Raw genomic sequence first — 72,089 nt, forward strand, 5'->3', positions numbered from 1 at the left:
TGCATATACCCGTTGCCACACCTTAACCCTATGACTTGTTCACGGTCGCAATATATTAATTAAGTTTTATGTAGTTATCATATACTATGCCCAAAACCCCTACATACATGCATATGGCCCACTTGGCCCCATCTTAATTATATGGCCCATCAGGCCCAATTCACATTCATATGGCCCATCAAGCCCAATTCATATTCATATGGCCCATTAGGCCCAAATCACCTTTATATGGCCCGTTAGGCCCAAATCACCTTATATTCATGCTCACACACAAATTTTCTATCACATAGCATCAATTATCAAATTTTGCCTATTATTGGCCCAACAGCCCATCGACCCCATTAAGCCTGTTCAAGCCCGGTTGGCCAGATCATAACCCAAGTCTATGGAATCACTCATGGGCCTCAAAAAACCTATCGGTTTCCTCCTCATGAGTGTTCGCGCACTCGCAAAACTACCGCAGTTGAACTTTTAGCTTTTTGGTATTTTGACTTTTCGGCATTTCGACTTTTACCGATCTACTTGTGTGTGCAGTGTATGTACACACCTGGTAAGCAAGCGTGCTGCGATTCCCTTAGTCACTAACCTACAAATGATATCACCCTTCAATTAATCACATGCTTAATAAATATCCTTACTAAAACCTAAACCTCACCTTAACCTTACCTTGTGCGATAAGTATAATAGCCCCTTCTTAAATCACTAACCATGATCAACTCCTAGATCTGCACCAATCTTAACTATTAAAACTAGAATAATAGGTGACTCATATCCAACACAAGTCCCCTTACCTTAAATATGAACATTCGGCCACCTTAGCCAATGGGAGAGGAATACGTACCAAAACCGCAAACACTTAAAGAGCAATTTCGACAGGGAGCTAAGATCCGAGCTCTGATACTAATTCCCTACCACAGTTGATTAAAAAGAGTGAGGAAAGAACAGTGTAATAGATTCTTAGCAAAACCAATTGGAAGAACAAACACTTACACTAAATTCGGCAAAAGAATATTTGGCCCTTGGAAGATTCAGCTTTTCGGCTTTCAAACTTAGTATGGTGAATAAGGTTTATTTGGTACAGATTAAAGAAGAAGAGTAGAAGAAGGAATCGACTAAGAAAAACAAAGAAAATTTTGTAGAGAAAGAATAGAAATCGGCACAAAGAAAAGAGAGTAAACAATAGGGTTTTCGGCTTTTAGAGAAAAGGGTTTCCGGAAACAGGGTGAAGGAAATTCGGCATTAGCCTGGAAACCTTACATTCAACACTTATTTATAGCCCCTATAGCCAAATCGCCTGGCCCTCAATTCCCCATTCGGCTCAATTTGTTCCCCCTTTTCATCTCCTCGTTTTTCTCCCTAATAACCCCTTGATCCTTTCCTTAATTTTCTCTTCTGAACACTCCCCTTGGAGTCCATCTTCACGCCACTTCCAACCTTCTAGAAGGCCAAAATTAAACTTCTAAAAACACTAAGCTAGAATTCGAACATTGGATCTCATTGCAAGCTACTAACGCCACCTCCCTACACTCTTAGTGGCGTCACTTAGCCACTCTTCCACAAGGCTTTTTGATGCCATTTTCCCTTATCTTTATTTAAAAGCCCAACTACTTGCCAACAAGGTCCTTTTAATTATTAAAATATAATTTTTTCTACCCCTAGATTCGAACTCAAAACTTGACCAAGACCTACTATCGCGTAATTAACACTTAACCGAAATTGCTAAGCACAAAAAGAAAAAAATCAAGATTTCGGGATTTTTGGGTTTCGGGATGTTTAGGGCGTTACATTAGGGGTCTATTTGCGCCCTTAATCCTTCCACATTTCAAGCTGGTTTCAATTTGGTCCTATTACATTGTTTTATCTTTTTTGTTTTAACCCAGGATTCTATTTCTATTCCATTTCAATCCCCATGTGAACTACGTCGTTTTGGGGATGGGAATAATTTCCCATTTAGTCCTCTACCTTCGCACACGGTTTATTATTGCTCCTTTATTCTGCCTTTTTCTTTTATTTATCTATTATTTATCCCTACAACTTCATTTTGATTTCAATTTTATCCTTTCTTTGTTATTTTTGTTATTTTATTATTAAATTAATTAACTTAATATTATTATTACTTTTGTTAATTTTCACATTTAACTATTTGTTTTATTATCTATTACTAAATTAATTGTTTTTGCAATATTACTACAATTATTTTTATATATACCTATTTACCTAAAAATTATATATGTATATATCTTAGTTTATCATTAATCTATGAATATCGTTTGACATGATTTTAAAACTATTTTATTTTTTCTTTAAATTTGGCACTTTATTTTTGTTATTTCACATTCTTCAATATCTTTTTTGCACTTATTCATTTATTCACTCGTCCTATTTTGTTTTAAGAATTGGTTTCTTCTCGATTGAGGCTCATTTTGTTGTTATTGTTATTCTTTATCTTATTATGCATTTATTTTTCTTTAATTGTTAATCTTACGTTAAATTGATGTATATTACGCAATTATTGTCATCATATACTATGAATCGTTTATTAGTACACTCATACTATTGTCATTCGTTAGCATAATATTTTATTCGCGTACCACTTTTAAATATTATATCAATTTTCACCCAAATTCATAAAAAGGAAAATCTTCAAAAATGAGCAATGTCCGATATTTGGGAGATTTGAGAAAACGTACCCTAACTTACGGGGTTTTGATTTTCTCGTTGAATCTAAATAACCAAATATCCTTTTAAATTTTGAAATATATGGATTTTAAATAAAAATAAAGCTAATATTCTGCGTTTAGAAAGAAGGTCGTGCCCTAACTTACGAGGTTTCGACTTCCCTCATTGGATCTAAACAACCAAATATCCTTTTAAAAATCAAAATACAAATTTTGAGCTAAAACAGTTAAAAGGTAAGCTTATTTTCAAGGATTCAAATGTCGTGTCCTAATTTACGGGTTGTGACATTTTGACATCTCGAGACTAAAGGGCCTTTAATGCTCGTTTCAATTTATTCAAGTTTTTTAAAATCAACATTAATAAAAGAGGGATCATATTTTAAATTCTCTTTGAGTTTTCAACTTTTGATGTTTAGACATTATTTAATCAATTAGGTACCAATTTTAGGCGTTACGAGGGTGCTAATCCTTCATCGTGCGTAACCAACTCTCGAACCCATTTTCCTGAATTTGGTAGACCAAAATTGTTATTTTAGTAAATCAAAATGTTTTATTAAAACGACCAATCATAAGGTGATCCGATCACACCTCATAAAAAAAGATTGGTGGCGACTCCCGTTTTTATTTTCAAAATAAAAATGGACACTGTTTTTTTTTTAAAAAGAATGGTTTCGACAGCTTGGCGACTCTGTTGGGGATGTAATAAGAGAGTCAAGCCGCAAATTGATTATTTTTTATCTTTTCGTTGAAAATTGAAAAATTCTATTTAAAATACAATCCTTTAATCATATTTCATACATCTTTTTTGTGTTCTTATTGTAATATATTTCCTTTATTGGTTCGAGTCTTTAGATAATTTTGCATGTTGCATTGCATGACCGTTCAATCTTACCCTTTTAAGTAGGAGGGAGAAACTATTCATTCGTGAGGTCTTCACCTCCGTGTAGGATAGTGGATCACTTTCGGGATACATCTGTACCTATGTCTTCGTGAAATTTTCATCTCCGTGTAGCCATAGGGAAAAGTATTCCCCTGAACTGAAATCGGTATATATGAGCCTATAATGGGTAAAGATCGAGGAATCTGCTAGTTTAGGTAACCTTTCTATAGAACAGAACCACATAGAGTGAACCATAAGGGCCTGCCCTAGGTAGAGTAGCGCCGAGCCATCAGTGGTTATCCAAATTGGTGATTTATTATTCCTTGCTTATTTTTAATTCTAGTCTTGTATATTGACTTGTTTTGTTTGTTTTGACTTTGATTGCATGACATTTTCATCATAGAAAAAAGGTGTCGATTCACGTTCGATTACTAAATAGAGAGCTTGCAATGGAGAACGATTTTCTTGATAAAGCGGAGGATAATGCGACTGTCCATATATGGTCAAAGAAAACACAATTAGAAAAGGGTGACAGTTTGGCAGAGGGGTACACATCAAAATTATGGGGCTTCAACCGTATCAGCGTGACACAAAATGATCTCCGAGAATTGAAAGAGATATGGGTCAATTGGGACGATGAAGTCAAGCAGTTATTTTATAGTAATTATGGTAATCTGCCCTATCTACTCGACATCAAGGTGGAGAAGCACTTGCTTCAGCTCTGGCTCAATTTTGGAATCCAGCCTACAGTTGTTTTACCTGTAGGAATATGGATTTGGTGCCTACAGTAGAGGAGTATACAACCCTACTTCGTTGTCCAAAGATTCAAGCTGACAAGGCCTATTCTAGAGCCACTAATGTCCCGACTTTCGTAAAGAAATTAATGAATATCACTGGAATGAGTGAACAGTGGGTCACGACTCGTATCAAGCAAAAAGGAGGAAGCAAATGTATCCCCTAGAAAAGCTTGCGAGATTTGATTTTGGCACATCCAGATGTGAAGAAAAGGGTTGATGTTTTTGCTTTGAGCATTTACGGGCTGATTGTTTTCCCTATAATGTTAGGGTACGTAGTTGAAGCGATTTTTGATTTGTTTGATAGACTTGATAAGAGGGTCACGTTAATTCCTACAATTTTGACTGAAACATTCAGATCTTTGAATTCATGCCAGAGAGCGGGTAAGGGAAGATTCATTAGATGCGCACAACTATTGCTAGCTTGGTTCCACAGCCATTTCTGGAAAGTGGACAAAGTTTCGTATAGGGTATTCTCTGAGAATTATTCTCCTTTAGAAGAAATAGTGGTTACACCGAGGCGGGATGATATATCGAAGGAAAAATGGATAGCGATCCTCTAAAATTTCCAAGAAGAAGATGTCGAGTGTAGAGCCCCTTGGATGGTCCCTGATGAGATTCTGTACCTATGTGGGGATTTTGACTGGGTCCCCCTACTTGGGATTTGGGGAGCCATCAGATACACTCTTTTCCTCGTTTGAGGTAGTATAGATCGAGATAGTTTATACCGACAACCCAAGGGCTAGGTTAGTGTGAGCTTTCGTATAGGGGGATAACTATAAGAAAAAGGTAAGGGAAATGTTCAACGCTTGGAACCAGACTCGCTGAATGAAAAGATTGGCTATAGGTCCGATGACGACCCCTGAGTATAATGGGTTGTGGAGTAAAAGAATCAACGACAACATCACCTAGCCAAGTCAAGAAGGCGCACGATCGATGGAAGAATACCTGCAAGTGGTCCCATCCGAGCTAGAGATCATAAAGCAGGATTTCGAGAAAAGGAACTTGGATCTAGAAAAGAAGGTTGAGCAACTGGAGGAGGAAAAAATGCATTTGAGATTAGATACTGATGTTCAGAAACTAGAAGCCGAAAAATTAAGAAAGGGAAAGAATAAGGCTAAAAAGGATTTGGATAGTTTGAAAACGGATTACAAGAAGTTGCGCTTATTGATGAGGATCACCAAATTGGGGAAGACATCAGAGTAGTGCCAAAAAGAGATCCAAGAGGAGAAAGCTAAAGCTGATCGATGGGAGAGAAAATTCTAAGATGCTCAGGTTTGGAAAGAGGCCCTAGAAAAGAGTTTGTCAGATAGCCGAAGTGAAAAAGTCGAATTAAAGGCTAGAATAACAGAACTAGAAAGGTCACTTCATCAACATCGAAGTCGCAACTCTGCAATAGAAATGAAGACGAGCTTGAACAAGATTGAAGAGCTAAAAAGGAAGGTAGAAGAACTTGAGACTGCGTTACAAAACTGTGAACTCCTGGTTGAACTTCTTGAAGCAAATGAGGAGCGTTGGAAAGAGCAACTCCACCATTCTCAGGATCAAGTTAGAAACATAGATTACATTATGGGTGAAGCCGTAGCTCAGATACGAGAGGTGGCCGACCATTTATAGGCTCTAGCAGTTCAGGCTGATGTACTAAGAGTGAAATATGAATTAGAATCAAACCAGAGCTGAGAGCTAGCTTGATTGCTTAGGAAAGTTAAAACTTTGAGCATCAGGGCTAAGCCATATATGTAATCCATTTAATGTAAAGAATTTTATTTTCTACTAAAATTATTCTAAATGGAATTAAATCGAAGTCGACGCCTTTTTCTGCATCATCCCATGTATCTATATTTCATCGCATCATATGCATTAAATGTTACAAAAGGACCCTAATTACTTAAAAACTATTTAAGTTAACCTAGAAACCGACAAAAATCTGCCAACTAAACATCGTTACGTTACGGTACTCGCGCCAAGACAAAAGTTATGGATTAAAGATAGGAAAGGCTAGAATAGCTCCAAAAAGAAATGCAAGAGCAACTGCAAACACAAATGCAAGAATAATTGGCCAAAATCCAGCAAGATATGAAGGATCAAATGCTGGAGTCCCAGAGGAATATGATGAACCAATTAACACAACTACTGACTGGTGGGCTAGAAAAAGGAAAGAACCCTGTGGTCAATGCTGGAGATGATAATGAAGATCCTCTTTACCCACAACTACTGACTGGTGGGCTAGAAAAAGGAAAGAACCCTGTGGTCAATGCTGAAGATGATAATGTAGATCTTCTTTACCCCCTGGGTTTTACCCCGAAAAATGTTCAGACACAACCCGAGGTGTACCTACGAAGGCCATCTGTTACAATCAGGCTCCAACAGTTTCAAGTCGATGTTTCTGTGCCGATGAATTACTAAGCCGGCTCAGGCTCTAATCCGGGGGATAACCCAACTAATCCATTTGTCCTCAATCTCGATGATGTGGTAGAAACAGAAAAGGCAAGGGTGGAGCTCCCAAAATAACTTAAAGACTGGTATAGATGGTTAGAAGAAAAATTTAAAGAAATGGAAAACGCTGACTATCATGGTGGAATCGATGTTAAGGATTTAAGCTTGGTTCTGGACCTAGTGCTTCCCCCCAAGTTTAAAACTCTAGAGTTTTAGAAGTATAATGGGACTAGCTGTCCTAAAGCTCACATCACCATGTTCGCAGATGAATGACAGGCTATGTCAATAATGACCAACTATTGATCCACTGTTTCTAAGAAAGTCTAGTTGGGGCAGCATCCAAATGGTACAACTAATTGAACCGTACCAAGATCAATTCATGGAAGGATCTAGCACAAGCTTTCATGAAGAAAAATATTCACGTGACGGATATGACCCCTAATAGAATCACTTTGCAGAACATGGAGAAGAAACAATATGAGAGCTTCAGGCAATATGACCAAACCTCTCATAGGAAAAGAAACCATAATGTTTTTCATCAACACTTTAAAAGCTCCATTCATCACTCATATGTTGGGAAGTGCCAGTAAAAGCTTCTTGGACATAGTGATGACTGGTGAAATGATTGAAAATGCAGTGAGGAGCGGTAAGATAGATGCGGGGGAAAGCACCAAGAGATCAACCCCAAAGAAAAGAGAGAATGAGGTGAATAACGCAAGCATGTATCACAAGGGTTATTTAAAGCAAATTACTGTAAGCCAGTCGAAGAAAGTAACCACTAGCAATCAAGGGCCCCCAAGACAGGTGTCCAATACAGGGACAAATATAGAAAGGCCCCAGTTCACACCTATACCAATGACATATAGGGAGCTGTATCAGAGTCTGTTTGATGCATATGTAGTATCCCCTTTTCTACTTAAAACCTGTGCAACCTCCATTTCCCAAATGGTATGACGTAAATGCTCAATGCAAATACCATGCAGGAATCACTAGGCATTCAATTGAAAATTGCATCGTATTTAAGAAGTTGGTCAAAAATTTCATTAAAATGGGAATTGTAAAATTCGATGACCCATCAGGACCAGATGTGGCAAGAGACTCATTACCCAATCATGCTGACCAAGAGGTAAATAGGATAAATGAAGGTGGGAGCAAGAAAATCAAATGTGAGGTTGCGAAAGTTAAAACCCCATTAAGACGGGTTTGGAAAGAGATAGTACAAAGAGGATTGATTGTACCAGATTCAGAGAAGAGATCTAAAAAGAAGAGGAACTTCTGTGCGTTCCATAATGGAGAGGGGCACGAGATCCAAGAATGTACCAAATTCAAGGCCTTAGTGTAAGACATGATGAACAATAAGGAAATGGAATTTTATGAAAGGATTAAAAACCTTGAAGAGGGAAATATATGTGCATCGGAAGGAGAATCGACAGCAAAAATCCAAAAAGTCAACTACCTAGTGGTTATCATTTCATGACCCAAAAACAATGAAGTGGGAATGTAAATGGCACCAAAGGTCATAATCTAGAGTCTTTCCCTATAAAGACAGCAAGAGGGTTCCTTGGAGTTACGACTGTAATGTGACGATCCCCGGAAAAGAGAACCAGGCTGGCATTTCAAGGGAGGACCAAGATACTGTATAAACAATAAAGAGGAGGCTAAAGAATTCTTGAAAATTTTAAAGCACAGCGAGTACGGTGTTGTAGAACAGTTGTATAAACAACCAGCTCGCATCTTGGTGCTAGCCTTACTCCTAAGTGCGGAGGTCCATCATAGCGCACTAATGAAATTATTAAATGAAACTTATGTCGCTAACTATATTTTCGTCAAAGAACTAGATCGTCTGGTTAGCAACAGAGCACTGATAACTTCATCTTCTTTAATGATAATGAAATACCACCTAGAGGAATGGGATCGACTAAGGCTCTGCACATCACCATCCGCTGTAAAGGGTATACGCTACTAGGGGTGTTGATTGATAATGAATCTGCACTAAATGTCTTACCCTTATCTACACTAAATATGAAGACATGCCAAAACATAGTGAGCGCATTCAATGGCACCGAAAGAAGAGTAATGGGGAGAATTGAAATACCCCTTTTTATTGGCCCAAACACGTACGAGGTAGATTTCCTAGTGATGGACATTAAGCCTTCTTATAACTGCTTACTGGGGAGACCTTGGATACATTCAGCGGGGGCAGTACCTTTATCACTGCACCAAAAGTTGAAGTTAGTAATAGAAGGCCGGCTGGTGACGATAAATGAAGAAGAAGACATTATTGCAGCTGTAACCAATGACGCACCATATCCAAAGGCAAATGATGAAGAGATCGAATGTTTCTATCAATCTTTAGAATTTGTGAACGCAACATTCATCATCGAAGGGAATAGGATCTCAACACCTAAAATATCTAAGACTACAAGAACGGCCTACAACTAACGATCAGGAAAGGGACCTTGCCGGGAAGAGGACTTAGGAGACACCTCTAAGGGAAGGTTGAGGCACCAATTCTGAAAGACAAGCGAGATTGCTTCGGCTTAAGATTCAAGCCAGACGCAAGACAAAGAAAGAAGGAACTCAAAAAGAAGCAAGAGAGGAGAAGAGCATGCTTGAGCAGGGAGGAAATTAAATGGGAACCAATGATATTTCCCTACATATCCAGAACTTTTGTGTCAGGAAGAATTATTCACCCTGAACGGAGAGTGCCGAGAAAGGAAACCACAGAAGAAATGTTGGAAAACCTAAACATTAATGCCATATCTGAGGAGAAGAGAATTGGTCGGGCATTTGCCCTTACGTACCTGGAACTGTTCTAGACAATTGGACTGCGGAAGAGATTCCTATAATTTTTAGAGCTAATTCAAAGTAATTTCCAAAACACACTTATTACTCTAGGCCTAGGAGTAATAAGAATCTTTCGTGATATAGGCTTATGTCCAAAAACATTGTTTTAATAAAATGCATCTTTGCTATCTTTTTGAGCAAATATTCTTTTATTCTTTCCATTTCATTCATAATCATATTATATAAATAATTATTCTTAGATTCTTTGGTTCTATGGACCTTTTTACAAATATTCTTTTGTTCTTCATTCATGATCATACCGTGCAAATAATTATTCTTAGATTCTTTTGATTCTTTGTATCTTCCTTCATCCCCATAACAGATTTCTAGATATCAATGATATGAGCGACGCTGCTAATGACTCAGAATCTCCTTTTGAGCAAGATATGTGTATGGAGGATTCTCAGGATTTTGAAGATGACTAAGGCTGTGACCTATCTCCTAATTTGTTGAGAATGGTAGAGCAAGATGAGAAACAAATCCTACCTCACAAAGAGTTAGTAGAAATTGTGAGCTTAGGAGAGGAAAAAGAGATAAAGATCGAAACTTGTATCACCGTAGAGGCAAAGCGAGACCTCATTGAGTTACTTCAAGAATTCAAGGATATCTTCGCGTGGTCATACCAAGACATGCCCTGGTTAAGTACTGATATTGTGGTACATTGACTCCCCATAAAGGAAGAATGTAAGCAAGTGCAACAGAAACTCCAAAGGATGAGACCCGATGGTCTGCTAAAAATAAAAGAAGAGGTCAAGAAACAATTTGACGCTGGATTTTTGAAGTGCTCAAATATTCAGAATGGGTAGCCAACATCGTTCCTATACCTAAAAAGGATGGCAAGGTATGAACGTGTGTAGACTACAGAGATTTGAATAAAGCCAACCTGAAAGATAATTTCCCACTGCCTCCTATTGACACCTTAGTGGACAACACAGTAGGTGACTCACTGTTCTCTTTCATGGATGGTTTCTCCGGATACAACCAGATTAAGATGCATCCTGAAGACATGGAGAAGACCACGTTCATAACCGTGTGGGGAACTTTTTGCTATAAAGTGATGCCATTTGAACTAAAAAATACAGAGCAATGTATCAAAGAGTCAGGGTAACCTTGTTCCATGATACGATGCACAAAGAAATTGAAGTTTATGTTAATGATATGATCTCAAAATCCCGAACAGAGAAGGAGCACATTCAAGTCCTAAGGTAATTATTCTTAAGGTTGAGAAAATTTCAACTAAAGCTCAATCTAGCAAAGTGTACCTTCGTAGCCAGGTCTGGAAAGCTGCTGGGATTTGTAGTCAGTGAAAAAGGGATTGAGATCGACCCAGACAAAGTCAAAGCCATATAAGAGTTGCCTCCGCCGTGTAATCAAAAAGAAGTTCGAGGTTTCCTTGGAAGATTAAATTACATCACCCATTTCATTTCACAATTAACTGAGAAATGTGACCCCATATTCCGACTCCTTAAGAAACACAATCCAGGTGTATGGGATGAGGAATGCCAAAAGACTTTCGACAAGTACAAACATTACTTGTCCAATGCCCCAGTGTTAGTGCCACCCTACCAGATAAGCCACTGATATTGTACTTGGCGGTATTTGAGAATTTCATGGGACGTGTGCTTAGCCAATATGATGAGTCAAGAAGGAGAGAAAGAGCAATATACTACTTTAGTAAAAAGTTCACTGAATATAGACAAGGTACTCATCAATTGAGAAATTGTGTTGTGCCTTAATCTAGACAACCCGAAGACTAAGACAATACATGTTGTATCACACCACTTGGCTTATCTCAAAACTGGACCCTCTGAAGTATATGATGGAGTCAACAGCTTTGAATGGAAGAATGGCTCAATGGAAAATTTTGCTTTAAATGGACTAAATTGACTAACCAATTGAACTTGGAATTTTGAAACCCTAGCCTTGTCTTTCTCCTTTTTTTTCTTTCCCCTTTTCTTTTCTTTCCTTTCTATTGCATTTTAGCTTCTTTCTTTCTCTTTCTTTCTTATTTTGTTTTATTATAATTTTATAATATATACTTAATTCTTAAGTATTATAATATATATTTTAACTTAAATTTTATAATAACATTACACCTTATGCTACCTCATTTAAAGTCAATGGCAAAATTGCTTCTTTAATCCTTTTAACTTTTCTTTAATCTATAATTCAATTTTCACCCTATATGCAATTTATTCCTTATACCTAATTACTCTTAACTCATGAAAATTCACTTAACCAAAACCTAATTAACTACACAACTAGCTTTGTAAATATTTTTAATAAATATTTACGAGTTCGATTTACGAGAATAGAGTCTCGGTAATGCACTTTCCGACACCCTTGACTATTGGGTCATTACAAAAACATACCTTAAATTAACCATTCTCAACCATTACAAGCCTACCAAAAGGCCATACTTTTCAATAACTAAAAGTGGTTAAGATGACCTTATTTAACAAGCATTACAAGTCCATCATGTAACATAAAGTTGAAAAACACAAGCACACTAAATCAACCATTAATACATCCATGAGTCATCAATACAATAGACCTATACATGATAATATTGTCATTTCCATACATGATAACCTAGCTCATATATGAACTACAACATGTCTCAAGTATTCATTTCCAAGTCATCATCAACATGCCAAGATAACCTTAAAAACAAGCACTTTAAAGTAACCAAAATTTGGTAAGGCATAAAAAGGTATCAAACCAACCTAGCTTTCCAAAGCTTATACATGCCAAACACTATTCACACATACACCATAATACCATTACAAATCATCCTATACATGCCATTATAAACCTTGACCAAAATACTCAAAAACTACCAAATTGCTTGCTGGATAGTGTGATAGGTCTCCAACGAGCGTCCAACCAAATCGAGCTTCCGATAATCTATAAAATAATATAAGGAAAAAACGTAAGCAATGAATGCTTAGTAAACTTGTATGAACTTAAAATGTAACTTACCATTTCAATAATGAAGTTTATAGAATAAGTATAAACCTTACCAATCCATAAGCTTAATAAAAGCCTGTGTAACACCATCAAACTCACAAGTTAGTATACTTGTTTATGATATATATGAAATCAACTATGAATAAACATAAAATTTAATTCATCATCGTTACCATACGATCGTGATTCATTCCATTTGCTTATTTACTAATTCCAATATTACAATTCAGAGATTAAACATAAACAATTACCAATACCATGAGTATAGTATAAGCCTAATCAAGTATTATCGAACTCATATATTAATAGGCTCATCAACAACACATAAACTCATTTACATCATAAATAGAATTTCATAAGGTACATTACATAAGCATCAACCCTTTCATATTGTTATGAACCTTTCCCTTAAGTCACTTATCGTTCCATTCCTTTTCTTTCCCATTGAACCATCTAGAATTACATCGGATACTTGGGAAAGCTCACACGAAGTGTGCCTTTACAAATAATTGTAACCTTTTCTTTACATCAATACTCACACGAACTGTAAAATGGGTCTACTCACACGAGTTGTGGGTCGGAATGTTAGCTACACGAGACTACTCACACAAGCTATGGAGAATTCACAAAAAGTGCAGCACCTCAGCCATCATTAGGACGTCCAATAGCAGCACCCGAAACATGAAATTCCTAATGATATGTCATTTGTATCTTAAAAATTCCTAAGTTCAACCGGGACTCGATATCTGTCAACTCATCAAAGCTTTGATACATTTATATTATAATTCATTTACATCAAACAACATAACAAGCATTCAATTTAAACAATATTTAAGTGATTACAGTTCATACGAACTTACCAGACTAAATTGCAGTAACAACTAAGTACAGAGGCTATTTGGTAATTTTCTCTTCTCCTCGATTTTCCACTCGTTCTTGATTTAAAATAATAATTCCATTCAATTTAATAATTCTAATAGAAAAATCAATTCATTTTATGCAATTAAGTAATTTTTAATATTATATTTTACTTTTATACAATTTAGTCCCTAAGCCCAAAACATGCAAATTAACCATTTTATTCAATTTCAAGTTTAGCTAAATTGTTTAGAACCCTATTATAGCCCACTATAGAAAGTCCTTGTACTTTTATTAATTACACATTTTAGTCCTTAAAATTAAAATTACCAAAGATTACTTCACAAAATAGTCATATCTAGCAACCAAGCTTAAGATTCTACTATAAACTTTCAAAAACATCTCAAATTCATCCATGGTAAAATTCTAAAAATTTAACAATTTAACAAATTGACCCATAGGTTAGCTAGATTAAGCTAACACGAGCTTAAAAACATAAAAATCATTAAAAATGGAGTCAAAACACTTACCATGCATCAAAATCAATTTGGCTGAATGCTTCTTCCCTAAAAAAATGGTATTTCAGTCATCCCTTCTCCAAATGGAAAATAATCTTTTTCCTTAATTTTAAGTTTAATTGGCTAATTACCATTTTACCCTTAAATATTAAACCAAATTTCACCAAACGCCAAGCCATGATCACCCACTAACCTTAAAATTGGTTGAATTACTAGTTAAGACCCTTATTTCATGCTTTTATATCATTAAATACAAATAAAGCTATAGCTATTGAATTTCACATCTTTACAATTTAGCCTTTTTCAATTAATTAATAATTTAAACATCAAATTTTCTTAGTGAAACTTTAATACAACCTTAATAACACTCCATAAATATTTTATAAAATATTTATGATTCAGTTTATAGAAAGAGGTCCTGATACCTCATTTTCTAAAACCACTTGACTTTAGAGTCATACTATGTAAACCTAATTATTCATTCAAATAGCATAAATTGTCAATTCAAAATTTATTTAATACCATATTTGACTTGTAAATATTAAATAATAACATTTGTGAACTTACTCGTCGGATTTGTGGCCCCGAAACTACTATTATTGACACCACTAAAAAATGGGTTGATATAGTGTCGCCACCTTGTCAAGCACCAGCCGTGATTACTGTTCAATCCATACCGTTTTGGTAAATAGTTTGGCCAGCATAACATTTAAGTTTTTTTTGTATTATTAGGTTAAAAAAGCCTATATTTTTACTATTATTATGTTATAATACGAAAAAAAAAGTAATAATTTTACTTGTGGAAAACAACTGTAATTTTAAGGATAAAAATAAATGAGAGATGATTTTTTTATGGAGAGTATGTAATTCATTAAACTTTAAAGGAAAATAAATTCAACAAATAGTACTTACAAATAAGCAATGATACATGACATTCTTGACAGATTTTAAATATTTATAATGAATCGTTCTTGAAACTAATTAATATCACGATGAAGGCAAGTGTACCTATCGAACAGTTGTATAACTTTAGCAAGACCGGATTGTCGAACCCAAGGGAACTAAAAGTACTAGTAATGACTATCTTTCTATTATCTAGCCTAAGAATAATGGGGCTTGTTTTAACTAACTAATTAACTAAACTAAGAATTCATAAAAAATAGAATTGGGGAATTACTTTTGGAAAAACGATTGAATTAAGACAATACCTAAGGAAAAATCCACCTAGACTTCACTTGTTATTTGACTCTGAATCAGACGATTTATTCATTTGACTTGATTCGTAGAAATCCCTAAGTTATATTATTATCCCTCTCGAGACTAACAACGTCCAACCCTAGGTTGAATAATTGAAATCTCTTTCTAATTAACTCACTAGGGTTGCATTAACTCGATCTATAGATCCCTTTATTAGGTTTCACCCTAATCTGGCAAAATCTTGTCACCCTATCTCTAGGTGCGCAACCAACTCCGCTTAATTATGACAAATGTACTCTTGATAGGGTCTATTCCTCCTCTGAATGAGAGCTTAACTTGAATCAATATCCTGGAATATCAAAACAAGAATTAAGAACACATAATTAAGAACAAGTTAAATATTTATCATACAATTCAGATAATAATAATAATAAGATCTGTCTTAGGTTTCATTCCCCTTAGGTATTTAGGGGTTTTAGTTTATAACTAAAAAGGTAAACATCTCAGAAGAATAATGAATACAAAACATAAAGAAAAACCCAAAACTCCTGAAGAGAAATTAAGGGGAGATCTTCAATCTTGATGATGAATCCGACTTCTGAGATGGATCAATCGGCTTTCCTTAAGCAGTTCCCTGTCTCCTTCTCTGTGCCTCCTCTTTTCCTCCTCCTTTAGGGTGTATTTAGAGGCTTTGGAATGCCTAAGAACCCTCAAAATTGCCCTTTTCCGAATTGGACTCAACTTAGGCTTGACAGGGACACGCTTTTGTACAATTACTTTAGGCCGTGGTCAAGCCTGTTAAATAGGCACGGGCGTGTGGTCCACCCGTGTGAGTCGTGCTTCGATTCTGCTAAATAGACACGACCATGTGGTCTGCCCGTGTGAGGAAGTCCAGGCCGTTTTGATTTCGTACATTGGCCTATTTTCTCCATTTTTGTCCCGTTCCTCGTTCCTTTCACTCTCCTATGCTCTCCTAAGTATAAAATATGAAATTAAGGCATTAGGAGTATCGAATTCACCAAATCTAAGGAAAAATCATCCATAAAATGTGCCAAGCATGGGATAAAAATATGTATAAATTACGGTTTATCAAGCAACTAAAAGATTTTATAATTAATAAATATATTAAAAATCAACAACTATTATAAAATAAAAGATAGAATAAAGAATAAAGAGAATGTGAGAGCAAATAAAGTTTATTTTATTGATCAATCAGAATGTTTATGCTATTTATAGGCATAAGAAGTATAAATGAAGTAGAGATCTACTCCTAATCACTATTAGAATTTAAAGTACATCAAAACTTATATTGATTTTGATGGACATCCACTTAATAAGATATTCATAGCACTCCCCCTTCGATGTCCATTGGTAGATAATGTGTCTTGTTAAAACCTTACTAAGATAAAAACTCTATGGGAAAAAAAATTCCTAGTGAAGGAAAAAGAGTACACATAACTATAATACGCATAATATGCTGCCTCATTAAAAACCTTACCAGGAAAACCCAATGGGACAAAACCTCGGTTTAAGCAAAAAGAGTACAACGCGTATTTATTCCCCCTCATGAAAACATCACATACTTTCTCTTAATCTACGTATTCAATCTTGAATATTAGTTTTTCAAATGACTATTTGAATGTATTTGCTAAGCATTTATATCACCATTCTTTTGAAAGTCATGAGTGAGGGAAAATTTAGCGGAAATATATTTTGATCTCTTCAGAAGTTTCAACAATAATCATAGCAAACTTTAATCATAATCCCTCTATAAGAATACAAATAGGTATTTTGGATCATTTTATAATCGTCTTCCAACTACTATTTATTAAGTCAAATTTACCACATATATTTAATTATTTTAATTCATATAAATGAATAATTTTCAATAATTTCAATATGCTTCTGGCATTCTAAATCTTTCAAAGATTTTTATATAAAATTTACTATATAGTAATTCATAAAAAGGTTGTAACGACAACCATTAAACGCAAGTTAAATATTTTATGAACTGTTAGTTTAATAATATATCTAAAAGTTATTGCATCCACCACAAAAGAATATTACATCTTTTCATAATCAATGCTAGGACTGAACAAAAACTTCATATTTTATTCTGTTTTGCAAAACTATTTCATTTGCACCATCACTAGCTGTATATCTTTAGATATTTGGACTACTGGTCCAAAAACTCCACAAATTTATTTATACATGAGTTACGTCTTTCTATTTTGACCAATTTATTTCATATCTATATTTCTCGATAGATTTATTCAAGATCCTCCTTTTATTTCATTATTTCAACAATAATGTTGCATGCAAAATCATTGTTGATCACTTTCATTATCGGTTCAACATTTTCTCAAATTGTCATAACTTATCGAGATATATTATTTTTACTATTTTAATATTCAGTTTCAAGTACCTAAATCTCTTATGGAGTTTTACTTATTAGTTATGTCTTGGGTCTCTTTTAGAGTACCTGCTTTCACTATATGACCATTTAGATTTATTATTTTCTCTTATGAGAATTTTCATATTTGGAATTTGTAATATGTTATCCTTGTTGAACTTCTGGTTTAAATTACTCTCCCCCTAACTCATTACAAATTACTATTTTTCTCCCCCTAATATCAGGAAAACTATTAAATTAAAATAGTAATCACAAATCATGTCATAATTGAATATCCAAAATATTTAAAACATATAATAATACAAGGAGACTCATAATTAATATATATTCCCAACTTTCTTTTAGTATTCACTCATCTTTGTGCGTTGTGGTGGTGTAATTAGAACATATACGTACATACAAAAATTTAAAGATGAAAAATATTTAGCTCTTAACCAAAGATCAATTGTAATGAGGAGTATTTATAACTTATTGGCTTAATGTGTACAACATGTAAATCAACATTATCTCATGTTGAGATAAGAAGTTTGGTTCTCATAAGTAATGGTTTAAATATTAATCAGAGGCATTCAATCAATAATTTCTCTAAACCATTATGCCCATAAATAACAAGTTTTTACAAAAAAAATTCAAACTCAATCAATAAAAGACTGATATATAAACTCATCAGTATTAGCAAGATGAATTGTCTTAATTGCATAATTTGAAATTAATTATTTAAACAAGCAATCTTGTAAACGACAGGTTGCAGTAACACATGTGATTATTTTGTAGATGCATCTACCAAAATCATATAATATCAAACCATCCACATGGTGGATGAATGGGCCCATAATCATTTCAGAAATGCAAGACATTAAATCTCAACTTTAGCTAGTGAGTTTCTAACAATCAATTTTCATTGAGAACAAACAACAAATGAGAATTCTTTAAATTAAAGAATCTTCTGGTTCTTTAGTGAATGTCCATATGAATTCTCAATTAATTTTTGCATCATATATGATCCAGAATGGTCTAACCGGTCACGCCAAGTAGTAAATACATTTGTATCAGTAAACTTCTGGTTTACTTTAACATGCATTTCAATTGTACTAATAATGTCAATATAAATTTTGACAAATTGATAATTTTACTGTCATTCCTTTTACTTTGTATCTACATATAAGTACTATTGTGACATTTACTAATGGAAATGTTTAAATTAATGTGAAGTCTAAATCACTATTTTCAAGTGTACAACATGTACATAACCAATGACTTTTCATATATAAGTTTTCTCTCTTGCAAGTTCTCATCAGTAATATTTTTCCACGTAATTTTAATTGAGAACTTATTCTGAAACTTCAGAGTTGTACTCACAGTTTAAAAAAAACTTGCAACTTCAGGTGCATCTAACCATAACAAGCTTTAGAATGAATTAGCATATTCTATTGCTCATAAGTTGATTTTTCATAGTCAAATATTTTGCTTTCAACCCCTTAATAGGGATGATGACAAAAGATCACAAAGATAGTCACAATCAATTCGATTTAATAACAAGAGTAATCAATATAACTCAATCTTCCCTTTTTTTTTCATCCTTTCAAAATAGATATTTATACCAATAGTGATTCATATGAAATATAATTTTTTCTTCATTCACAATCTCAATATGATATCCATTATAATGAATATCTTTTAAAACCAATGGATTAACTATCACAAGATATTAATATATTAGCTCTTCGGAGTTTACGACTAATTTTGTACTACCAAATATCTGTAATAATATTGGTTTATATTTTCTTTTATGCTCACTTCAGGAATGCAATAGATTTACTAATATAAACTTATAAATGTCCCAATAGATTATTTATTTCATAATCACCATCATAAATATGCATGGATTTCAAATCAAAATCTATCTTTCATGTTGTAATGATTAGTCTCTAATTATAATAAACATGATATAATAAATAAATTATAGTAAAATATACTTGAGATTCTTTAACATCATCGTTATCACCCTAGCTGAGTGGTTAAAGGCTCTAATGATTACTTATAGTGCGCAGGCATCAACTGAAATAGCAACAACTCTAGGAGGCAATCGACAATAGTAAATTTTTTGTGACTTATGGATAAAAATAATTAAAAGAGAATCATGCTGATAACATGTTATAAAATAAAAGACAGAGAATAAAGAATAAAGAAAATGGGGGAGCAAAGAGAGCGTATTTTATTGATCAATCAGAATGTTTGCTTTTCCAAAGTCTCTATTTATAGGCATAAGAAGTATAAATAAAGTAGAGATCTACTTCTAATCACTATTAGAATATAAAGTACATTAAAACTAATATTGATCTTAATGGACGTCCACTTAATAAGATATTTACAACAACAACAATATAAAATGACTAAAAAATAACAAAGTTGTTTTGACTTACACACTACAATAGCTAAGACAAAATTTTAACACTCCTCATTGCTTCAGTTGATACAAATTCTAAGCTTTTCTTTGAGAAATTCAAATTTGCTTCTTGGCAAAGTTTTAGTACAAATATCTACCAATTAAAGATTAATATTGTAGTATTTTAATCTAGCTAATCATTCACTTTGTGAATTTCTGAGAAAGAATAATTTGATATTGAAATGTTTGGTCTTCCCATGAAAAATGGGATTAATTGAGATATTAATAGCTACTTGTTTATCTACAAACACCTTTGTGCATTCTTTATAAGAGGGCAACATCCACAAAAATCCCAATATGATTCAAAGTTGTTTTGAAGGAGAAGACCCGATGGCTTTAGACTGAATCCTAATGTTTTGGACAACAAGCAATATGAGTTTTTTAAGCTTTGGAAGATGCTTTCTTGATATCTATGAACACGAAAACAACAAGTAATGTGAATGATAATCAATATGAAGATTTGATTGTAGTGGTAAATTTGAGGTTTTATATATGTTGATGGTGTGGTTTAAGTCTTATCATTTGCAATTTTTATTGATTTTATTTACAAAGTAACAAAGACTAAAATATCTTCATAATAATATATCTTATTCTAAATATGGAGGGGTATGCTTGTAATTTTTTCAATCGAATTAGTGTCTAATTGACTTGTGACACAAACTTAATTAAAATTTAAATAATAGTATGATGAATGAATCATTCGTTAAGTTTAAATCTGTATTTAATACAATAACAACGTCTACTACCTTATGATGTAATTTATTCATTATTGAATTGCATTGTTTACTTTAAAAATCATATCATTAATTTAAATATATTTTTAATAAAATTAATACATTTCATTGTTTAAAATTCTATTTGATACATAAATTTGGCTTTAATGTTAAATTTGGTATTTAAGTTTTATTCATTATTATAAAAATTAAAATAATATTACTTTATATTATTTAATTTGTTTAATTAACCCAATGAACTAATTCGAATCTAAAAAGCTAGTGGTAGAATAATTTAGTGAGACGGCTCTAGAGTTCTTGCCATTTTAAGTATGTCTAGAGCAAATAGTAAATTTATATTTTTTCATTCTTTTAACTATTTCTTATTTTTAAAATTCTATCTAATTTTTGTTTAATTAATCATAAGGTGATATTGTTTAAAATTGTTTGTTATACTAAAGTTTAAAGTAACAATAACATAGAGAAAAAAATGAAAAATGTTTGGTACTAGTGAGCAATAGGTTGTGGGATGTAATGGTAAAGATACGGCATGTGGGGTGGCGTGTATGTGTTTACGTATTGGTAGACTCTCATCGATGTCAAGGTTCTCGGGTAATAACGTTGCGGCGAAATGTGACACGTATGAGAGTTTTGATAAACAATTTTGGGATACTTTTGTTTTATTAACAAAGTTGAACTTAATTAATCATATCGTCGACAATGTCAACATCATTGTTTATTATGATTTTAATCTTATAAATTTTATTTTTTATATCACAAATTTTCTGATAACTTAATATAGTTTTATGAGTTTATTAAAAAGTCATGTTATAATACTTAGCAAATTTGAGCCTAAATTTTACTACTAAATAACTGGAGCGAGCTTTTCCTATAATAAAACAATTTTAATTAAATAATTATAATGCAATTTTATAAAAAAATTACTTATTCTAATTTTTAAAATAAGTAATAATAATTGGTAACATATTAGCTAGAATTTTTAAAAGATTTTATACAAAACATTATTTATATAATTTTAAAATTTTAAATATTTATGCAATGATAAAATTAATACTATATGATATATAATATTTTTATGGTATTAAAATATAATATTTAAATAACATATATATAAAGTATTTTATAATATTTTTAGAAAATACTATTTTATAATAGTGGTGAGAATGAAAATTTTAAAGTTAATATAATATATTATACTAGTTTTAATTTAGAAATACAAACAATTAATCCATCGCCAATTGAAGTAACCATCTAATCCACGTGTCAAAAACTCATTCATGTAAGCATCAAACAGCGACGTCAGCATCCACCCGATTTTCTCTCTTTCCTTCACACCAGACGCCTACTCTCTAAATCGCAACTAATGGCGTCAACGGATCAAAAAAGCACTTAACCAAACAATCAATCAATAGTTAGAAAAGAAAAGACAACAGCGGCCGTTTTACTTCAATTCTTCTGCCGGCGACTTTGAGTGACGATTTCTAGGCGGCTATTGGTTTTATCTTCCAAGTGCGGTTTAAGGCTTCAGTGTGTGCGGGGAATGGGAGGGAGTCGGGGTTATTCGGCGAATCCTAGCGACTACAAGCTTCTAGAAGAGATTGGTTATGGCGCCAGTGCTACTGTTTATAGAGCGATCTATCTTCCTTTTAACGACGTTGTAGCTATCAAGTGTTTGGATCTCGATCGTTGCAACAGTAATCTGGTTCGGCTTTTTTCGTTCTTAATTGATTATTAGTTTTCGATTTTTTTCTTTATCTTTTACTGTTTCTAGTCAAATAAATGACTGTAACTTAATTTGATTTTAGTTAGTTATGATTATAGATGTTGTCTTACTAAAACTGGAAATGATTGTGGGTTTCTCTGATTGAAATTCGTTTTTTTGAATTCGGAGTATATTAGGTCTTGAATTATGATTAAATTGAATTTCTTTCTCTTGCTATTTGTTCCTTTTCGAAAATTTCTAAATTGAAAGTTGTTCCTTCCATTGCTTATGAGGAAGCTAGAAAAACCAACTTAATTTGTTATTCGAATCATACAATTTAAATATGACCTTCCTTTTGTAGCATCCGTTCTATTTATTTAGCTGAGGCATTTCAGTGCTGAATTGACATTTGCTACTGCGCGTAATAGTGTGTCCACATTCCATCATTACTTAAATCTAGGTATCTTCCATCGGGGAACACTTCACAACGCTGCCACCACTGAATATTTGGGATTTTTCTTTTTCGTTTTTCTATGAAAGTATCTGTGAGTTTGTAATATGCACATAGAGGAATTGAATTATTGTGGAGTTGATATGTCAAGGCGATGATTATGTTCTCACAGAATTTTTGCTACACAATATGAGAAAAAACTGAGAGATTTGAGTTTAAATTTGTCACTTGTTTGTGGTGGGATTAATATCCTGTTCTGCTAAACTGTTTTCTAAACAAAGGAGACAGCTCTACTCTCTTTACGTTTCTTATCCTTTCCTTAGTTTCCTCTTAATCCAAACAAAGCCTTAGTTCCGATTCATGCATATTCAACTTCTGGAATGTTTGTTGTTTTATATATAGGTCATCAATCACTCTACTGAAAAGGTTATAAATTTGATAATAATATAATCACTCAATATGTCTGCATGCCGCAATTTACTTTGGCTATTGGAATTTTATTTATCATGAGAGATACAGTTTAGGTCTGTATTTCTACTCTTCATGTTAGTGGATGCATCCTCTGTTTATGATATACTGACTCTTGATGGCTAATGCTCTTTTGTAGGATGACATACGTAGGGAAGCTCAAACAATGAGTTTGATTGATCACCCAAATGTTATACGGGCATATTGTTCATTTGTAGTTGACCGTAACCTGTGGGTAGTCATGCCATTCATGTCGGAGGGTTCTTGTTTGCACCTCATGAAGATAGCTTACCCTGATGGACTTGAAGAGCCTGCCATTGGTTCTATTCTGAAAGAAGCACTTAAAGCTTTAGATTATCTTCATCGGCAAGGACATATTCATCGAGATGTTAAGGTCATTGCATGTTTGACATTATTTTATCCAAATGATTTTATCATTCCTGTGCTTTGAATTTCTTTTCATTTTTTTTTTTTTGTTGTATTTGACATTATAGGCTGGGAACATACTGCTTGATAACAATGGCACAGTAAAGCTTGCTGACTTTGGTGTTTCAGCTTGCATGTTTGATGCAGGAGATAGACAACGTTCTAGAAATACCTTTGTTGGGACTCCTTGCTGGTGAGCTATCTTTGTCAAACTGGTCAAAGGATTGGCTTTATCCTCTGCTCATCTCCAGTCTGATGCTTTTGACAGAGTTCAATTTTTTTTCTTTTCTTTTTTAATTATTTGATATCCCTATATATCCTTTCTGTGCAGGATGGCACCAGAGGTCTTGCAGCCAGGAAGTGGATATAATTCCAAGTGAGTTTCAATATGTGTTTATGATTTTAAAAATGACTTTAGGTCTTAGAATTTTTCCCAAATACATTGGATCAACATACAAGTAAGCATGTATCTTAGGGGACGTAAGTATTTTCCTCTTCTTGGTAGCAAGGGTTGGTTGTGATTTGAACCTAAAAGTTGCCCTGATTTGGTCCAGGCAAGTTATTTGTTCCAAAACCTCAAATTTCATTTTATCTATTCATCATAGCTTTCTGTTGAAGTACCTATGTACCTCAAAGCCATCAGCTTTGCATATTCATTGCAATGCATGTTAAAATATTAACATGGTATTATGGCAATCTGGTTGTATTTGTATAGCTATTAGGTTTGGATTGCATTGAATATGGCTTCGGTGCTTATAGAGTCGATGTAACTTGGTATATTTAGAGAAATGATCCATTTTGTTTTCCACCATATTTTTGTAATTTTATTAATTGGTTGCATTATTGCACAGGGCTGATATATGGTCATTTGGGATAACAGCATTGGAGTTGGCTCATGGTCATGCACCTTTTTCAAAATATCCACCAATGAAGGTATCTAATCCCATTTGAAAAAATATTAAATGGTGAGCAATGAGGGTTTGATATATGAGTTCTTAGTCAACATTTTATGTTTTAAAACTTTGCCTTCTAACAATAAACAGGTTCTCTTAATGACCATACAAAATGCTCCCCCGGGACTTGATTATGATCGTGATAAGAAGTTCTCTAAGGTACTGCTATTCTTTCTGGATACAGTGACATGCATTTTATTTGTCAATACGTACACATAATGTTCATTGGGGTGTTTAATTGTGTTTTACAATTGCTTATTTGTCATAGCAAATTTCTAATTAAAGGACTTCCAGTTGTAATCAGTCTTTTAAAGAAATGGTTGCCATGTGCCTGGTGAAAGATCAAACAAAGAGGCCTACTGCAGAGAAATTATTAAAGCACTCCTTTTTCAAGCATGCAAAGCCTCCTGAGCTTTCCTTGAAGAAATTATTTTCTGATCTGCCACCACTTTGGAATCGTGTGAAAGCTCTTCAGGTTGCTGATCTCACTGCCACAGCTCACATGCAGGTGTTTTGTATATTTTTCCACAATGTTTGTCTAATGTAATCCTTCTTCTTTTCTGCAGCTTAAAGATGCTGCACAACTAGCTCTAAAGAAAATGCCTTCAGCAGAACAAGAAGCTTTATCACAGGTTAGGAGTCATCAATCAGAAGTTATCTTTATCTTAAATTGTATTTGCCTTTGCTTCAAATAACATATCTGTGAAAGTTTTAGCTGTTGAGTTGGGTACATTTGTATTTTCTTACTGCTGGGGTGTTATCTTGTCTTTGTTTGTCAGAGTGAGTATCAAAGAGGAGTTAGTGCCTGGAATTTTGATCTTGACGATTTGAAAGCGCAAGCATCTTTGGTAGGACATATTTTTAGCTTTACCTTTAATAATAAATATTTTAATATAGAGACGTAGTATGCGATTTAATTTCTTTAATGATTATATCAATTAGTGTATGCTAAATTTTTTCACTTTAACATTCTAAGGTCTGTGATGATGATGACATTCATGAGTGCAAAGATGATGATGAAAGCATGAAATCAAGCCTTGGTCATAAGGTCAGCAGTTGTTTTTTTTTTTTTGCCTCAGAAATCTTTGATACATCTTTGGACTAGGTTGAAATACTACCTTCCGTACTTATGTAACTTGAAATTGTATCTTTATCAAATTTGTCCTTTCTAACAAACTACATAATTGGTTCTTATTATTGGCTGACATGACAGGCTACAGCTTACTGTGACCCTAGTTTGGGAAAGTTGAGTTTAAATAGGGAAGTATCTCAGGCTGAATGTAGAGGTCCAGGGAGTATCGAGTTATTACAAATTGATTGCTTGAATGGAAAGGGAAAGAATCTGGAATGCGCTATAGTTGAAGCTGGTTGCCAGGAGATTCTCGGTTTGAAGAAAAATGGATCAATCATTGATGTTATGGGATCAACTTCAGAAAAGGATGTGGTCTTAACCAGGGCTAATACAGTGAAACCTAGGGAAACCCAAACCGGGCCACTCACACCTGGTGTTGTTCTCAGTCGTTCATCTTCAGATTGGGTTCATAACTCTGAAAGGTCAGCTGTATTTCATGCTTAGGTTTGCTTGGGTGTTCCATATGACTTCTCTCTATGGGCATTTAAACTGATATGAACCTGTTATTATCCACGTGATCTTTTTTTTTTTTTGGCATAAGCATGAGCACATTTGATTCTAATTTTAGTCTAAATTGGAGCTTATAACATGGGAACGGGACTCAATCTGCTATATGACTGCTGTAAGCCATGATTAGGATTTTAACTTCAAACATGAATGTAGGTCTTTCTTTTTGGACTGTTCTATTGCCTGTGGTTGTGAGAATAGATGCATTCTATAAATTGGGCTACTTAATTCAGTCACATGTTTTTACTGTGCTGCTGAATTATGTTTTATTAAACATGGTTTAAAAGTTGAGCTAGTAAAAATATACTGCTGTTTTGGGTTATTTTTTAGCTCTCTCCACCCCCAAAAAAAAAAAAAAAACACAAAACAGAAGGGAAACTCAAGTCTTGATTCCATTGATCTTTGGGTTGATTCAACCAAACATTGATAATGATGGATTGTTTTAAAGTTACATATATATTATAGTTTCCTGTGTTATTTGTTATTGCTTTGGCCTTGTTTTGGTTTAGAAATTGAAGAATAGGAAAGTGATTTAGCTCATTTGGTTTCATATGTGATTAATTTCTTGTCTATTTTAGCCTAAGAAAATAAAGTGGAAGAGAAAATTGTAGATGTTAAAGCCTATGGTCTGCTGATGATTAGGTTTGAGAATGAAAGTTTACTTGCAAATGAGAGAGTTCGTCAAGTTCGTAAAGCACCAAGCTTTAGTGGTCCATTGATGCTTCCTAATCGAGCATCTGGGAACAGCTTATCAGCTCCAATTAAACCATCAGGAGGTAACAAATTCATAGCATTTAGGATCATTATTGTTTTCTTATCACCTGGGTCACCACCAGTGCTACTATTAGCTGCTAGGATATACATATATTATAGCAAACTTTTCTCCTACAACAGGGTTTAGGGATTCTCTGGATGAGAAGTCAAAGGCTAATCTGGTGCAAATTAAAGGTCGATTTTCAGTAACATCAGAAAATTTAGATCTTGTAAAGGTAAGACTCAATTTTAATTCTATATTTGTTCTCCCATGCAACTTCACTAACCGAATATTAATTTCTAGGATATTCCTTTAGGTACAGTTTCACGCCGATCTTTGCAGGTGGGCTATTGGTTTTTGGCTCTTTGCTTAAATATTATTATGTTAACAATATTAATTGTCCACTTCTTATTGGTTGCTCTGTTTCTTCTTGAGTTTCAGACTTCACCTATCAGAAAGTCTGCTAGCGTAGGGGATTGGATACTTGAATCAAAAAAAGTGGTTTGTGATCTATATCTTTCCTTCAACGTGGTTGATTATGAATTTTTGTACTGTTTCATTTATTGCAACATTTTGCATCTTGAAGCTTAAGGATCTCTTATTAACAGAGGAACTGGTATTAAGGTGTGTGCCCAGGTAATAAGGTGAGGCACAAATCAAGGAAAGTTCCTCTCTTCCTTCTGGTGGGAGACACCTTTATTGAGGCACATGCCATTGAAAAGTGTAGGAATATTCTGTAAATATTTTAAGAATATTTTGTAGATATTTTTTTTATTAAAATCCCTTATTTTAAGGGATCATATCTCCTATTTAGTATCTTTCCTAACTTAGAGTTTCCTAAAGTAGTGTCATAGGTTGTATATAAAACTCGATTTATGTTCTATTTAGTATAAAAATACTCGATTTCTACATGGTATCACTTAGGTTACGATTTCTTTTCAACCTAGACCATGTCCAAACTCCTTCTCCTACTTCGGAGATTACTTCAAATCCGAAAATTTTTCTAGTTCCGATGCTCCATCGATTCGTCGTCGACTATCACCGCCATCGATTGAATGGCAACAATTTTCTTGAATGGTCCCAATCGGTTAAGATTTTTCTCTTGGGCGAGAAAGATTGGACTACGTTTCGTGAAATCAAGAAGCTCTTGTGGATCGATGCTGGTTTTGCTAAGTGGATGCGTGACAATGGTCAGTTATGACTTGGCTCCTTCATTCCATGACCCCAGTATAAGCGAAACTTTCTTCTTTACACCACGTACCGCTGAAATTTGGAGTGCAGTCCATGAAACCTACTCTAGCACGGATAACATTGCTGAATTATATCATGTTGAAGATCAAGCACCACTCTTAAACAAGGAACCATGCTGTTATCTCTACTACAATACCCTTATCGCTCTTTGGCAACAATTAGATTTGTATGCACATTATGATTGGGTAGATCCAAGAGATCTTGCTCTTTATCAACAAATTGTTACTCAACGAAGACTTTTCAATTTCTCCAAGGCTTAAATAAGAACACGGACGAGGTTCGCGGCAGGTCTGGCTATTTCTCCTCTTCCCTCCTTCGAGAGGCTTTCTATGGTCAAGAAGGAAGAAAGCCAAGGTGTGTGATGTTGTCGATGAACCATCTTCCACTTCGAAAGATCGCGCTTCTATCGACCCATCAATCATCTCCTCTTCCAAACAGGGAGACCTTGGTGTGATCATTGCAAAAGCCCGCCACTCTAAGGAGAAGTGTTGGAAGCTTCATGGTAAGCCTCGGATGGAAGTCCAAGCACTCTCAAGATAATAAATCAAGCCTTGTTGCCACCTCGTCACTAGTTTCACTAAAGAACAGATTGTTGAACTTCAAAACTATTTGGAAAGTTTCAAGGGTCTTGTGAGGGTAATCTGGTCGTAAAAGATCCGAAGGTAACCTTTCTTCTCTGCATTTTCTCCTCCTAGTTGACTCCTAATTGGATCCTCGATTCGGTGCTACTGGATCATATGATCGGTAACAAGGCATTGTTTCACAATTTTTCCATACCTTTGGTAAAGTCACAAAAGCGGTGATGGTACCTTGTGCAAAATAGAGGACATGGCAATCGTTATTCTCAATGAACAGATTGCACTTAAAATGTTCTCTTTGTACCAAATCGGCGTGCAATCTCATCTCTGTTAGTAAATTGTCCACAGACTTGCACCGCTCTGTAATTTTTAATGATCGTGATTGTACTTTGCGAACCGAACTCAAGAAGATGATTGGTAAGGCCACTTGCATAATGGTCTCTACATCCTCCCTACCTCTCCTAAAATCGAGATCTCCAAGTCATTTACCGCTTTAGGAAAAGTTGATATCTGTTATGTTATGGCACTTTCGTTTAGGCCATCCTAGTTTCCAATACCTTGCAAAATTGTTTCTGCTCTATTCATTAATAAAAGGCCTAATTCTTTTTCTTGCAAAGTTTGCTCTCTTGCCAAACATACTAAATCATCTTATTTTCCTTCTACATACAAGCCTTCTTACCCTTTTGCTTTGATCCATAGTGATATTTGGGGCCCTTCTCGGGTGAAGAATGCTGATAATTGTAAGTGGTTTATCACTTTTATTGATGATCACATGAGGATAACTTGGACTTATTTGCTGAAAGATAAATCTGAAACTGCTAGTGTTTTTGTGCAATTTTATAACATGGTTCTCACTCAATTTGGGTCTAAAATCCAGCTCTTTAAACTGATAATGGCGTGAATTTTTGCTAGGTCTTTAGGTGATCTTTTTAAGGAAAAAGGCATAGTTCAGATTAGTTCTTGTGTTGGAATCCTGACAAAGCGGCATTGCCGAAAGAAAAAATAGGCACCTTCTTGAAGTTACTCGTTCTTCTATTTACCACTAATGTTCCTAAATATTTGTGGGGAAGCCTTATTAATCGCCACATATTTAATCAACCGGATGCCTAGTAAGGTTTTAAAATTTCAAACGCCTCAATCTATATTTTTGCAGCACTTTCCTCATTTTAAGCCTATCTCCTCCATTCTGCCACTTAAAATTTTTGGCTGCACTGTTTTTATCCAAAATATTGCTCCTAATAAGTCCAAGTTAGATCCTAAGTCTTTAAAATGTGTATTGGTTGGGTATTCTTCACTTAAGAAGGGTTATAAATGCTATCATCCTCCTTCTAAACGATTTTTCACCACTATGGATATAACATTTAATGAGCAGGATTCCTATTTCACTCAGGCTGAAATTCAGGGGGAAACATGGAGTGATTTTCAGCCACAACAGGTATCTCCTCCTAATCTTCATTCTCAACCTTCAGAATTGCCATTTTGTTCGCCATTACCTGCAGATCTGTCACCTGTGAATGCTCCCATTGATTCTCCTGTAGTACCTATGACTAATTCACCTACACCCACTTTAAACACTCTTCCTGAAAATACACCTACTCCAATTGACAGTCTTCTAAAAACACCACCACCCAAACGACTTCGTGTCTACACAAGAAAAGAAGACATATCCCCGAGACTGCTTTTGCAATCGATTCTTGCCGAGAATTGGATTTGGGTCCGATTGTTTAAATGGAAGAAGAAATCAGAAGTCCACTACTCTAGATGACTTTCCTATTGCTATTAGAAAAGGGGTTAGACAAGTGCACCAAGCATCCTATTGAAAAATTTATGGTTATAATTCATTGATGCCGTCTTTTCAAGCATTTACAGCAACTTTGGATAAAGGATGTGTTCCCACAAGCATAGTGAAGTCAGTAAAGGATCCAAAATGGAGAAGGGTCATTGAAGAGGAAATTTGTGCACTAGAGAAAATGCTACTTGGACCATTATAGACCTTCCTCAAGGAAAAAAGGTCGTCGGTGTAAATGGATCTTTGCTGTAAAGTATAACTCCAATGGCGGTATCCAACGATACAAAGCTAGACTAGTGGCGAGGTTTCACGCAAACATATGGGATAGACTTCACAGAAACTTTTGCACCTGTGGCAAAGCTTAACACTATTCGAGTACTCCTAAGTTTGGCTGTAAATTGCGATTGGAAATTACACCAACTTGATGTAAAAAACGCATTTCTTAATGGCAAGCTTGAGGAAGAAGTCTATATGCAATTGCCACCTGGCTCAAAGTCTATTGAAGGTAGCAACAAGGTTTGCAAGCTCAACAAGTCTCTATACGGGTTAAAACAATCACCCAGAGCTTGGTTTGAGAGGTTCACTAAAGTCATTCTTCAAAATGGCTACAAGCAGTCCCTTGCCGATCATACGCTTTTCATCAAGGTAACTTCTACAAATAAGAAAGCTATCCTAATTGTGTATGTGGATGACATCATTCTTACTGGAGATGATGAGGAAGAGATTAGCAATTTGAAGAAGTTGTTAAACAGGGAATTCGAAACCAAGGACTTGGGAAAGCTAAGGTAAATGGAGGTGGCAAGATCAAAAGAAGGACTTGTGATCAACCAGAGAAAGTATGTACTTGATTTACTCAAAGAAGCTGGTTTTCTTGGTCGTAAGCGGTGATACACCAATGGAGGCAAACTTGAGATTCAATAAAGAAGATGAGTCCTTAGTAGACAGAGAGAAATTTCAAAGGTTAGTTGGGAAACTAATCTACTTATCCTTGACAAGGCCGATATAGCTTTTCCGTAAATGTGATAAGTCAACACATGACTAATCCTCATGAAGAGCATATGGCAGCAGCAAATAGAATTCTCAAGTACTTGAAGAAAACTCCGGACACGGCTTAATGTTTAAGAAGACACAAGATGAATCTGTTAAGATTTTTACAGACTCTAGTTGGGCTGGAGATCTCACCGAAAGAAGATCCACTAGTGGGTACTGCACTTTTGTTTGGGGTAACCTTACAACTTGGAGAAGTAAGAAACAATCTGTTGTTTCAAGAAGTAGTGCTGAAGCTGAATTTAGAGCACTAGCTTTGGGGATATCTGAAGGAATTTGGCTACTTAAATTACTAAAAGAACTTGGCACAAATCGGAGGATCACTTTGAAGTTTTGTGATAATCAATCGCCATTCAGATTGCCAAGAACCCAGTTCAACATGACCGAACAAAGCATGTTGAAATTGATAGGCATTTTATTGCTGATCAAGTCAACAAAAGACAGCCACTCTTTCTTACATTCCTTCAGAAGGACAGATTGCAGACATTCTTACCAAGGCTTTGCCAAAACCTGTGTTCAATAAATTCCTATTCAAGCTGGGATTATACAATGTATATTCTCCAGCTTGAGGGGGAGTGTAGGAATATTCTGTAAATATTTTAGGAATATTTTGTAGATATTTTTTTTATTAAAATCCCTTATTTTAAGGGATCATATCTCCTATTTAGTATCTTTCCTAACTTAGAGTTTCCTAAAGTAGTGTCATAGGTTGTATATAAAAACTCTGATTTATGTTCTATTTAGTATAAAAAATACTCTGATTTCTACAAAAAGGCACAGAAAGACTTTCCTCACTCAACCAACTTTTTTCTGTTTGTTTATAATACAGCGAGCTGATAGTAGCAAAAAGAATGACTTGTTATTTTGCTTCAGTAAAGGAAAGGTGCTAACATCCATGTATTAACAACTTGATAACCACACTTTATGGAAATCAAGTATATATTCATCTCATCTTTTATGTAGCCCTATTGATCTGCTAATGGAAGCTTTCCAGTATGTTGCTGCACTAAATAAATAAGTTGTTTTCTTATGGACCATTTCTTTTCAGCCTATCAATCATGCCCCTAAGGATTTGACCAATGGTAGTGTGTCCGCATCGATTTTTACAACTCACCTTCAAAATCTTTTCCAGCAAACCTCACTTCAACAGGTAGAGACTTTGAGCTGAGACAGTATCTTATTTTGTTTATAGATTGAGTGTCTGCCATAAAGATGAATGATGTTCTCACTGGAAATTTCTTCTGCATGCTAGGGTCTTATCGTGAATTTGTTGAATAGCTTGCAGTCAGCTGAGGTTGTAGATGGTCAGTGAAAGCTGATCTTCCTATTACTTTGGCATGATTAAACTAGGAAATACAGTGTTTAGCAGTGTACTAATCATTTTTCTATTTTGTTTTTCCAGCCTCACAAAATGGAAAGTTGCCTCTTCTACCTCGTTCCGAGAGCAATGGGAATGTGAGAGCTTGTCTTTGTTTAGTGTTAAGTAATTTCAAGTGGTTTCTTCTTTTGTCCCTCTCTGATCTTCGTGTTGTTTGAATAGGTTGAACTTGAAACAGCAGCTTCTGAGAGGGAGCGTCTACTGCTCGGCAAGATCTCAGAGCTACAATCTAGGTCGGTTGTCATGCATTCTATACCAAGTAATTTTGTACCTTGGTTTCCCACTACACATCCAACTTTCTCCTGATAGTCTCTTCGTTGAACGCTTATTGTGGCAGAATGATGAATTTGAGGGATGAATTGAATGCTGAAAAGTTGAGATATGAAGAGGTGAGTTTCTTACAGAGTTTTTATATAAATGAGAATAGCAGCTTCTACTTTATTCTACGATTGTGGTGTCACTGATTAGAAAAAAAGAAAAAAGAAGCACATGATATATGGAGTAATGATGGGTTAGTAGGGGGTGATGATTTGAACAATGAAAATGCAGTTGCAACAAGAACTAAGGCTCATGGCTGGTGCGGAAGAGAATGGGGATGATGCTGCGTGAAAAAGAATGGGGGCGTCGTCAACAACGTTAGAAACAGAATACGGCAGGGAGTTCTATTAATTACTGAATAAGCAAATGTTATGCGTACATGACGAGGATGTTTTCTTCCATATTTCCATGTAAATATAATTTATATCCCAGAGTGCATAGCAGAGGCAAAGCTCATTTATTATTAATTTATTATGGAACGTAACCTATAAGCTTTGGCTTTCTGTAAAGAACATCTTTTGTATATTATTAGTGAAAATTGTATATACATATATATACGAAAGTTATTGAAATTTGCAAACAAACCATTTAATATCTTATTATTTCAACTCCTTTGAACTTGTCTTTTATTACCTTGAATTGTTTTTATCTTTATAAAATCGCACTATTTTAGTATTAAAAACAATCTTCATTTTCTTCCTTGCTTTCCTCTCGCATATATCCCAAGCTCTTTCACCTGTCACTACCTTTCAAAATCCCTCCACTAAAAGGTTACATAATTTATGCTGCTTGGATTTACGTTAAGGGTTAATATATGTTAGTACCAAAAGTATTTAGTTTATGTTTAAATTTTTTATATCTAGTTAGTATTTGAATATGTATTCTTTCATTCAAGTTGATACTTTTGCACCAAGATTGTTAATTTTCTTGCTTATGTGACATTGATAACCAATTCAAAGATGACATGTGGTAACTTTTTAACATGTCACGTGGTAAACATAATTAAAAAATAAAGAACTTTAAAAATATATACATTAATAAAAAATATAATTTCTTTTGACATCAAGACCTAAACAAACGTTTGTCCATATACATTTGAATATGGACACCTATTTTATCCGATTTATTCTAGATATGTTTTTTTAATGAGTTTATATTTTTAAATTTTTTATAAAATGTTTTTAAGGTTATTGTTATTTTGAAATATATATACAATTTAAATTTATAAAAATGTAAAAAAACCTATAATATTTTGAACAATATATAAATTTATAAAAAATTAAAAATATATAAAATTATTAAAAGCACGTCCAGAAGGACTGGGCAATGCTCCATCCAAGTTTATTCTTGATATCAACTGTTTTATTAATTTATATATTTTAAAATTTTATATATTTTAATTTCAAAATAATAATATAAATAGATGATATTTTATTAAAAATTAAATATATAAACCTACTAAAAAATTGGAATGAATTTGATTTGTATTTGGACAATCATTGTCCAAATTCATTGTCAATGTTAAAAAATTATATTTTTATTAATTTATATATTTTTACATATTCATTTTATTTTTATATATACTTACTACATGACATGCTGAGAGAATACTATGTGTCACCTCGAATTGACTATTAATACATGTTAGTATAGACTAACGGTGTTTGTGAAGAGATACCAACTTAAGTGACATAATGTAAGTTTAAATACTAATTAGATAAAAATAAATAAATACCTACTAAATAGTTTTGGACAAGTTCAAGAAACAATATATCTATATATATAAATAGAAATATTAAAGCTATATATGTTATATATTTTAACGATTACAAATTACTATAAAATTAAAGTAATTTTAACATTTTCGTAATTATTTTGTATGCTTCAAATATGATTATCTAGCTATTTATTTAATTAAAAAACTTTCAACCAATAACTATATATTAAAATTTCTTTTATTAGTATCATAGAAACATAAACATGAGATGTATTTAAAATTTCACTTCCATAAGAAGTTGAATTATATTCTATGGAAGTATTATTAAAATATTAATTATATTAAGAATTATAAAAAAACATTATGATAAAACAAAATTATTTTAAAATAAAAAAATTTAGATAAATATATATATATTTTCTAATTCTTAATATAAATTTTAATATATTAGTAAGAAATTACTTTCATTTCTCGATCCGGTTTGGATGAACCCGATCTAATACTTTCCTTTTTTGCCCAAACACTCAAATTTAATACTTGAAAGTTAATTGTTTTAGTCTCGAAACTCAAAACATTGTAATTGATGTTTTTAAAATATTAATATTCTTTCACTAACTTTGTTATTAATTTATGCATTAAATGTCAGCTCAAATATAATATGAAACATATTTAAAAATACACTGTTAGGAATCGACCGGATTAAACAATGAACAAGAAAAATAACAGAAAAAATTGAGAAATTAAACACACAAATTTACCGTGAAAAAACTCCTCCAAAGAGGATAAAAAACCACGGGCAAAGATAATTTTACTATAATGGCAAAAAAACGAAGAGTACAAAAGATGGAGATAAAAACTAAATCCCGAAAACAAAGAACTCTCAAAACGTAAATACAAAATTCTCTAAATGTGTTATGAGTTCTAATCTCTAATGGGTGTATTTTTTTAAAGTTGTAAAAGAGCCTATTTATAGGCTAAATTCATAGGTCAAATAATAATAAAATAATCTAAATTAATCGGTGTTTGATTGAAATAAGTAAACAGAGTTTAAGCGAAAGATTATTTCTCAAATTTGACTGAAAATAAGAATCATATTTAACATACACTAATCAAATTTTATTTTTATAAAATATTAAGAAATTTCCATAATTCATCTCCACCCTTAAATAAAAAGATAAAACTTTCTTGGGCACACTTGCAAAATATTAATATTATGATTTTTAATTCATATAATAATTATATTAAGAAAGTCATTAAATTGTATATTATTTTATTAAATTATATTTAATAATAATAATGTTAAAATATGATTAAATTATTTATTATTATTTTTAATAAAAATATATTTAATAATAATTTTATTAAAATTTAATAACAATAACAATAATTATCTACTTTCAAAAATTCCGCTAAAGGTATTTTGATCATTTAAGCCTTTTCCTTATACTATTACAACATCTATTCCATTCAACCAAACAAAAAATACTATTAAAGTTCTATTCCATTCCATTCAACCAAACAATTGAATTACTGATTACAGCTCTATTCCATTACAACTTTATTCCACTGTAACTTTATTCAATTACAGCGAACCAAATGTACTCTAAGACTCAATCGGCACGAATAAAATTTTAAATATGCATATATCTTCTGTATGAACAACTTTTATATATATATATATATATAAAGAAATAATACTTTTAAATTTTAGTGATAGCGAATGTTATTTTAAGATATTAAATCTAAGCTATCTATCCACTAAATACACGTGTATCTAAAATTTAATTGGTTTATTTTAAATATACTTTACACCAACTAAAGACCAGCATGACTAAAACCATTATTGATATGATATAGATAAATGGAGGAGTGATTAAAAGTTATGAAGTTAGAATACTAACTTAAAATAAAGACGATAGTTTGAGAGTTGTTTTGGAATTAAGCCATAAAATAATGAAAAGAAAAGAAAGCGCAAATTCCCCGGGAAAATCACGAAACAAGGGGATCCGCCTCTGCCAGTCAGCCTTAAGATATAGGAATGAAAACAGGGGAGACACACATAGTCGCACCCCCTACCGATCTCCCTCATAGAAAATGTCAATTCCTCGCTTCATGCCAATTGGCTCTCCTTTGCTTTTTCTAGATTTTACAGTTATCCCATGCTTTCACTAATCTCTGTCTCTCTGTTTTTCATCCGGGTCCTCATTACCAGGCCAAAAGAAGAAGAAGAAGAATAGCTGCAATGGAACCATTTTACTTGGTGGTATTCGGGTCTCTGGCCTCCCTGGTTGCAGTACTGGAGCTGAGCAAAACAAGCAAAGATCGTTTTAGTACCTCCACTGCTTTCAATTCTTTCAAAAACAACTATCTTGTTGTATACTCTCTGATGATGGGTATTCTATCTTTGTGCTAGTTTACATGAAATTTGATTTTCTTATCTGGGTTTCATCTAGAATTTCCTTATATTTTTATGTTTTGTTTAAGGAAATCCGTGCTTTATGCCTAGTTTCTCCTGTTTTGGTTTTTCTAATCTTGGTGTTTATTGTACTCAAATTCAGATAATTAAGGATTTGCATTTCATTTGATGAATCTTCATTTGAATTGGCAATCATCTGTTTGCTTATCGTTCCGAAACTGATTATGTTGATCATAAAATTAAAAAAAAAAAAAAAACAGCTGGGGATTGGTTGCAGGGGCCATATGTTTACTACCTTTACAGTCATTACGGATTTGGGAAGGGGGAGATTGGTCACCTTTTCATTGCTGGTTTTGGATCTTCCATGTTGTTTGGTACAGTGGTTGGATCTTTAGCGGACAAAAGGTAAGATGTTGGGTTGTTTTAGACTCCTCACCCAACTTTCTATCCTTACTGGGTTCCCTGCATTCTGAATTCAGGGGTCGAAAGAGGGCTTGTGTCACTTACTGCATAACTTACATACTGAGCTGCATTACCAAACATTCTCCTCAGTACAGGGTTTTAATGCTAGGACGAGTCTTGGGTGGCATTGCAACTTCCCTTCTTTTCTCAGCCTTCGAATCTTGGCTTGTTGCTGAACACAACAAGGTGTGTCATTGCTACCTTCGTTGGTTCAACCTGCAATTTGATGGAACTGTTTTAAGCTTCGGGTTTTATAGTTTCTGTACTTGTGTTTGTTTTGGTGATTGCCTTGATTCTGAATCTGATTACAATTTTGGATTTGACAGCGAGGTTTTGATCAACAGTGGCTTTCTATAACATTCGCAAAGGCAATATTTCTTGGAAATGGATTGATGGCAATTTTATCTGGGTTGTTTGGTAATGTACTAGTGGATAGTTTGAAATTAGGTCCTGTTGCTCCATTTGATGCTGCATCTTGCTTCCTTTCAATTGGCATGATAATTATACTGTCCACATGGACTGAAAATTATGGTGACCCTTCGGAAAACAAGGATTTGCTTACTCAATTCAAGGGTGCCGCTGCTGCCATTGCTGCTGGTAATTCTAACCATCACTTACGATGAATGCCTAGGCTACCAACAATGAACTTTTTTGTTGGGTATTTTTTTCTGTTTTAGTCTGTATGATATGCTGGGAAATATACTAAAGCAAGATCCATGTTTCTATCAGATGAGAAAATTACATTGTTGGGTGCTATACAATCGCTGTTTGAAGGTTCAATGTACACCTTTGTGTTCCTATGGACACCTGCTTTGAGCCCAAATGACGAGGACATTCCGCACGGTTTCATATTTGCGACATTCATGTTATCTTCAATGCTTGGAAGTTCCATTGCCTCACGATTGCTGGCTCACCCTCCTCCAAGAGTTGAGAGCTATATGCAGACTGTATTCATGCTCTCCTCAATAGCCCTACTACTTCCTGTTGTCACAAATGTACGTATTTTTGCACATATTTTCTCCATTCTCCCAAAAGCGCCCCTGAAAATTAACTCTTTTAAGTCTCAACAGTTGTTGGTAGCACCATCAAACGTGAAAGGTGGGAGCATCTCATTTTCTGGGTGTATCCAGCTCATTGGTTTCTGCATATTTGAAGCTTGCGTTGGGATATTCTGGCCATCTATCATGAAGATGAGGTCTCAATACATTCCTGAGGAAGCAAGAAGCACTATCATGAACTTCTTTCGCATTCCTCTCAACATCTTTGTCTGCATTGCATTATACAATGTTAGTCTACCATTTAACCTTTTTTTTCTTGTTTCGATAATGCCACCGCAACAAGTAAAAAATCTTTTTGTAAATGGTTGAATAGAACTTTCTATAGTTTTAAGTTTAACCAGTTGACATGCTGTGAGCTGAATGTTATTAAGTTACCTGTCAGTCACCAAGGTTCATATGGTTTTTAATTTTGTTGCAAATGCAATCTTGTTTCTTTGAAAGGTAAAAGCACTTCCCATGACCGTCATGTTTGGCATGTGCTCGGCTTTCCTTTTCGTGGCATCTTTATTGCAGAGGCGTCTTATGGTGATTGCGGAGATACACAAGTCGAGTAAGTTGTGCACTTGGCTTTTTCATTCTTCTATACGCTTCACCTTGGAGCTTCATAGTGTCTAAAAAGCAACTTTCTTTTGTAATAAATCTTACTGCAGGATCACAAGATTGGCTAAATATGGAAGAGATGGATCCAGAGGGAGTTCCACTAAATGGTTAATTGATTTCAGAGGGAATAAACTTCTGACACTAAACTGTTTTAGTGCTTGCAGCAAGAGCCATTCTCTTGTAAAAACAATGACAGAAATATAGCTTTTAGGTCTTTTTTTGATTCAGGAAATATAGTTCAGAGCTCCTTGATATTGTCTTTTTGAGCTTTCATAATTTTTTTACCTTATGTTGTTCTGGAAACAACTTGCAACTAAAATGGCTATGAAAATTGAAAATCCAAATTGTAAGAATAAGAGAATTTATAATTACAAGTTGCATCTCGTTCCATTTTACACCAAGCATGCAATACTATGCTTAAATCTTAGCTTGAAATTCATGTACAAAAGCACTTGACAGTTTAAATGGAATTCCTGCTCGAAAGCAATATATAAACAGATGTGTTGGTATGCAATTTCCTACTTAACCAAGGTATACTTGTTCAAGATTCACAGAGCAACTAATTTTAGGAATACTATAACTAGGTGAAGAGTGGGCAGCCTTCCACCTTAATACCTTGGGCTGTTGGACAGCTAGCCAGTGGGCATCCATCCAGATCATTTCCCCACCAATCTAAACTAATATTTTCTAATCCCAAGCACAAATATAGCAGCACACCCATAAAAGCAAGCCCAGCATCGAGTGCCCCTGAAAGAACGTAATTGTATCGTTGCCATAAATCCGGTCGATACCTATACACCACGAAGCCAGACAGGAAGCCAACAATGATCCATGTAGTATAGTTGACTGCAGTAGCTGGTGGCATCATGCCTGTCGCACCTATCAGGACTGGCATGTTGATGAGCCTGATCCATTCTTGACTAGGGAAGGCCTTGGAGGCCAACCAGACAAGTAGGGGAGCCACTGCTCCTGCAAGGAAGAACCAATTGACTGCCTCGTAAGTTCCCAAGTCCCCGAAAATTCTGCGGGGTGCTATTAAACCCCAGATGACAGAAGCATCATAAAACACGGTATCACTTGGACATGTCCACACGCTGTTGGAGGCCGTTGTGTCGCAAATATCAGGGATGTTCTCCATCAGCCACCAGGCAGTTCCCAGGTACACAAAGCAAGCAATGAGGGTTCCCACGATCTAAGACAAATGAGGAAGCAACTGTCAAATTAGTGGGAAATAAACATTCAGCAGAAGTAAAAGAAAAAACTACTTTTACTGAGACCTGTGCCATGAACATTGTTCTAGGCGGAATTTTCATATAGTGACCAAGCTTGAAGTCTTGCAGGAAGGTAATGGCCTGTGTCATGCTTATATATCCGTACACCTTGAAGCACATATTAGCTACAGGATATCCTGGATATATATAACCGATTATATATTCGGTGATGATGTTCAAACCTGGTGTCTGCAACATAAATCTATCAGAGATGTAAAGTTGCATATGAATTATTTTTAAGATGTTCAGACAACTTAATAAATTGTAACTCTGGCAGAATATGATGGATTACCTGGTTTGTAATGGCTGTAATGATGCCTATTGGAAGTGTGAATACAATGGCAATGCCACATGCTAATAGAACCCCCCACCATGGAAGCTGAAGTTGATCATTGTAGTACTGACAGGCAAATACGGTGGCTGCAATATTAACCAAAAGGATGCACACAAACCACCATTCTGGGACTTGCTTATACTTCCTCATGAGTCTGGTGTGTATGTCCATTTTTTTCTCCTGGAAACTAGCTTTGCTTTGCTCCCATATTTCTCTGCAAAACTGTAATCTTCAACATTCCATTCAAGACAAACTCAAGCCTAACTGACCTTTGGTTATTAAAATATGATTTACCTTCCATGGAAGAGCCCAACATGAACAATTGTGGCAGTTAGTGCAGCGAAACCAACACCATAAGTCATTGCAAAAAATGTGCTAAGGTATAGAGGTCCTTCTTTCTCATAAGCGGCAACATCAAGGTGAAAATTGGAATCAATGATAGCAGTGATATTGTATTCTTGGCCTGTGGAGGTGAAGAGAGTATCGGAGAAAATGGGGAAGGTTTTGGCGGAGTAGACATTAAGCCAGTAGCAGATGGGAGTCAAAACATACATGACGAAGATATATCCCGCAGCAACATTTGCGGTGGCAAACCATGGGCTTGCAAGTGGGCTACCAAGATAAGAGGAGATGGTAGACCAGTCCAAACCAATAGCACCGATTCCTAACCCGTAAAGGCCGGAACCGAGTTGTTGGGCTAGCACAGATTTGGGGAATATCCAGCATATCCAAGAGAGGGAAGTTAGCATTTGGAAAAGGTAGCCAGGGAAGACATAGTAAGCAAAACTGCAAATGAAGGCAATTAGGAAGAATTGGGTTCTGGTCACCCCACCGTTGGCCCTCTCTTCCTTCTCGTGGAGAGCCCTGTCATGATCCCATGTTTGAACAACTGTTATAAATAATGGGTCAAAATATTTTAAGAACCTAAGTTTAGCGCCCTAAGCCCTAGTAAGCAGACGATAATGTTCTTTTAGTTATTTTTAGGTTTGACATTTTTTAATTTGATATTTAAGTATTTTTTTATTTGATATATACTTTTCTTGATATCTAATTTTTTTGATTAATTTTGATATTTTTTTAATTTAATAATTAATTTTTTTCTCAATTTAATATCTAAATTTGTCAAATGTTTCTCTAATATACTAATAATGTTATTATTTTATGAGATAGAAAAATAATGAATTTAAGACTAACATAAGCAGATTATATGAAATTTGTATAATATTTTGACAAGTTTAGATATCAAACTGAAAAAAAAAAAGGGTTAAGTACGGAATTAAAAAGAAAAAAGTGTGAAGTTAAAATATCAAATATTATATTAACTGAACTTGGTGTAGATTCTCATCAGTCAGGTCCAGCTAAGATTTCCCAGCGGAACACTAAAACTTAGCATCGCTATCAGCGTCAGAAAATGAAATCCGAGTTAATAGGCAACTATAGAAAACTACAAAATCGCCGGAACCTGGGAATATCCGTCCGGCAATAATACAAACCATAATCGGATTACCTAAAGAGAGAAACTTGAACAAGATTTGCAGGCCACCACATAGCTGCTGGTTCCACTAGGTACCTCCTGAATATACCAGCCCATCCGAACCCCAACACCTACCATTCAAAACCCACCAAACTATTTAATTACAACCAAACCAATACACACACACATCAATGCAGCAAGGAATCGACAAAACAGGAACAGACCTGAGTAGTTAGGATGACAATCAAGGAGACAAAGAAAGTAATGTGCTGCTTGTAAAACACCTTCACAACAGTCACAACATGGATGGCATAAACGCTGCCAGCTCCAGAGTTGGCAAAGATTGTAATAAGAACATGTTCTTTGACATTGAAGGGCCCTGGATTCAGGGTGAATTCCCAGCGACTTCCTTTGAAGAAAACACGTTTTGTTATCTTGGCGGCCATCAATTGGCCAAGAGGAACCACTGCAATCTGGGCTGAGATAGCCGTGATTGTCAAGGGTTCTGTGCGGTACCAAAAGAACTGATTAAGAAACGATAACAGGAAACATGAAATGGTGCCTAACACCCACATTCGAAACGTCAGCACTGGTAGCGAAGGGTCATCTGTGGTTGGTACGGTTAAGGCCACTTGTCTCACCGGTGAATTTTCTTCTTCTTCCACTTCTTTGATCTCTGCTTCAGATTTTGATGCCAAGGCCTTTGACCTTGATGATGATAGATTGCTATCATCTTCATCCTTAGATACTGCAAATAAACGACAACAAAAACATCAAGATTCATTGGGTTTTACACATTGAAACACACACACACAAAACAAAGAAGAAAACTCACTGAGAGGAGCTCTTATCTCATCTTTGGATTCTTGCATGGCTTGCTTCTGTTCCTTGGCCACTCAAGCAAAAGACAAAAAGGATATACGTATTCTAACTTTATAATTATAGCATGTTTTAGCGGAAAATGCCCTGCCGTGAGTTCAACAACTATTGGGAATACTAGATAAGCTGTAAAAATTGATTCATACATTAACTATATAAATTAATGTTGGGGTCGACCAACCAGCCTTTCTGCTGGTCCACCTCCAGCGGTGAGACACCTTGTTTGCCTTCTGTTCATTTCTGTCGACATTGTGTTAAATTTAGTATATTGAAAAGAATCTCAAATTTATCATTTCTATTAAAGCAATGTTTGTTCTGAATTTATATAATTAAGAGATTTGAATCCAAAATTTGGAAAATTTAACCCAACAAAGAAGGGAAGGTACAGAGTTTCTCCAACCTAACCCTTCCAGCTAACAAAACAGGTATACCTGAATGTCTTAAATGATTATCTAATGAGATTCAAGAATCTTGTGTCGTCCTGACAATTACATATATACCAAAATACCCCTTTTTTTTTACCATGTCTTTTATTTTTTTGCGGATCTATGTTTGGACGCTTTGTTTCATATTTTTACTTTGATATTTATTTATTTTTATTTTGATATTAATTTTTTTCTTTCAGTTTATTTAAAATTACGGATATTATGTGTCATATTTTATTGATAATAATTTTCTATTTAAAAATAAAATAAATAAAATGATAGTTTAGATATTAAATTTTTTAAAAAATCAAAGTAAAAGCCGCTAACATGAAACTCAACGTTTATGCATTTTTTATTGTAGACAATACCTTAGCTTTAACACCTATCTTACAACTCACCCATACAACCATTGATGGAAAAGATCCATCATACATATGTGCTTAGCACAAGGAATAGTAAGTGTATTAATCTGATCAAGGAAATTTAGTCTAACTACGAAGTCATAGTCATTGAGTGATATTACCTCAAATTTTCCTTTTCATGATAGTGTCCTCCAAGTTACAATTCCATTTCTTTTGTTCTGCCCATGGGTAGAAGATTTTTTGAGTTTACTGTCTTCATCCACCTAATTGCTTTCTCAACTTTGAATCCAAATCTCTTAATAGTCTTTACAAAATTAACAAATTTGTTGTACTTGTTTTATAAAAAAATTTTATATTGGGTGTGATAATCATTTTGTAGGGTGTAGTATATATATATGTGGCACTTGTCACGCCCTCAATTCTCTTGTGGAGTTTAAAAAACTCTGCAAGCAATGTATGAAATAATTATCCTCAGTAAAATATCCTAAAAATTATTGTTAATCGTTTCACAAATTTCAAAAGATGGGTGAAAAAAAAGTACATAGATTTATTAAAATTTTATATAAAAATAAATAAAATTTTAGTTAAAATGGTAAAATCAGAGTGCCTTAGGTTCAAAAATCACAATGTCTGGGATTTTATTTTATTTTATATAAAAATATTTAAAAGACAAAAAAGCCTTCACAATAATAAAATTTTGTAATAATAATTTTTTAGTCATTTCCCAATTGAATTGGTATTTAGTTGACTTGTGACACCATTTATCAGCCTACCCGACAAAGTCTTTGTATCTAGTTATGATTTGGCATATAGTTGGTAAAATAAGGATAGATATGAGTAAGTAAAACTTTTGTCTTGGCTAAGTATAGAATTATGTATATTTCACCATTTGGCAAACTCTTAGTTTTGGCGAGTTTGTGGCTTGGCGGACTCTTCTGTTAAATATCTATCGAACCTAGATGCTTTAGGCGAACTCTTTAAGGTCGCAACTGTTTAGATTCATTTATTATTTAAGTATGGTAATTTGGTTAGTTAAATTGAGATTTAGTTAGAACGAAACTAGACTACTGTAGATGATAAGACTTAAATTATGTTAAGTGCACTTAATCACGAGAATCAAGAGAGTTAGTGGAATTATCTGATTTTTTCACTAGTCCTTGTCTCCGAGCTTAAGTATATAAGGATAGTAGTGGTCTTTTTGAACACTTTTATGTTTTTTTTCTTCTTCCTTGATTTCCTTTGAAAACTCTTTAAAAAGCTAAGTTCTAAAAAGAAAAAAAACCCTCATCGAAGTAAGGTTTGCAGTATTCAACTAACTTCTACGTTAGTACCAACTCACTAGTAATTACTGATGAACCCTAGGTTACCCTCTAAGTCATTTACGTGTTTCTCATTCTGCATGCATATATGTTAGAATAGTGTGTGAGGAAGGAAACTTCTTAGTTCTAGATTAAGTGTTGTTGATTCTTGCATACATCATCAGATTTGATCAATTGATGATGTGATATGTTTAATTATCTTTATTTTCGCTCAAGAAGTTAACAAAGGTCCAAGTGATAAAGACAAATGACCTCCTTTATAAACTTGTGTTAGAGTTTCTAGTGAGTTCCTTCTTACTTCCATGTGTTGTAATTTTCTTTATTTTATAATTCGCGTAAGGTAAGTAATCCTCCTTTGTAATGGATGAAAGATGCTGTGTGGATAATGGTTATCCAAAATCTTTATTCTAAGTGCAGTTTGTCTATGATATAAAGTAAGCGTTATTCTTCATACATAAGCCACTACCATTTGCTTCTGATATGTATGATATGATATGATATGATATGATATGATATGATATAAACTGATATGAGGTGATAGAGATGAAGAGATATGTTTGTGTAGCCTCTAGTAAGACAGCTATATTGGAAACTAGATTGGCAATTCAAGATAAAACATGTTGTTCTAAATGAAAATGATATGAGGAGTTAAGGGAGAGAATGTATGTGAATAAGACTAAATGATATGCTTTTGATTTTAGATACTGGGTATGTGGCTGGCATGAGAATGGTTTTGTCTGAGTTGGGTTGAGCTAGCGTATAGTATACATTTAACATCCCGCATAGCTTAGTACCTGAAAACACGTATCATCTGTATAAGGGAGCTATTACAGGAATTTTGTTAGCTTACTATTACACTAACCAGATTAAATTGCTAGCTATATTAATCTTTTGTTTCTCTTCCCTTTTTCTTAAGTTTTTGATCTAGGAGGATTGTTAGCTTACTATTACACTAACCGGATAAAATTGCCTGCTAGTTACAGGAATTTTGTTAGGATAGAACAAAACGTTTGAAATTGATAAGATGTGCATTAAAGAAGAGAGAGAAAGTCATTAGTCACATATACCAAGGGAAGGGTAGTGGGAAAACCAAACTTGCCCACTAAGTTTCCCCCTCCCTGAGTGCTGATATAGAGGGATAAGACTTTTTGGTTAATCTTTGAGTTTTCTATAGGATTTAGCCTCCCACTTCTCAAGATATTTTATGCACTTTTTTGAGAAACTTTAGAACTAAGGGTTGAATTTGCTGCTACTAGCAAACTCCATTAACTATTGTGCTTCTAGTAAGTGTCTATAAACCCAAGCTGTGCAACAAGGCTATGTTTCCTTAAGAATTTAGGAGTTTATCACCTTAGAACTTGGTGGATAAAGAAAGAAAAAAACTTTTAGATCCTTAAGTTTTCTGCTGTTAAACTTGTTACTAATATTTGAATATGGTAAGATGATCTGATAGAATGACTTTGTCATTATAGCTCAAGAGAATCTTGAAAGTTCTTGGGATAAGGGCAAGAGTTTTGCTGTTTATTTCTGGATTTCCTAGTGAGTTCCTTTTTACCTCTTGAGTATCTCCTTACGAATGTCTGTATGAGGTAAGTATAAGTTCTGTGACAAGGGTAAAAATTTGTTCTAGAATGTCTGTACGAGAGTATATGAAATATGTTGCATGTTTAGCCAACGCCTTTCTTACTTCAGAAAGGAACCATATGGTCGTAAATGAGTAGGAATGTTGATTCCTAGGTGATGCCTTCAACTAGGGTTACCATTGAATTAGAAGATCACGTTGTATGAAGTACGGTTGTGCAGCCATTAATAGTACAATTGACCTTGCAAATCAGGAAGGCGGAGCATAACAAATGTTTGGAAAAAGAGACTTTCTATAATGGATAAGGTTGGCTAACATGAATAAGAGTTAAGTACATGATGCATTGGTAAAAGTGGGACGTTGAGATTGATGAGTAGTCCGAGTTCGCCATTGTAGCGAACTATATGTTCCAATTAGTCTTACAAGTTGTATTTACTTTCCGAATTGTTGTTGTTCGAGTCCGTCATGTGGCAAACTATGTGTTCAATCAATTTTACAAGTTGTATTCACCTTCCAAATTGTTGTTGTCCATTCTGGGAACTCACTAAGTTCTATGAACTTACCCCCAATTATTTTCCCTTTTTAGGACCCTCGAGGAATAGGACTTGTGCAAGACTTCCCTAGAGAAACATTTTGTTGTGAGGCCTTTATACGTTTGGTATTAAGCATGATAATTAGAGGGGGAAAACAATGATTTGATGCCACTTTTTATTGTAACCAATATTTCTCTATTACTAGTTTTGCTTATTAAACTTGAGTGTGTAAAGTGTATCTAAGTTTGAACGTTTATTTCATAATTGTTTTGTTTGAGATTTGAAAGAACTTTATTTTATAATCGTAGAAGGATGGGATGCTTCTTCCATATTGCTTTCCCATTAAATAATTAAGTTTAAATGGTAGAAAAGAAAGAATTTTTTTTAGTTAGATTGAGGGCTTAAAACCCGTGTGACGTGCCACCTTGGGTCCCCTTTCGAGAGCTGGGGCTGGGGTGCCAAATGATTTTTGGTATTAGAGCCAAGGTTTAGTCGATTCTCAAAAAAATCGAAGGCCAAATGTACCCCTGTCATTCTTAGAGATGCTAAGCCTGATATTTAGTATTAAAAAATTGTGATTTTTTATTGTAGTAAAAAAGAATTTTAGCTAATCAGAGAGAAGCTGTCAGCATGGATATAAATAGTCAATTGACCGCTTCCGGACGTACTAACGTCCAGAATGTGAATACTGCAATAGAATTATATCAATGAGGTGGTATCCATAAGTATACAGGTCTAGCTGTAATATAGTTACAACAGGGTAGGCAAGTATTCCAAGGATCGTACCCAAGCGAGGCTAGTGCTAGATCGAATTTAACCTGAACACTGAAAGATCTAATTAGTACTTTAATTTAGTTATAGTATGAAAATAAAATGAAATGAGTTTTTAAGATTTTTTATAATAATAAAGTAAAATAACATAAATAAACAAAATTTAATTGGCATCATAACCACCAAATAAAAATAATTCCTACAATAAAATAACTCTAAATAATAGTAAAAAATAGTAGGCCGATTCCATAGGGACTGGTGATTATGATCAACTTTTTATTTTTCTCATGAATAGAATTTTTGTCGTGTTGGTAATCGTGGCAATAGACGTGCCCACGACTCCAAATGAACCGCTGAAAAATAAATAAATTAGGGGAGTTTCGAAATGACGAGAAATTATATAAATGAAATAGAAGTGATAAACCATAATATATACATATTTTTACCCCATGCTTGGCATATTTTTGGATTATTTATCACAAGCTTTAGTGAATATGATCCTCCTAATCCTTTAAATTCATGTTTTATACTTAGGTGAGCATAGGAAGGCAAAAAGAGCAAGAAACAGGCCAAAAACAGACAAAATGGGCCTGATCAGTGTTTAACATGGCCTAAGCACTTCCACACGGGTAAACCACATGCCTGTGTGTCATGGCTGTGTCGACATTAAACCAACTTAGAATTACACACGGCCTGAGCACCTTCACACGGGCGTGGCACACGACGGTGTCCCTGTCGAGCCCAAGACTAATTCTACTCGAAAAAGGCTAACTTTGAGGGTTTTGGAAGCATTCCAAAGTCTATATAAACACCCTAGAAGAGGATTAAAGATACACACAGAATAGAAGGCAGGAAATACTCAAGGACAGCCATCGGAATCAGCTCGGAAGTAGGATCTACTTCAAGATTGAAGATCTCCACTCAATTTCTTTAGAAGTTCTTTGGGTTTCTTTATGTTTTGTTGTTTTCCCAATTTTGAGATGATTATGAACTAAACTCCCTAAATACCTAAGGGAGATGAAACCTAAGACGAATCTTATTACTATTTGAATTATATGATAAATACTTGTTCTTATTCTTAATTGTGAGTTTTAACTCTTGCTTTAATATTCTAGGATATTAATTTAGGTTTTTGATGTGCTTATTCAGTGGAGCAAAAGTCCCTATTTAAGAGTAGATCATTCATAATTAAGCGGAGTTGCATGCAATCCTAGAGATAGGACGACATAAATCTGCTGGATTAGAGTCTAATCTAATAAGGGAATCCATAGATTGAGTTAATGCGACAATAGGGGTTTTAATTAGAAAGAGATTTCGACTAATCAACTTAGAGTCAGTTGTTCTTAGTTTTGAGAGAGATATTAACATAAATCAGGGATTTCTAAGGATTAAGTCAAATGGATAAATCGTCTAATTCAGAAGTGATAAGTGAAGTCTAGGTGGATTCTTCCTTGGGTATTGTCTTCTCCATCGGTTTTCCAAAGAATATTTTCCAACTTTTATCTCTATCGCGTATATTTTTCAACTTTTATCTCTATCACATTCTTAGTTAGTTAGATAATTAAGTTTAGCTTAGAAAACATCCCTTCAATTCTTAGGCTAGATAATAAAAAGATAGTAACTACTAGTACTTTTAGTCCTCGTGGATACGATATTTTCGGTCTCACCTCAACTATACTACTGTTCGATAAGTGCACTTGCCTTAGTCAAATTTTTAGTTAGTTTAACGACCATCAAGTTTTTGGCACCGTTGCCAGGGACTAAGATATTAGGAACACTTAATTTTTATTACTTTAGCCATTTTTACTTTTATTGCAATTTACTTTTAGTTTTTATAGCTTAATTTTTCTTTTCTAAATTTTTCTTTTATTTACTTCTAGCAGGTTTTTATAGTTTATGACTAGAAGAAACCCGTTAGGACCTCTACTTTTTGACAGTGAGATTGAAAGCATAACTCGCAGAAACCGAAGAGAAATAAGGTGAAGCCTACAATACATAGAGGAAGAGTGAGAGGACGATATCCGTACTACAACCGAGGAGATGGCTGATAATCAGAATAATCTGTTACCTCTTGTGGTTGCTGCAAATCCAGTAGATCGTACTATGTATGATTATGCTAAACCTACTTTAACAGAAACTGAATCGAGTATAGTTGACCTACTATTGCTGCAAATAATTTTGAACTAAAACCTAACACGATTCAAATGATATAACAGTTTGTTCAGTTTGATGGTTTGCAGGACGAGGATCCAAACACTCATTTAGCAAATTTTCTGTAATTCTGCGACACCTTTAAGATTAATGGTGTTTCTGACGATGCCATTCGTCTCTGGTTATTTCCCTTTTCATTAAGGAATAAGGCTAAACAGTGGTTGAACTTGTTACCACGAGGATCAATCACTACTTGGGAACAAATGATCAAAAAATTTTCACTTAAATTTTTTTCGCCGGCTAAAACGGCTAAATTGAGGAATGATATCTCTTCTTTTGTGCAGATGGATCTAGAAACACTTTATGATGCATGGGAGAGATACAAAGATCTATTGAGAAGGTGCCCTCACCATGAGTTACCTCTTTGGCTACAAGTTCAAACTTTCCACAACGGGTTGAACCCCTCAACTAGGCAAATGATCGATGCAGCCACCGACGGTACCTTAAATAACAAAACACCTGAGAAGGCTTATGAGTTCATTGAAGAGATGTCACTGAATAACTATTAGTGGCAAGTCATGAGAACGAATCCGAAAAAAGCAGCTGGCATTTTCAACCTCGATGCGGTCACTATGCTATCTAACCAGGTAAAACTTTTAAATAAAAAGATTGATGGTTTGTATAGTTCTACGTAGGTACATCCAGTGATGAGATGTGATTCAAATAGAGGAGGAATGCACAACACAGATTATCCATCCTTCAACCCTAGCACTGAGGAGGAACAAGTCCACTATATGGGTAATAATTCTAGACCTTAAAATAATCCATATAGTAACACTTATAATGCAGGTTGGAGAAACCATCCCAATTTCTCGTGGGGTGGTCAAGGAAATCAAAAACCACAACATCCTCTAGGTTTTCAACAACCACCTTGCCAACAAGAGAAGAAATCGAACCTTGAAGAGATGTTCACAAAACTCATCTCGGTGTCAGAAACTCATTTTCAGAATACCGAAACAGTGCTTAAGAATCAGCAAGCGTTAATTCAAGGGCTTGAAACTCAAATAGGACAGCTTGCTAAGTTGATTTTTGAACGATCACAAGGTAGCATGGCCAGTAACACAGAAACTAACCTAAGGGAGTAATTCCATGCCATCATTGTGTGCAACGAAGAAGGGTTAGTTGAATCTAAATTTGAAATGAGGCACGAAGCTATGGTAAGTAATGGTAAGGATGAGATGAATCATGGTACACAAAAGTCGGTAAGCAAAGAATATAAACCTCGTGTACCATATCCTAATGCAAAAAGGAAACACCACACAGATGAACAATCTGGTATATTTCTTAAACTCTTGAAGAAGTTGCATATTAACTTACCATTTATTGAAGCTTTCTCGCAAATGCCCAACTCAGTGAAATTTTTAAAGGAGCTCTTGGCTAATAAACGAAAGTCAGATGTTGCATCGCATGTAGAATTAAACGCAGTTTGCTGAGCCATTCTACAGAATAAGCTACCCAACAAGTTGAAAGATCCAGGGAGTTTTACGATTCCTTACTTAATTGGTAGTTTGAATGTTAACAATACTTTGGCTGATCTAGGGGAAAGTATTAATGTTATGCCCTATAAAATGTTTAAACAAATAGGTCTTGGGAAACCCAAACAAACTAGGATGAGCATTCAATTAGCAGATAAAACCATTAGATTTCCTAGGGGTATTATTGAAGACGTGCTTGTCAAGATTGATAAATTTATATTCCTAGTTGACTTTGTTGTTTTAGACATGGATGAGGATTGTGACATACCTTTAATTTTAGGAAGGCCTTTTTAGCAACTGCTAGAATTATCATCGATGTTGGCACAGGTAAATTGATACTTCGTGTAGGAGATGACATGATTAAACTTTAAGCTCGTGATTCTGCTGATATATCTAGTAATCGAGACAATTGTTTAAGTTCTATTAACTTGGGTAATGTTAAGGCACAAACTTCTTTGCAGGAATCCCCTAGGAAGAATGTGATAGAGCCTCATTCTAATCCATGCAACAAAAATAGAGTGACTCACGAAGAACGAAGGCTTCAAATCGATGAACTAGACGAATGGCGAACACATGTCAAGGAGAAACCAAAAGTACACGATGAATCCAAGCGACACTACAGTAAGCGTAGGGATGAAAAAAGGAATATAAGGTCGAGAAAAAAGTATTGTTAGATGAAAAGGACCCCCAACTTTCTACTTCAGAGCTTAATACAAATAGAGCGACTCCTTTGACGGTACTAAATGCTTTTCCATATGGCATTGTAGAGGTAAGTCACCCAACTCAAGACACTTTCAAGGCAAATGGACATTGTCTTAAACTTTATAATAGTAAGTATTTTAAAGACAATAGAGAGGAGCTACAGCTCCGCGAACCTGCCTAAACATACCCACAAGGTCAAGTCGAGCTTAGACTTTAAATAAGGGCTTCTTGGGAGGCAACCTGAGCACTAACACTACTAACCCGTTTATTTTATCTATTCTTCGTGTTTTTATACAGGAACAGTAACCCACACGGCCTGGACACATGGCTAAAAATCCCCAAGTATCGAGTCACATGGCCATGCGACACGGCCATGTGGACCACACGATCTGGACACACAAGCGTGTCTTAGGTCGTGTGAAACCTGGAGTTGAAATTTCAAATTTTAAATAAGCTAGAAAGCTACATGGGCAAGGCACACGACTTTATATTTGTATACACGGGCGTGTGGGATACCACATGGTCGTGGAAGAAGTGAATAACATAGCACACGGCAGTGCGATATGGTTGTGTGAACCACACGGCCCGGGCATAGGGACATGTCCCAGGCCGTGTGATGAAAGGGCATTCAATATTCACGATTAACACGTGTTAAACTCGAGCCACTTGTGACAAGGTCGTATGGCCCAACATGGGCCGTAACACGACTGTGCCCCTATTTTAATCCCCCAACCCTAAAACTATTGTCTTCTTCTTCTTCTTTCTAACCTCCAAAGTCCTACCCCTAGCCGCCGACTGTCACCAGCCCTCACACCTACTAGCCACCGCTGCTTGCCCCACAAATCGACTCCCCTCTCCTTCAACCCCTCTCTCGAACGCCTCTTCCCAAACCCTCACCCCTCAGTCCCATCCGACCCTTTCCCATGACCCCACCCCTCCACCCCGTCTCCCACGGCCGGCCCTTCCCCTTTTTTCCTTCGAACTCACAACCTCTATCTTCCCCACTTTCATCCCCTCACCTGAGCCAATACCCTTACAAACCCGACGAGTCAACCCCTCACTCCCAGCTCCGTCGTAACCCCCTAACCGTTCGCTAACTACCACCGTCCCCTCTGCCATAATAGTCGGTTCTTACATTTTATTTATTTATTATTATTTATTATTTTATTTTATTTTATTTCAGATTAATTTTAATTCTGTTAATTCTTAATAGTTATAATATTAGTTCCGAACAGTTGGGATTTGGGATTGCACTATATTGGTTCTTGATTTTCATTAACCCACTGTTTTACGCATGGGTCCTTAGATATTTGGGTGGAGTTAGTATGTCATTATTAATGTTAGGGTCTTTAGCACTTATTTGTTTTCATTGCATTGGTTTTTATTTTAATAATTATTATTGCTAATTAGTTTAATACACTGATTGATTTATATTCTGTTAGTTTTTACAGGTTTCACTATTAGTGCATATATGACTAGATTATACATTTCCACCATTTTTATTTTATCACACTAGAGTCCTTCAAGTTACACTTTTGTCTTATTCACATGTCTCCTCCTAAGTCTCTCGATATTTTTGATTGGTGATATTTATTCCTATTTTACTAATATTGAACTATTCTACTTTCAGGAATACCATGACAAACACACGAGGAAAGAAAACTGTCGTTCTCGCTTCGAAAAAGCGGAAGGGTCCTGGCGCAACCTCCTCGAGCGCCTCGACCGAAGCTCATCATCCTCTGCTTCAATTCTCGTCAGGCCCACAGGACGACTTGCTTCAGCTTCTTCGAGTATAACCATTAGGAGTGGGCCACTGCATAGATTGGACCGCATTGGAGCAGGTCGGACTAGCTGATGAGGTCCGTGCTGTCATTACCACTACCTTGTGGGATTGGTTCTTTACTATTATCGAGCCCACTTATTCAGAGCTTACCTTGGAGTTTTTCACTACTTTCTATCTTTAGTATGTGATGAATACCCATGACAAAAGTCGGTACTATCACTTTCTGACTTGGTGGCTTAGTGCGACATATGAGCGTCTCTCAGTTTGGCGCAGCTTTGGGCATCTACACCAATGAGTTTATAGGCGTCGATAACTTTCTTCACCTCCACCGTCACATCCATCACTCACTTTCATGCTATTGGACCGATCTCACAGCTAGTCAGATCCGTTATGACGCGAGTCGCTCGAAGGCGACATCTCTTTCTCTTGCTCTACGATACATCTACGCCTTATTAGCTCACATGTTGACTGGCAGGAGAGAGAGCACAGGAGTGGTAAGTACTACTGACGCTTACTATCTGTGGAGCATAGCGACTGGTCACGTCTTTGATTTGGCATATTTCATAGCGCTCCCTTTTCGCCACCAGACAACCGCCATAGGAGGGGCCCCATTTGCCTTGGCCCCTACGTGACTCGCCTCGCTCGACACTTCAGCCTTTTCGACATTCCAGAGCTATCATCGACACTCACACTAGTAGGCCAGATGTCTCTTCAAGGAATATCTAGTATGATCCATATGAGGATGATAGAGCGACATCGTGGATTCAACCCACCTCAGTACAAACTCGTTCACTATGATGACCAGGATGAGCTAAAGGTCATTACTAATGATGTTCCTCCCCTTCACGAGGACCCACACCCACCTCCACCACCATCACAGAGTCATCGCCCCACTACTACCACTTTGACAGATATATTTGAGCGACTCACTCACTTTGAGCAGCAGTGTTTTGAGCGATTCGATAGCATCGATGTCACTCTTCGACAGATTTGCCACCACCTCCACATCTCTCCTTCGGCACTGTCGACCCAGCCGGTATCCGATGATGAGGACCTTTAAGTCTTTTTATTTTATTATTATTACTATTTATTATTATTATTTTTAATTTTATTTTTCTTTTATTTGTTTTTGAAGACTTATGTTTTATATTTTGAACTATGTTTATCTTTATGATTATTATTGAGTGATCCCTTAATTCTCTTCCACAGTTGTGTTTATTTTCTTATTAGTAACTCAGAATCATGTCTTTCATTAGCATTATCTACAATTCTAGCTTTCGCTATTCCAATGATTTCATCTAAAAATTCAGGGCAGTTTCACTTCTCTTCCTCTCTTCTGATATTATGCTATATTGCTATTATTTATCTTTGTACATTGAGGACAATGTACATCTTAAGTGTGGGGAGGTTATTTATGTAATTATTAGAAAATCCTAAATTTTTATCTTGTTCACAAATAATTTTCTCATATCTTTATTAGAGTGAATTCTGATTGATTTATGATTTTTATTGATATGTTTTGAATTAAATCATAGGTAACTGTGCATTGATTGTTTGAACTTTAAGACATTAGAGGATCAAGCATGATATGTTGACTCTTGAGAATTAAAACTGCTAGATTGTTTCCCTGAATAGAGGTATTATCTTGAAGTTTTGAATTAGGATTGACATCAAATACCCATAATTTTCGTGAGATTTTGAGCCTTTTAGAGCATATATCTTTCTTGCTCACTGATTTTTTTTATGAGTGTGTCAACATTGATTTGCTATTCTAGAACTTGCATCGATTATACATGTCGAGACCACACCTTTGATTTGATATACTAAAATGATAAAGGCACTTAGGTTTTAACCCATTTACCCTATAAAAAAAGCCTACCCACATAATTGACCCCTAGTGAACCCCTTTGAGCCTTAACTATTGTTTCTTGATTTTCCCCTTAATATTAACCCACAACTTAACCCTTTTTTATTCGTTAAGAATTTCTCCCTTCTCATTGACTCCTTTTTATCGAGATTTGATTTGATTAGTTACCTAACTATGTTCGTTCATTCTAGTTGCTGAATTATTTCTTATTATGTACTACCTATTATTGTTCTTATTTTAAAAAAAAAACCCGTATATTTATATTCATTCAGTTACATATTATTCTAGAGAGCTTGGATAAGTTAAAGTTTTTATATTGAGAAAAAGCTCACATCATTAGTTTTGGATAGTTCGAATTCTAGCACTTTTTTGTAATTCAGCAATTAGCTTCATTTTTCTAAGTTTGGTAATTTATTTAAATTAATCTCAATTCTAACTCTCTTTTTTAGCCTTTATCCACACCTTTAACCCAAGCCTCATTACAATCCTGTTAAAGACCTTTTGATTTGTGTATCATCTCATTTATAGTGGGGGAGATTTGATTTTCATGCAAGCCTATGGTAATAACTTTTCTTGTTTGACTATTGAGCGGTTAATTATTGAACCTTAAACACTTTGAGTGATTTGAGTGAATCTTTAGTAAGGATGTCAACCCTTGTCGATTTGGAATTAAAGGTAATTACTTAGGTGAAGGGGGATACCTATGATTTTATGATTAAAATGCTCAACTTGGATTGTTTGAAACTTTGATGTTCTTTTAGTTGAATTCTAAATGTATGACTACTTTTGGATTATTCCAACCATTATTAATGAGAATTATATGTTGAGAAGAATTTATTTTAATTGTGAGTTGATGATTTTGCTTGAGGACAAGCAAATGCTTAAGTGTGGGGATATTTGATAAACCATAATATATATATATTTTTACCTCATGTTTGACATATTTTTGGATGATTTATCACCAGCTTTAGTGAATATGATGCTCTTAATCCTTTAAATTCATGTTTTATACTTAGGTGAGCATAGGAAGGCAAAAAGAGCAAGAAACGAGCCAAAAACGAGCAAAATGGGCCTGATTCAGTGTTTCACACGGCCTAGGCACTTCCACACGGGTAAACCACACACCTGTGTGAGGCACACGGGTAGGCCACATGCTCATGTGTCATGGTCGTGTCGACATTAAACCAACTCAGAATTGCACACGGCCTGAGCACCTTCACACCGGCGTGGCACACAGCCGTGTCCATGTCGAGCCCAAGACTAATTCTACTTGAAAAAGGCTAATTTTGAGGGTTTTGGAAGCATTCCAAAGTCTATATAAACACCCTAGAAGAGGATTAAAGTTACATGCAGAGTAGAAGGCAGGAAATACTTAAGGACAACCATCGGAATTAGCTCGGAAGTAGGATCTACTTCAAGATTGAAGATCTCTACTCAATTTTCTTAGAAGTTCTTTGGGTTTCTTTATGTTTTGTTGTTTTCCAAATTTTGAGATGTTTTCCATTATTATGAACTAAACTCCCTAAATACCTAAGGGAGATGAAACCTAATGTAACAGTCTGATTTTGACCCTAGTCGGAATAGTGGTTTCGAGACCACAAATCTGAGTTTGAAAAATATTTTAATATTATTTTCTGTGATATGTGAATTTATATATGTACAGTTTCTGTGATTTAATTTGTCTGTTTCTGTGCTTAATTATGAAAAAGGATTAAATCGCGTAAAGTGTAAAAGTTGAGTGCTAGATGTTAAAGCACCTATTTGGCTTGGCTTTTAAAATATGGGTCCTTGCATGTCAAATTTACCATTTATGTTAATGGTGGACAATTGTGGACATGTTAGGTAAGTTTTAATGATTTATTAATAAAGGGCAAAATGGTAAATGGTGTATTAAATGAATTAAAGTAAATTAAGTTCACGAAATAAGCTATTTCTTCATGCATTCTTGCCAAAAATCAAAAGAAATAGGAAGGAATAGAGCTTTAGGGTTTCGACACTTGCAAGCTTAAATTAGGTATGTGTTTTTGCTCGCTTTTTGATAATTTATACGTTTCTGTAATCGTTGCTTTGTGTTCTTCAAAAGCGATGTCTAAATTTCTGTTTTTGTTGAAGATTATAAAATGTACCATTGATGATTATATGAGCTTTGTAGTGCTCTTATATGGATTATGAAATATATATGTTAGATTATCATGTTTTGTTCTTGAATTTTTGATGAAATGAGCTATTTGGGCTAATTTGTGGAAATGAGGTTTTGAAGGACTAATTTGTGAATTTAACATGTTGTATGGGCTTATATAGAAGCCATGAAAATTCGGCTAGCCCTTGTTGCAAAGAAATTTTACATATTGGTGATTTTGTGAAAAATAGACTAAATTGTCAAAGTGTGAAAATGTAAGGGCTAAAATGTAAAGTGCCCTAAATATGTGTGTATGGATTAAATTGAATGAAATGAATGATTAAATGGTTGAATTTGTATTGTATTAGATCAAGAAAAAAGAAATTCAGACTTAGATCGAGGAAAGTCCAAGGTAGTCTAATTGTCAACTCATTTTCATCTGAAATCCGTACGATGTAAGTTAAACTACACTTATGTGTTAAGTTGATTAAATTCTGTGATTATAAACTATTATCTGTATTGGACGGCTGTGAGAGCCTGATAAAAGAATGTTGGTATTGATCTAGATTATCGTATAAGACCGTGTCTGGGACACTGGCATCGATTTGAAATTTACGTGTAAGACCATGTCTGGGACATTGGCATCGTATCTGTTTTTGTATAAGACTCTGTCTAGGAGAGAGGCATCGATACTGAATTACATGTAAAACCACGTCTGGGACGTTGGCATTGTACTTGTCTGTGAATATTTATTCCATTTCTGGATTGTCTGATGATAAAGTATGAGATATGAAATGTATAATTCCTATAGGTACCTTCGTATCGTACTTAATTTCTGAATATGAAAGAATCTGTTTCTGTGAAGTAGGTTCGAAAATCATGGAAATGAATATGATATGCTTACAAGCAAATGAGCATGGAGCTATGAATTCTTATTGTTGTTTTGAACTACATATATATGCTTTATGTAATTAAACCAATTGTGTTTGGCTTACTAAGCTCTTCGTAGCTTACTCTGTGTGCTTACTGTCTGTTTTACAGTTATCGTAGCTACTAAAGGCTCGGGAATAGTCGAGGATTGTCATCACACCATCAAAAACTCTTTTTGGTACTTTTAGAAATGTACATAATTATGTATGGCATGTATAAGCTAGAATGGATTAGTTGATATGTATGTGCAAGTTATGCCATTTGAATTGGCTAGCAAATGATATATTTGTGTATTGTTTTGGTGTATGTCTTAATGTGCTATGTTCTAATGTGTTTTGGTCATATTTTAGCAATGAATTGGTTGGAAATGTTGGTATACATGTTGCATATTAATGTTTGTAGGATTGGAACCATATGGGGTGGCAAATTGGCTTAAACCAAGCCTGTATTGTGCCATACGGCCAGGGAAGACGGGCATGCCTTGTGGCCGTGTGAGAAAGTCAGTAGCTAGCTAAATTTTACACGGTCATGGCACACAGCGGTGTCTATTGGCCGTGTTAAAAAGTCAGTATAGGACCTCTTTTTGGCACGGTTGGAGCACATGGGCATGTCTTGTGCCCGTGTGAGTCACACGGCTTAGTCACATGGGCGTGTGACTTGGTCAGTTTTGAAAATATTGATTAAGTTCTAAAATTTCTGAATGGGTTCGGTTTAGTGCCGACCTTCCCTAAATGTATGTATTAGGTCTCATAGGCCATCTTAATGGATGAATTGTGGATGAATATTTATGTATTGATATTATATGATATCTGTGAATCTGTGTTACTCTGAAATACTCTGTCTATCCGGTGACTCCCCTTTCCTATTCCGGCAACGGTTACGGGATAAGAGTATTACACCTAAGGGAGATGAAACCTAAGACGAATCTTTTTACTATTTGAATTATATGATAAATACTTATTCTTATTATTAATTGTGGGTTTTAACCCTTGTTTTAATATTCCAGGATATTAATTCATATTTTTGATGTGCTTATTCAGTGGAGCAAAAGTCCCTGTTTAAGATTAGGTCATTCATAATTAAGCGGAGTTGCATGTAATCCTAAAGATAGGATGACATAAATCTGTCAGATTGGAGTCAAATTTAATAAGAGAATCCATAGATCGAGTTAATGAGACAATAGGGGTTTTAATTAGAAAGAGATTTCAATTAATCAACCTAGAGTCAGTTGTTCTTAGTCTCGAGAGAGATATTAACATAAATCAGGGATTTCTACGGATTAATTCAAGTGAATAAATTGTCTAATTCAGAAGTGATAAGTGAAGTCTAGGTGGATTCTTCCTTGGGTATTGTCTTCTCCATCGATTTTCCAAAGAATATTTTCCAACTTTTATCTCTGTCGCATTCTTAGTTAGTTAGATAATTAAGTTTAGTTTAGAAAACATCCCTTCAATTCTTAGGCTAGATAATACAAAGATAGTAATTATTGGTACTTTTAGTCCTCGTGGATACGATATTTCCGGTCTCACCTCAACTATACTACTGTTCGATAGGTGCGCTTACCTTAGTCGAATTTTTAGTTAGTTTAGCTATCATCAAGAAGAAATAAACAATAAGCCAGTTATAGGGGCTAAGAATGTCCTAACTGCAAATTCTTCCTCTCATAACTAATCCTAGTACGCCCTGCAAACCAACCCTTATCGATTGTTTAATCGTGACACACGCGTTCACAATTCAATACCTTAGTAGCCTTGTGTTCTGAAGAACCCAACTTGGATTAATGGCCTCTACCGTGCGGGACGTTTAAATCCGATCATAATATCCCTTAACTTATTCGTGAAAATCCAAATACAGCACGACCGACTTGTCTTCTTAACTGTAAGTCAAAATGACTCCAACCCAACGTACTTTTTAAATTGAAATCTTGTTAAATTTAAGGGATGAATTTGTCAATCCCTATATTCCAGAGAGATGATGAATATCAATTTGAATGATTTTTAGTGCATATACAATTTCTCATGATTCTTGAACGAAAAAAATACCGGCCTAAAGCTAATTGGAATTTAGTGAAGCATGAAATTTATCATGCTTTGTTGGTTACGGAAGTGGATTTAATGGTAATGGAGAAATGTGAAAAGGGGAAGGGACTTAGAAAATAATTAAAAAAAATTTCTAAGAAAAAGGAAATGAAATGAAAGTGGCAGTATGCCTACTGACGCAGGAAATGGAAAGAATAAAAAACAATTTCAATTCAATTCCAGCTAATTCAAGTCTGATTTTTCAAGTGTACTATACCACCTATTTATACATAAATCATTTATTAAAAGTAGGCTAGTTCCACATTTATGATTCGGCTCCTCTAAGTTTGGCCTTTACAAGGTCAAAAATCTGGCTAGCCCCTCAAATGTCCCAAATTTACGATTTGGTCCCTTTTCTATTTCTCATGCTTCAATTTAATCCCCTTTTTGCTTGTCTTTGATTTACAACATCCGAATTTCGTTCCTGACAAGATTTAAACATAAAATTCACCTTAACAAGAATTAATTCAAGAACAAGTTGAGTTGAGCACATAAAATATGCAAAATAAACAAGCTATCAAATCCCCCTACTTAGCTTATGCTTGTCCTCAAGCATACTGTATGTTCCTACATTAGAAATTATTTAGTAACTTATCAGAAATGAAGTCTCTTTTCTACAGCCATGATTAGTGCAAACAATTAGGCGAAAAATGAATAAGTGCTCAAATACTTAGTTTCATTAATAGGTATCCATAAAATTCAAATATGTAAATTAAATCATTTCACTAAATTGAGATTGAACCAAAGTTTGTAAAGTATTAATCTTATTTAATTATGCAGTAAATTTAGGATGTAGTCAAACCTTTTTACGCAAAGTAAGATGACAACCCAAGCACCCTACCCCATTTACTCAATTTGACATGTCTCCAATTGGTCTATTTTACCCTACTTATGGGAACTCGGTTAGAGAAATATTTGCAAGTTTTCAGTTCATCACTCGAACCTTTTTACGCTAGATGAAATGATAACCTAAACAACTTATCTTAGTTACTAAATTCATTCACTTTTCTAAAATCTTCACTCATAACTTAAGCCCCCCTTTTTTTTGCTTTTTTTACATTTATTTATTTACAAGAAAATACAATATTCATACCAAGAAATTATAAGTAGTCAATTTTCATGAAACAATCTAATTACATATATCAACTTTAAAATACAAATTTCGATTAAATTAGATATTTGAACACTTTAATTTAAGAATCACCCAACTATCTAAATTGACTAAGCAATGGAATTAGAGGCTCAATGTCAAACAAATTAATGAATAATCCAACATAAGAGTTAACAGATGTGAGAGAAAAACATAAAACAAAAGAAAGTCAACCATGCACATTGACTACTTCAAACCCCCTACTTAACCGATGCTTGTCCTCAAGCACATTTTATATGAATTAAAGTATAGTAACTCAAACAGAAATCATAGATAAAGGTTAAGTATACTCCCTATGTGTTTCTAAATTGTCAGCGTTGGGAGTAATGACTTCGCAAGATGTTAAGGATCATGGAGACTTGGGTTTCCATTGTTTCGACTCGAGCTTTGATCTAGCTTAAATGTGCCTCTACAGATGAAGGAGGCTACTCTTCTTGCTCCTTAGTAGTGAAATTTGGACGTTGGTGAAAGACCCTATTACTGTGAGTAGTTCGTGTACCTAGAGGAATAAAATAATATGTAGTAGGGGTGCCGACAAGCAAACCCATAGAATCCAAACAATACTCATATAAATTATCTATAGTATATGCACATGTTAAGGACGATACATTGACAAAAAGTTGAGAGGTTAAATTTGTAATATATGGGCCAAGTATTAGTGGTCGATTAGAGCATAAAACAACATAAGAATTTTGCGTCCAGAATGCATACACCATAAAAAGAACAATTAGTTTTAGTTAAAATAGATGACGTATCATTTCGACCCGAATAGTTAAAAGTTAAACCGGTGAATGTATCTTAAAGCGGGTTCATGCACCAATAAGTCTTTAGAGGTCTTGGGATTATAAAGTTGATTCCCAGAATGAGTTAAAGTAGAATAAACATCATTTGCATCAAAATCACTTGGTATATCCAATAAAATAGTATGGTAAGAATCGCTTGAACATCGTCAGCGTCAACGAAACCTAGGGCGATGTTAAAATCTGAAATCAAAATTCTAAAGTTTTTACCAAGTAACCAAAAACATACAACTTCTTGAGTTCAATAGTTTGGAATGCATTAATATTGAAGATAATGTTGAGTTGAATTCATAAACTAGTTCATAATATGTGGTACACAAAATGTTTATAAATGAATTCCAACCAATAGCATCAAAATAGTTAAACACATCATCACATATATTTAACATGTCTCGAGTGTAAAGATCAATTTGCTTACAGACTGGGAGTGGGCATCGTCGAATGTTGTTCTATTCTGTGTAATGCTTCAGGGTTGTAAAGTTCAGAGACCCTCATAATTGTCCTTCAGTGGGAGTAGTGTAGGTACAACCTCGCCTATTACGTTGACTGTCTCGAAATGGTTGAACATTTTTGTTAGGCGAGCCAAATGGTAGGCTTGAATTTTTAGGAGCGTCAGTATTGCTATGTGGAGGCATCACTAGCACATTAATTAGTGGACAACCGTGTTCGACACTGAGAAACATGCTCATTTCTGGTCGAAAGACCTTCACCTTAGTCGTTAGAAGTCCCGGCCTCATCTGAACAACTTGCATGATATGTTAGTAAAGGTAAAACAAGTTGTAAGTTAGGAATCAACCTTTCGGAAGTAATGGGACTATTGTGTGAATGTTTTGTCTCAATTGAAGTTGGGCTTCATCGGTGAAGATTTCTAGTAGGTACGACCATTCATCTTATAAGGGGTGGAGACAGTTCCAAGTCGTCATCGTCTACGATTGATCTAAGTCGGAAACTTGTCGGCTGCTTTGTTCCTAATTTGAACCATGGTTTATGAATGGGCTTGAAGAACAAACAATGTTTGTTTACTGTTGATCACGGCGACAGTTCATGGTGGCAGTGGATGGCGGCAACACTGGACAACCTTCGGGCAGTCGTGTGGAAGGGTGTGATGGTTTTTTTAAAGAGGAGACTTTTAGGGTATAGATGATGTGGCGTTAATAGAAGGAAGGTGGGGGTTTGGTGTTATGAAAGATTGGTGGTACTTGGATAAGAGGAAGGGCTTCCAAATGGTTGTTTATGGTGGAGAAAATGATAGGTGAACAATAATAAGAAGGGAAGAAAGAGAATCGATTGACGAGGAAAGCCACAGCAAGACTACAGTGATGTTGTGGGTTCCAAGATCGATGGCGGTGAAGGAGGAAAGAAATGAGCGACAGTGCTTGTGAAGCGGCATTATTTGGTGTCAAATCGATGTAGTGTTACGAGGGTGTGAAGAGGAACTGTCGATTGAAAAACGTGGTGGCAATCTGTAGAGATGGCGGCGGCACTGTAGTGTTAAAGGTGTTAGGGTTTTTTGTGAAGAAGATGAAGAAGAAAGAGAAGTGGAGTGGAGGGGTTGAGGTTTGGGGGTTTTCTTTTTCTTTTTGGATAGTTTGGGCCTTTTTTTTTTTCCTTTTTTCTCTTTTTTTCTTTAGACCAATTTGGCCATTCGACCCTCTTTTTTCTTTCTTTTATTTCCAGGTTTCGTTGGGCCTGTTTGGGTTTTAAGGAAATAGGTTTGTTTGGGTTTTGTGTAATTGGTGTTTGTTTGGGTGTTGGGTTGGTATTGGGTTTAGGGCAGGTAGATTAAGTGGATTTGGGTTTTGGGGTTTTTATTTGGGTTAGGGGTGATGTGTTTTGTTTGTAGGAAAATAAATGTCACCAATTAGCACGACGTGCCCACACCACCATCAGTAATTGATTTTCAGAAAATTAACAACCTCCATTACGTCTCTAGAAAATAACACATTAAATGGATTAAATAATAATATGTCTATTATTCACTTTATTTTCAATCTAAATAAAATTCAAAAATTTAATAAAACAAAATAAATTTGGGTTGTCTTTTAAGAAGTGCTTTTGTTTAATATCGTTAGCTCGACGACCTGGAAGTTTATTCGATCGGCTCTTTGAGGATTAATTCCTCAACCATGTGGACTTGAAAATGTAACACCCCATACCGTATCCAAAGTTGGGACAGGGTTCGAGCCGTTACTGGAATTTAACATAAGCACACATACAAAACCAGGTCATAAAATTTTTCGTTCAAATCAATTTCATTCATACATATGTAAATTGTCCCTTATATGGGCCTACGATGCCCCAAACATACATCGAAGGTGGTTCGGGACTAAACAGAGAACTTTAGAAAACTTTAGAAAAATTTCCTACTTTGGGGAGTCACACGCCCGAGTGGGTAGGCCATGTGGTAACACACGCCCGTGTGGCTTGGGACATGCCCGTGTCCTTAGTCCATGTAACTCTCTGAATATGACGTCATCAACCAAATAAGGTCACACGGCCAAGTCACACGCCCATGTGCTTAGGCCATGTGGCAAATTAAATTCCAAAAATTAAGTGCAGACTTCACACGGTCTGGGCACACGCCCATGTCTTAAGGCCGTGCCCTTCACACAGCTGAGACACACGGCCGTGTCTCTGCCTGTGTGTTTACTACTGGGCATTTTGGTTTGCATAATTAGGGTGCAGGGGACACACAGCCGAATCATACGCCCGTGGGGTAGACTGTATGTCACACAAGGCCCAGGCACAAGTCCTTGTGTCTAACCGTGTGGACAATTTCTAGGCTATTTTCTAAGCCGTTTGCCACCCTTAAACACTCACATACTAACACTCACCTCATGGCATGCAACATGGTACATTTGATTAATTAAGCATTCATATTCATGGTTAAAATATGACTTGGTAGTGTCAACATATCACCTATTCAAACTGTTATGCTTTCATATGGCATTCCACACCAATTTCATATTTGTCTATCATCTTTACTAACCTACTTTCAAGTTACCCACTTGCATCACCTTTATTGGCATACACATTAAACATATTTCATATACCAAACACACATGCCATCCATCACACTTATTATCCATAAGTAACCATAACCACATTAAAGCATAACCACATTTGCATGCATGCACCAATAATTAGGGTTACAACCCAAATAGTCAATATGAGCCACCTCTCATGGCCATATTCAAAATAATTGTAATACTTTCATGAGCCAACTCATTTGGCTAATCAATATGACATATAACAAAAAAGACCAAGTCTCTATACATGCCATACTTAAAATGATAAGACTAGCTATACCCAAATATTCAGTTGATAGTGTGATTGAGTCTCTGACATCTTCCAATCCCCGAGCTAGTTTGGCGACGCTATAAGAAATGGAAAGGAAAGGGGGTAAGGTTTAAAGCTTAGTAAATTCACATGCAAATAAAATACAACTTAAATAAGTATTAATCATACATTTTATCAAATCTCTTAAACTCATTCTTCATATAAATATAAATACATATATTCTTACCACAAGTTCATTATACTTGTAACATCCCGAAATAGGGCCTAAACAGAACAGTGGTTGCGAAACCACAAATTAGAGGTAGAAAAAAAATTATTTTATTATTATTTTGAAGTTCATGGTATGATTGCATGATTGTGTGAAAATTTCGTGATGAAATTCTATGCATAAAGTGCTTAAGTTGAGGTTAGGGACTAAATCGAATAAATTGTAAAACTTGCATTCTAGAAGTTTTTAGTATGAAATTGCTTTGGAATATTAATTAGGAGGGTTTAAATAAAAATTTGACCAATTTTAAGTTCATGGAAAAAAATTAGGACATGGAAGGAATTTTTTTTAAAGTTTAGTAAGGAGGGGCAATTTGGTCATTTGGATATTAAATGAATTAAAAAGGGAAAAATAACACAAAATTTGTTATCATCTTCTTTAGTTGCTGCCGAATTTTTGCTCTCTCCATAGCTAGGGTTTCTTCAATTTTCAAGCTCCATAGTAAGTGATTCCAAACCCCGTTTTTAATGTTCTTTACGTTTTTGGAGTCCCGGTAGTTCGATAAAGCTTATGCTAGCAATAATTTAAGTTAGGGTTCATATTTGGAAAAATACCCATAGGTGAAAAGTGTTTATTTTGATGTTTTATGATAGAATATGAGGTCTTAGATCATGTTAGACAACTTGTGCTACTCGGTTTTAGGTAAAAACGAGTAAAAGGGCTTAATCGGTAAAAATACCTAATAGTCATAAGTGCATGTTAGAGTGTGAATTTGATGCTGCCATAGAAGGGAAAAATGATCATCATGTCATAAAACATAAGAATAAGGGATAAAGTTTAATTCCCGAGCCTAGGGGCAAAAGTGTAAATATGTAAAAGTTTAGGGGCAAAAATGTAACTTTTGAAAAGTTTGAGTAAAGGACTGTTTTGATAAATGTGAATATTAAATAAGTTAAATTTTCTATTATAGATCAAGAAGAACGAAATTCGGGAGTAGATCGGGGAAAAGAAAAAGTAAATGACTAAATTGTAAAGTTTAGTCACATTTTGTATCGAGGTAAGTTTATAGTAAATAAATGCAATATTCTTTTATTTTACATTATTATTTTAAATTTCCAGCATTTATATACTTATTTTTTTTAGAATATTTAAAGTTGAATTAAATGCGAAGTGACAGAGAAAAAGCATCAGGAAGCCCCGTTTGAACCCTTGGAATGTTAGGATATTGGGGTTGACAGGACAGGACAGGACAGAAATGAGCCATGTAAGTCCATATCAGATATATGGCTTTGGAGACAGGAATGAGCCATGTAAGCCCATATTAGATATATATATGGCATTGGAGAAAGGAATAATTCATGTAAGTCCATGTCGAAGACATGGCATTGGCAGGATATTGATGGATAGGAACAACCCTAGTATCCTTAGTATTCTGAGTGGTTCAATGGGTCATTGTACATGTTAAATTAAAATGAATTATCAGCAAAAAGGGAAGGTAGATTATATTTATGAATAGTGAAAGGTCAGGTAAGAAAGAAGGTAAGTGAGTAAAGAAGAAGGTAGAAAATGAGAATGTAAAGAAAGTTTATGAGGCTAGGTGACATTATGTATATTTATTCATTATGATGAATGTTGTAATTTATTTGATTGTAAGCTTACTAAGCCTAGTGCTTACTCTCTTTATTTTCTTTTTCTTATAGTTTTTATCAAGCCACTCGGGGATCGAAGGAAACGCCGGAAACCGATCACACTATCGAAGAAATCACATTGGTATAGTTAGATGTTTCGTTTTGTGTATGGAATGTATAGGAACTTGGTTTCTTTTGATATGATGTGATCAATGAATGATTTGTAAATACTTGCTAGTGATTAACTAATAGAATGGCTGATGATATACATGTTTAATAGTATGTATGATTAAGTAGTAACTATCACATGAAAACTAAGAAAAATGTGAAAGTAACTTAAAAACAGATTCAAGTGAAATAATGTGATTTTGAAAAATCACAAAAAAATTGTAGAGACATGGGTTGATGGTGAATAATATATTAAATTAAAGCTCATTGTGTCTATTTTCATATGGAATAAGCAAAACAGGTAAAGGTTTTGTATTTTATAAGATATCTGAGTTTTGGTGAAATAGGGCTAGAGCAATTTCTAGATCCCCTGTTCCAACTTTAGAAATTCACCATAAATTTTACAAAAATAATTAGGTGGTGTACTTTATATGGTTAGAATCCTTATTGAATCTAGTTTTAATAAAAAGAAACGGTATAGTCATATGATTTTTTTACAAAGAGAAAAGTTGTTCGTAGTAAGTAGAGGCCAGTGCAGTTGAATTCTGAAACAGGGGTAACTTTAACTAATAAACTGTACTAATTGGCTAAGTCAAAAATTCTATAAAAAAATTAGTAGATAGATATATGAGTCTAGTTTCAGGAAAAATTAACGGATCTTAATTTTGATTTTGAAACTCGAGAAATGAATTTTTAAGCAACCATGACGCAGAAAAACAATTTATTCTGAAAATTAAAATAAGTGATTTAGAGTTGTTTAAAAGGTAAGATAAGTTTAGTAACACCTCAAGCTTGACTCCGGTGACGGTTTCGGGCGTGGGGGCGTTACAATACTCATGTCATTCTCATGAGTTCGATGTACATACCTGTGCCACTTGCACATAATGACTTACTTTCTCGTCTTTGACGTATTCATTAAGATTACTCATTGAACTTCCTTTAGAACTACCTGTTGAACACTTGAAATATTATCGGATACATTGGAAGCTCACACCTACGTGCCTCATATGTAGCCAATGCTACCTCATATCACATATCACATGTTGCTCGCTTTTGAGCCACTCACGTGTTTGCTCACATAGGCTATCGGGTATCTGCAACACATGTCAGACTACCCAGCCACCGGTAGAATATACGAGACCAGTACCCGGACGCCAAAACATGTGTCACATACATCATGAACTCAGAGCATAACTCAATGAGTTCAGATGCCACATATATCATGAACTCAGACCACAACTAAATGAGTTCAGATCACATAGTTCCTATTGACATGTCACTTGTATCCTAGACTATTCCTAAGGTTCAAACGGGATTCTTCGATACCATATTTCTTCGAACTTACTCGTAACGTCGAGTTCAATACTCATAGCACCAATCACATATTCATGAAATTTTAAAGCATTTAAAGTATGATACATGTTGCATTATTTGCAAATGAACTTACCTTGGTACAAAATCATAGAAACGAGCCTAATCCTCATGAACCTTGTATTTCCCTCGATCAAGACCCGAATCACATTTTTCTTGATCTATAATGCCAAATTTAACTTGTTCAATACACACATTGTTCATATCGACCCATAACATATACTTTGGTAAAATTACCTTTTACCACTAACTTTTCACTTATTTACACTTTAGCCCTTAGTTTCGTAAAATGAAATGCATGTAATTCTTGGTTACCAAAGCCTAGACGATTCATATTCTAACTCATATAAGCCCACATTTTCCTTTATTTCACATTTCTACTAATTTTTACACCTTTTACAAACAAGTATTTTTTAGGTGTTTCCACTAAAAAAAACTTAGCAAAAGATGTTTATCACACATCAAACATTCATATTCCTCCATCAAACATCAAAATACAACCATGTCACACATGGGTCAAATATCATACATGAACTCTAGCTCAAAATAATGGTAGAAATGGCTAGATCACTTGATGACAACTTTAAAAATGTAAAGATCATTAAAAACAGGACTTGGGAGCACGTACAGCCAAGCTTGAAAATGTTGAAAACCCTAGCTATGTAGACTCCCCAAATTTCGGCACCCTTAGAGAAGATGGACATCATTTTTGCTTGATTTTTCCTTTTTATTCTTTTATTTACTAAATGATCAAAATACCCTTAAGGCATTTCTTTCAAAAATTTCCTATTCATGCCCATTTTTGTCCAAAATTTTAGAACTTGGTCAAATTGCTATTTAAGGACCTCTAATTAATAATCTAATGTAATTTCATGCTTGAAGCTTCTAAAACACAAGCTTTACAACTTATTCAATTTAGTTCCTAAAGTCAAATAGGACACTTTCGGTACAGAATTTCTTCATGAAAATTTCACACAAACATGCAATAATATCATGGATCATCAAATAATCATAAAAATATTATTTCTATTTCAGATTTGTGGCAGCAAAACCATTGTTCCGACTAGACCCTAATTCGGGATGTTACAACTCTCCCCCTTTAGGGATTTTCGTCCCCAAAAATCTTACTGGTAAAAAGGTTTGGGTATTGTTTCCTCATGGCCTCCTCGGGCTCCCATGTAGCCTCTTCAACCCCATGTCTTTGCCATAACACTTTCACCAAGGCAATGCTTTTATTTCTCAATTTTTTAACTTCTTGTGCCAAAATTTTTATCGGTTCCTCACTATAAGTTCTATCCGGTCGAATCTCAACTTCTGTCGGTGAAATCAAATGTGAGGGATCTGATCTATATGGCGTAACATAGATACATGAAATAAATCATGAATCTTCTCCAACCCTAATGGCAAGGCTAACCGATAGGCAATTGGCCTTACTCTCTTAGTGATTTCATACGACCTTATAAAAAGAGGACTCAACTTGCCCTTCTTGCCCAATCTCAAAACCTTTTTCCATGGAGATACTTTCAAATATAGTTTACCACCAACTTGATACTCAATTTCTTTCCGTTTCA

The 72,089-nt window shown here is 34.8% G+C and overlaps 3 protein-coding genes and 1 non-coding gene across 8 annotated transcripts; 2 read left to right on the forward strand and 2 right to left on the reverse strand.

The window, feature by feature from the left end:
* Nucleotides 1–22,020: 22,020 nt before the first annotated feature.
* Nucleotides 22,021–34,109, forward strand: LOC108473543 (serine/threonine-protein kinase BLUS1-like). Of its 5 annotated transcripts, none has more exons than XM_017775180.2 (21): nucleotides 22,022–22,473; nucleotides 23,532–23,786; nucleotides 23,887–24,011; nucleotides 24,150–24,194; nucleotides 24,670–24,751; nucleotides 24,862–24,930; nucleotides 25,076–25,246; nucleotides 25,338–25,403; nucleotides 25,551–25,619; nucleotides 25,748–25,819; nucleotides 25,985–26,325; nucleotides 27,053–27,186; nucleotides 27,305–27,399; nucleotides 27,468–27,506; nucleotides 27,606–27,665; nucleotides 32,878–32,979; nucleotides 33,082–33,123; nucleotides 33,232–33,284; nucleotides 33,370–33,440; nucleotides 33,545–33,596; nucleotides 33,757–34,109. In XM_017775180.2, the coding sequence occupies exons 1-20, from the start codon at nucleotides 22,312–22,314 to the stop codon at nucleotides 33,547–33,549; spliced, it is 2,058 nt and encodes a 685-aa protein (XP_017630669.1). In that variant the 5' UTR covers nucleotides 22,022–22,311; the 3' UTR covers nucleotides 33,550–33,596; nucleotides 33,757–34,109. The 5 variants fall into 5 exon arrangements, with proteins under 5 accessions (XP_052887919.1, XP_017630669.1, XP_017630670.1 ...); XM_017775179.2 differs by having other exon boundaries at nucleotides 22,027–22,473; nucleotides 33,082–33,133; XM_017775181.2 differs by lacking the exon at nucleotides 33,082–33,123.
* Nucleotides 34,110–37,036: 2,927 nt separating this feature from the next.
* On the forward strand, nucleotides 37,037–40,152 carry LOC108473863 (uncharacterized). The gene is made up of 9 exons (XM_017775657.2): nucleotides 37,037–37,338; nucleotides 37,455–37,635; nucleotides 37,919–38,063; nucleotides 38,138–38,306; nucleotides 38,447–38,717; nucleotides 38,850–39,115; nucleotides 39,191–39,406; nucleotides 39,620–39,728; nucleotides 39,829–40,152. Exons 2-9 carry the CDS (start codon nucleotides 37,485–37,487, stop codon nucleotides 39,888–39,890), a joined length of 1,389 nt encoding a protein of 462 aa, XP_017631146.1. The 5' UTR covers nucleotides 37,037–37,338; nucleotides 37,455–37,484; the 3' UTR covers nucleotides 39,891–40,152.
* On the reverse strand, nucleotides 40,123–44,172 carry LOC108473861 (oligopeptide transporter 7-like). Its single transcript, XM_017775655.2, has 7 exons — nucleotides 43,693–44,172; nucleotides 43,082–43,605; nucleotides 42,891–42,988; nucleotides 41,678–42,247; nucleotides 41,342–41,597; nucleotides 41,056–41,238; nucleotides 40,123–40,970 (listed from the first exon to the last, which is right to left on the reverse strand). The coding sequence occupies exons 1-7, from the start codon at nucleotides 43,727–43,729 to the stop codon at nucleotides 40,359–40,361; spliced, it is 2,280 nt and encodes a 759-aa protein (XP_017631144.1). The 5' UTR covers nucleotides 43,730–44,172; the 3' UTR covers nucleotides 40,123–40,358.
* Nucleotides 44,173–51,190: 7,018 nt separating this feature from the next.
* Nucleotides 51,191–51,297, reverse strand: LOC128279669 (small nucleolar RNA R71). Its single transcript, XR_008269868.1, has one exon. It is a non-coding gene; the product is annotated as a small nucleolar RNA R71 (small nucleolar RNA).
* Between the last annotated feature and the right edge of the window lie 20,792 nt (nucleotides 51,298–72,089).

Source organism: Gossypium arboreum, chromosome 8 (assembly GCF_025698485.1).
Source record: "Gossypium arboreum isolate Shixiya-1 chromosome 8, ASM2569848v2, whole genome shotgun sequence".
Lineage (NCBI taxonomy): Eukaryota > Viridiplantae > Streptophyta > Magnoliopsida > Malvales > Malvaceae > Gossypium > Gossypium arboreum.

Excerpts from the sequence above, each read along its gene's own strand:
- LOC108473543 (XM_017775179.2), top strand. The coding sequence starts at position 22,312 with ATGGGAGGGAGTCGGGGTTATTCGGCGAATCCTAGCGACTACAAGCTT. Across the intron at positions 26,326-27,052 it reads TGGGTTCATAACTCTGAAAG|GTTTGAGAATGAAAGTTTAC; the intron begins GTCAGCTGTATT and ends GCTGATGATTAG. Across the intron at positions 33,285-33,369 it reads GTTCCGAGAGCAATGGGAAT|GTTGAACTTGAAACAGCAGC; the intron begins GTGAGAGCTTGT and ends TTGTTTGAATAG.
- LOC108473863 (XM_017775657.2), top strand. The coding sequence starts at position 37,485 with ATGGAACCATTTTACTTGGTGGTATTCGGGTCTCTGGCCTCCCTGGTT. Across the intron at positions 38,307-38,446 it reads TTGTTGCTGAACACAACAAG|CGAGGTTTTGATCAACAGTG; the intron begins GTGTGTCATTGC and ends TGGATTTGACAG. Across the intron at positions 39,729-39,828 it reads TGCGGAGATACACAAGTCGA|GATCACAAGATTGGCTAAAT; the intron begins GTAAGTTGTGCA and ends ATCTTACTGCAG.
- LOC108473861 (XM_017775655.2), bottom strand. The coding sequence starts at position 43,729 with ATGCAAGAATCCAAAGATGAGATAAGAGCTCCTCTCA. Across the intron at positions 42,248-42,890 it reads GTTCAAGTTTCTCTCTTTAG|GGCTCTCCACGAGAAGGAAG; the intron begins GTAATCCGATTA and ends GGATCATGACAG. Across the intron at positions 41,598-41,677 it reads GTTGGGCTCTTCCATGGAAG|AGAAATATGGGAGCAAAGCA; the intron begins GTAAATCATATT and ends ACAGTTTTGCAG.